The sequence below is a fragment of the Xiphophorus couchianus genome, chromosome 23 (genome assembly GCF_001444195.1).
Source record: "Xiphophorus couchianus chromosome 23, X_couchianus-1.0, whole genome shotgun sequence".
Classification (NCBI taxonomy): domain Eukaryota; kingdom Metazoa; phylum Chordata; class Actinopteri; order Cyprinodontiformes; family Poeciliidae; genus Xiphophorus; species Xiphophorus couchianus.
This window is the reverse complement of record NC_040250.1, coordinates 12,164,889-12,236,977: the sequence shown is the minus strand read 5'-3', so window position 1 is coordinate 12,236,977 and position 72,089 is coordinate 12,164,889. Positions and strand designations below refer to the sequence as shown.

At 38.2% G+C, this 72,089-nt stretch overlaps 1 long non-coding RNA gene across 1 annotated transcript; it reads right to left on the bottom strand.

Moving 5' to 3' along the window:
• Positions 1-31,873: 31,873 nt before the first annotated feature.
• Positions 31,874-52,966, bottom strand: LOC114138649 (uncharacterized). Its single transcript, XR_003594264.1, has 2 exons — positions 52,936-52,966; positions 31,874-32,062 (listed from the first exon to the last, which is right to left on the bottom strand). It is a non-coding gene; the product is annotated as an uncharacterized LOC114138649 (long non-coding RNA).
• Positions 52,967-72,089: the final 19,123 nt, after the last annotated feature.

Sequence of the window (72,089 nt, the reverse complement as noted above, 5' to 3'; positions counted from 1 at the left end):
TTCTATAGATTTGCTTTTTTGGCACAAAGTGCTGTGTCTTTCCATGTTATACATGTTTTTTTTCTCAGTTAAGCTGTCCAATTGGTGCTGTGGTATTATTCTATGGCAATTTGTAGAGTTCCAATTCACTGGGAATCAGAATCAGAGCCTGGACAACAGATTTTTTGGTGAGCTTTTCCACCATCTGCCTCGTCTGACGAAGCATCCAAACTTGGGAACATATTAGATGCTTCAGCTGACATTTTTCACAGTGAAAAGTAAATTAATTTAACATTTTCATATATTAAACTTTTGCTACATTGCACAGATCTTGTCTGTGCAATGTAGCAAAAGGTTACATTAAACCTTTTGCTACGTTACGTAGCGAACGGTTTACGTTAAAAAAGTAGAATTTCTTTGTGGAACTGCTGTGTTGAATTGTTTTAGACTTAGTTTTGTTCAAAAACTAAACTAAAATCATGCAAACTGGATGACTGGTCTGTTTCCTCTCCCCTCACTGCAAAATGATGAAATTTGTTTTGTCTGTCTGTCTTTAGGTGATCAAGAGAAAGGAATTGTAAACAACCATCCTGAACGAACAGAACAATATGTATTACCATTTCATGGGCATGAAAAAATTATATTTTTTCTAGGAGTATGTAATATTTTGGCTAAAATATATTTTCTTAATCTTGTATCCAGAGCTATGTTAACATGGTTTTAAGATTCAGGCCATTCAACTCCATTAGAACAAGCCTTTTGACAACACATTAAATAGTTGTGTTAGTTTATTTGTTGTAAATAGACCCTAAAATAAGTACTGTCAGCAACTTTTAAAGGTAAAATGAATACTGCAGCAATGATACCTTTCTTTTGACTTTTGAGAGTGACAATTGATATTCATGAGCAGTAAAACATGTCTGGGGTTTAGATAATCAGATGTATGGCTGAGTGAATATTAATACTTTCAATTCGGGGGAAACTAAATAAACCAACTTTGGCCATATTCACTGATCACATTTTACCTCCAACAAGACAAAGATGAGTTGGATCAGCTCACTTGTCTCATCAAACAGCCAATATCACACAGCCTTGAGGTAATATGGCACATCAGTGATGGTGCACATCAAGAGAAACCACTCTCTGCCTTTTAATTGGCTCCAGCAGGTCATCTCCACTCAGCTACCGTGTGCCTGGGATAATATGTGAAACCCATTTGGATTTAATTCCCCCACCCTTTTTTTGATTTTATGCCGAGCCAGGAGAAGAAGGGGAGGGGGAGAAGGTCTAATGGAGAAGGAGAGCTAGTTGAAAAAAGCCAATGAATGACTGGAGGTGACACACGGAGAACAAGAGTGTGGATTTAAAACATGAAAGGGGGGAAGAGGAGGAAAAGGCGGGGGCGGGGGAGGACATGGGCCGACCCTTTGGATTGAAACACCCAGAGATAGAGGGTGACTCATCTGAGATAAAAGGGGGAAGTGGAAGCTGCTGCTGTGACAACTAATGAAGAGCTCCTCCAGCCTCTCTCAACATCCAGCCCTTATTGTTTATTGATGCCTTGATCAGAGTTCTAGACCAGAGCACACCATCGCTCAAACCCATCACACCATTTAGGGGCTTTCAGCTTTAAAGCAATGATTTCTTAAGGCTTTTTGTCTACTGCACTTCAAAATTTTAAATCAGTGACATTGTTGTTTGGGAAATCAATTCCTTCCATGTTGTTGGATAATCTGAGTTGCCAATACAGGCTTGTTTTTTGAGAATGAAGACTTTGATATCAGGCAGAGCAGTGAAGAACATGTTTGTCAAACTTGAATAAACATTCCCTTTAGTCCTTGCAACAACAAAAAAAGCAGATTAGGTCTCTTTTAAAGAGAGTGGTGCATCACACGACAGAAGAGGTTATGAATGTTTTTACTGATAAGCAAATACAGGACATTTACAGGACTTGCTTAAGTCAAACACTAAGAACATGAGCACTGTGGAGATGCTGTGGCTATGTAGGAAGAGTTGCGTCATGGCAAAGAAAAACAGCTCAACAGGACTGCTAATTGAAAACAAATTACATATAGAATTCATCTTTGTTTCAATTTATTAAAAGCAATAAACTTTCCTCACACAAAGCATTTCATAACGAGCACAATGAGTCAGCCTGGGGATCTTTAAGATGAGTTTAAAACGCTCTCTTCTACTGTAAGTTTTAGTTTCGTGCCAATTGACCTGTATATCATGTTTTGTTAGCTGCTGGTGTGTCATAATACTGTTCAAAATTGTTCAATATGTCTGAGAGACGCTATGGTGTTGATATTATCAGCTCCCAGAATTCTCACATGATCAGAGTGTTTAAGAAAATGCAAAGCAGCAAACTATTATGTCTATATCAGCTTATTTCTTTTCATAATGGCATCAGGGTGACAGAGAGCAGATGCGAGTCTCCAGCACAGGGAGTGGGTCAATGATCCATCTCGAGGCAAACTAAACATCCAACACGCCCAAGTCATGTGATCATTTTAACATTTATGCCATTTTATTTCTAATCGGAAAACAAGATTTACTGGCACAACCAGCTATTTGATACATCATTGTCTGTGGATTAATAAAAGCCATTAACCATAAATCGTAATGTTTTGTTACTTGTTCAATTCAAAAAGATAATTTATTTCTATCCATGACTGTCTATTTTACTGACATTTGATTTCAATTCCTTTGGAACCGTAATTTACTTCTTTATTCATAGTTATGCTCTATCTATGTGAGGTAATGTTGAATCGAGGATGTTTCAGTACATACAGGGCTTTTTATATTATACTGGCTGCACCACCCACTCACACGATGAAGCAAAAAAATAAAACAAATACATAAAATATATATATACATATATATATATATATATACATATATATATATATATATATATATATATATATATATATGCCTTAATCATGGAAAATGCACCCTTTGGAATAAGTAAAAACTTAAAAAAAACCTCAGCCTTTTGTTTGATTATATGAGAAATTCTGTTATTATACAGTTATTTGGAAATTATCTAAAAAGTTAATTTTGTTTTAGTTCTATTATGTATTTTTTTTTTATTTATCCCCCTATTATTTTTTAACTAACTGCATAATTAGTGAACAATATCATGATAATTTACTGTACACCAACTAGTTGTTATGGGATGAATAAGTCAGTACCACAATGTCAAATTTACACAAACATAATCAGCATTTCTCCCCTCTGAGGAACAGTGTTGGGAAGTTTAACCACATTTTTCTGCTAATAATTCCGATTCCATGACTTTAACTGTGGAAGTTTTTGGTGCTGCTTAGAGAAATAGCGACTCTGGCAAATCTCTCTCAGTTGTTTGTTTTTCCTACAGTCTTTAAATACATCATAAATATTTGATTACAGGGAAAAAATAAACTAGCTTAGTATGCTTACAAACCCTAAGGGAATGTTTGAATAAACATACTGTGTTTGCATACAAATGCCCAACGCACATATATATATATATATATATATATATATATATATATATATATATATATATATAAGATGTTTATATGAATCTACGTGTAAATAAGTCTTTAATGTGCAGGCCACAATATGGACCCATGCATTGTTTTCATACTATAAGAGTAAAATATTATTTTCAGATTGTTAGAAAGGAAACAACAAAACAAACATCAACAGCAACCAACCTATGCTCAGTTCTACACAAGTTGGACAGTAAGAATTGTGTTTGCACTTTTTTGTAATACAAAATCTGAAAGTGCTTCATGTTAAAACAGCTTTTCATTTACTGAGAACAAATAGTAATTATTTTCCTCTTTGAACAAACTGTTTGTTTAAAAGTTCTGAGTCCTGTCTAATGCTCTTTTCTTCTCTGTCCACTCCACATATTCTATTGGATTTAGGTCTAGAGAATTAGTTATTTATTGAGGAAGATAGATTTAGTGTCTGGGGTACTTTCCATCCATCCATCCTTTGCCTATGTTAATTTGGCCTAATGTTTTAAAGCATATCTTGCTGAAAGACCAATTGACAAACTACTGTATCTTTAGTTTTCTGCCAGACTCTTCCAGATGTTTATTTGAAATATCCTGATATTTCATGTTCCTGTATCACTTTGGTGAGTTTCCAGGGCCTTTGGAAGACCAATAGACCCACAATATCACAGATGTACTGTTATACATAACAGTGGGCATGAGGTGTCTTTTTCACAATTGTTTTACATCATCATACAACAGTATGATGGTGTAAGCAAAGCTAATCTCATCAGATCATCAAAATCTTATGGAGTTGAGCAAACTTTGTGTTTTATGTTAAAAGTTTTCGAAAGACGTGGGGCCGGAGTGCCACATTTTATTTTACCCAGGGGGAAACAGAAAGTCATGGAGAATAAAATCAAAAGTTTCCAAACAGTTCAGATTGTTTAAAAAGTAAGTAATATTTACTGCTGCAATAAAAACATTAATTTTAGCTTACCTTTAACATACTTCAAGCTTAGACCATTACATACTTTTACCAGGGCCGCCATTAAGTGTGGATAGTGATTCAAGTCATCAAGTAATACAATTCCAACTGATAAATTCATACTTATCTTGAAAATATTTGAAATTTGATGTATTTTTGCATTGTTGATGAGTATGAAACAGCCTGTGATGTTCCAGGCCTCAGTCAGCCTAAACAATGTTTTGTCACTTGTTCTGAAAAAGGTGACGACTGTTAATAAATCTCTATCTATGATTTGTTACATTGAAGGAAAGGATGGAAAATTCATGCACATAGATTTAATAAATTGAGAGAACTGATACATAATGCAGTGTTCCCAGGACACACTGTATGCTGTTGATTAAGTGAAAATGTAATCATCCCAAATGGAACTAATATAAAGAATGAAGAGCTTCAGAGGACATCTGCAAGGAGAAAATGTAAAAAAAAAATATTCCTCATCAATTTATTTTTATCTCTAAGGACATGTGGAAAATGCTTAAATCTAGTTAAATCTGGGACAACATTGGTCAGTAAATGTTTCTTTGCTGTCAATTGAGTCATATTGTTAAGATCTTTGAAAACGCAGAAGCATGCCTCTAAAAGAAGACCATCTCTTTTTTCAAACAATTTTAAATAACCTTCACTATGTAACATTTCATAAGACACAGAACCCAACTTAACCCAAAAAATATAGATTTTAGGTCTGGACACCTTTTTTTATATATACTTTTTTTAAAATCAATTTAGTGTCCCACAATTAGGAGGGAAATAAAATAACAGGATATATGCTTCCCAACAGAGATAAAGACAGTAAGTCCAAGACTGCCTTTAGGTTTTCAGGTCCTCCTTGCTTACTAAATGCATAATTGGATGCAGGTCCATAAAGTCTTTATTTGCACTTTTATCAAACATTAAGTTAGTTGTGATAATACAACATATGCATTTACAAATTACCTTGTGTAAATAGGTATTTTACAAATCATAACAAAACATAATGCACTATTATTGCAAGATCAGAGAACAATGCAATCCACTCAAGTTGTGCAGATCTATATAAAAAAATTACATTTTTAGAAAAGCTAAAATATTACAAGTGGACAAAAGAGCTTTGGATTGCATGTGATAGACCAACACACACTAGCACATGTCTGAAAAATTAATATAATACATGTGTTTAGCTATGAAGAAAAACTTTAAATGTATAGAGGGCCTGAATTATAAGCTGAAACTGTTAAGTAAAATGTGTTGGAGCTAAGTGGCCTCATAGCTCACCTAATTAGTAAAGATTACTGACACTAATGCATACTCCTGTACAGCATTAGTGTCAAAAATACAGCAGTTGGTTTAGATTGATGATAAATGATATGTTGGGCTCCCTTAGTCATAGTTCAACACTAAATCTGATAGAAGAGTTGTGGCAAAGCTTGAAAACTGATGTTCTTAGGCACTGTCGATCAAATCTGACTCAATATGAAATATTTTAGAGACGAAGCTTTGTACAGCGTCTATTTGTGCAAAGCTGGTACAGACATACACCTAAAGATATGCAGCTGTAATTGTGGCAGACGTTGGCTCATAAAAGTATTGACTCAAGAGGGTTGAATGCAAATGTACTCCACTCTTTCGCTAAAATAATTTTCCTTTCACTTTCAAATCATGCACTGCTTTGTGTTGTCTAAGTGCATTAGATAAACTGCCAATAAAATATCATGATTGTAGTGTGACACACAAAATGTAACATCATAACCTTATAAGAATTTAAATTAATATTAATGCTTTTACAAAGCACTGTAAACATCTGGCATCTTGCCCTCTTTATAATACACATGCTTCTACAACAAAAAAAAAAAAAAAAGTACAAGTCTGTCTACTGCTGTCTAACACAAAGAGCCATCTAGAGTTGATGTGTTACAACAGACTGTTAAACTAGGCTTTTTAGGGTTTTTTTAACGCAGTGTTTTCAAAAGACAAACTCACCCTGACTTCCTCTTGTGTCACCTTAGCAGTTTTTCCAAGGTGGTGAAGCGGAGGTTAGGAAGTTAAAAGAAGCCCAACAAACATTGCTACTGCAGCTAATTAGCAGGTTCCCCTTAAAAAGGCTGATGGTGAACGAGACGAATGGTTGCCTGCGGGCCCGCCGTCAAGGGTGATGGATGGATGACACAGTCTCCCTGCGGCAATGACAGGCGCAGCGAGCAGAGGGGGTGGCTGGTGTTGTCCCGGGGACAGTGGGATGGTAAACAGGTCTGTAGGACAGTGATGGCCTCTGGATCTGCTACTGGAACTCACAGCTGAGTCAGAGAAATGGAGCACAGAACATCACCTCTGTTAAACATGAAACAGAAAAGGATTATGTGTGTTTTAAAATTTTAACAATATCTAGAAGTAAAGCTTTTTATTGTATTTTTTTTTTTTTTACATTTAAAGACACTGTTTTTTTATCCTGCTCCAGCAATTGAATAAGACAGTTTTTTTTAACAATTGAGTCAAGGAGAAGTTTTTGTGAAGTCAGAAATGGCAATTTGTTAAATTATTTTTGTCTGTTCAATAATGTTGGAGCTTATTATCACTCATTCAGAGCTATCCGACTAACTGGGTAACTGACTGGAGTCAGAAGTGAAGATTTTGTTTCACTCGTGACACTCGATTTTCAATCAAGACATTAACGCTTATTTGGCAGGTTGGAGTCTGTGATATCCCCCTGAAAAACATCAAAGAGTTAGCTTCCATTTTCACCTATCACACTGTAATTTGCACTTCGCACAAGAACAAATTAGTATGATGAGAAAAGGGAATATTCCAGATTTGAGCAATTATTGCCTAATTTCAGGTCCTGCTAAAAGGAGACTACAAAAGATAAAATCTTTAATAAGACTGATAACCTCTCACATCTGAAAGGATGATTTTGTGCAGAAAAATATTAATTTATTCCTGTTTTGTTGGCTTTTTACTTTAGATGAATCAAATTTATTTCTGAACTTCGTGTCTACAAGAGAAGTTTTACTAGTAACAGGGAAAAAAACAAACAAATCATGTAATTTTTAAATGGATATGTTAGATAAATCTATGCAGTAGGGAGTTTCCTGCTTTCATCGACACACACTCTTGCACACCACACACACACGTCAATCTCAGAGGTCGTTCCCCAGCAACCTCTCGCTCTAAAGCTGTTGTCATGGTGGTGAAGTTGAGAGCAGCAGGGTGGAAGTTTGGTTCATCCTCCCGTGGAATTGGATTATTTCTGGATGAGGAGAACCTCTCCATCCCCTTGCCTCCTCCCCCATCAATCCACCACCCACTGTATTTCTCACCACTTTCCCTTAAGAGACAGATACAAGCAGTTCATCAAGTAATAACATCCCTATTTTGGTGGGCTGGATAGAAAATGTACAGGGTGCACCAATCTCTGATGCTGGACTGTTTTTAAAGCCTCAGATAGAAAAAAAATAAATGTTCCCTCATTGTTCTAGAAGAGCTCAGGACAATGTAAAGTGACAGTCTTCACATCATATGAAGTGCTTTTCTTAATCTGGAAACAAATCTCATCTTTGTTGTTTTACTTTTTTTTGTTTGCTGTGTCTGCATATGTAAAAATACAAGACTGTTTTCTGCTTTCTTTCAACAATGAGTTTCTTCCTTCCCCTGTTTCATAAGTCAGATTTGCAAAATATAGATGTCCTGACAACAGATTCTCCCACCCAAGCTATGGATCTCTGTAGTTACTGTCAGGATCTGTGTTTTTCTGTGTTTATTTAGAGTTTCCTGTGTCCTTGAGTCTCTTCGTTGTCCTGTCCTCCCCTTGATTGTTCCCAGGTGTGTCTCGTTTCTGTGATTACCCGCCCATGTATTTAACTCCACCTGTGTTCCTTGTTCCTCGTCGGGTCCTTGTCGTTGTCAATGTCTAGTCGTCGTGTCCATCTGCCTGCTGCTCGTTGTTTGGACTGTGTTCCCGTCATTAAACTCATCATTTTCATTTCTACCTGGGTCTCAAGCGTCTGCCTCACCTCAACACCGCACCGTTTCATGACAGAAGGACCCGACCAGACCGAACGGTGAGGCACGCTATTTTTACTTTTCATCATGGACCCAGAGGAGTTAAAGGAGCTGACGGAAACGATCAGCGAGTATGAGGAGGCTATGGCCAAGCCGTACGCTGCCGGCCGACGCCTCGGTTTCGCCATCCGCTTGGGACTGTTGCTGGACTACTGGGTTCCTCGTTTTCCGCACCCGGGGTTGGTGGAGTTGCAGAGGGAGGCAGAGTGGGAGCGTAAGGCGGCCCTAGCCGTCATGGCTGGCGAACCTCTGCCTCCCAAGCCGCACAGTTTCTCCGCCAGCCCAGATCCCGCTCCAGTTCCGGGACCAGCAACTCCAGCCAGCGTTCCAGCCGGCGCACCCGAGGCCGTTTCAGCCGGCGCACTCCAGGCCGAATCAGCCGGCGTTCCGGTCGGCGCACCCCCGGCCAAGTCAGCCGGCGTTCCAGCCGGCGCACCCGAGGCCGAATCAGCCGGCGTTCCAGCCGGCACACCCGAGGCCGTTCCAGCCGGCGTTCCTGCCGGCGCACCGGAGGCCGTTCCAGCCGGCGTTCCTGCCGGCGCACCGGAGGCCGTTCCAGCCGGCGTTCCTGCCGGCGCACCCGAGGCCGAATCAGCCGGCGTTCCAGCCGGCGCACCCGAGGCCGAATCAGCCGGCGTTTCAGCCGGCGCACCCGAGGCCGTTCCAGCCGGCGTTCCTGCCGGCGCACCCGAGGCCGTTCCAGCCGGCGTTCCTGCCGGCGCACCCGAGACCCAGACCCCCTGCGTTCCTCCCGAGACCCAGACCCCCTGCGTTCCTCCCGAGACCCAGACCCCCTGCGTTCCTCCCGAGACCCAGACCCCCTGCGTTCCTCCCGAGACCCAGACCCCCTGCGTTCCTCCCGAGACCCAGACCCCCTGCGTTCCTCCCGAGACCGAGACCCCCTGCGTTCCTCCCGAGACCGAGACCCCCTGCGTTCCTCCCGAGACCGAGACCCCCTGCGTTCCACCCGAGACCGAGACCCCCTGCGTTCCACCCGAGACCGAGACCCCCTGCGTTCCGACCGAGACTCAGTCCCCGTCCGTTCCACCCGAGACTCAGACCCCCAGTGTTCCACCCGAGACTCAGACCCCCAGTGTTCCACCCGAGACCCCGACTCTCTGTGCTTCACCAGAGACCCTGCCTCGGGGGGCTCGTCGTCGCCGTCTGTGGGCGGCTCCCGGGACTCATCATGGCCACCTCCAGCGCCGCGGACGGCCGCCGGACCGCCTCCGTGGTTCCCGCCTCCAGCGCCGCGGACGGCCGCCGGACCGCCTCCGTGGTTCCCGCCTCCAGCGCCGCGGACGGCCGCCGGACCGCCTCCGTGGTTCCCGCCTCCAGCGCCGCGGACGGCCGCCGGACCGCCTCTGTGGTTCCCGCCTCCTTTGCCTCCGCCCACCCTGTGGGTAGTTTTTTGTTTGTTTATGGACTCTTGGCCCTTCTTGTGTTTCCGCCCACGATGGTGGGTTGTTTTTTGTTTTTCTGGACTCTGGCCCCCCGTCCAGCGCCCCTCCGCCCACCCTTGTTGTGTTTTTTTTTTTGTGGGCGTCTGGTAGCCGCCCTTGAGGGGGGGGGTACTGTCAGGATCTGTGTTTTTCTGTGTTTATTTAGAGTTTTCTGTGTCCTTGAGTCTCTTCGTTGTCCTGTCCTCCCCTTGATTGTTCCCAGGTGTGTCTCGTTTCTGTGATTACCCGCCCATGCATTTAACTCCACCTGTGTTCCTTGTTCCTCGTCGGGTCCTTGTCGTTGTCAATGTCTAGTCGTCGTGTCCATCTGCCTGCTGCTCGTTGTTTGGACTGTGTTCCCGTCATTAAACTCATCATTTTCATTTCTACCTGGGTCTCAAGCGTCTGCCTCACCTCAACACCGCACCGTTTCATGACAGTTACCATGTGGCCGTTAGCTGCTGCTTTGATTAATGCTCCTGTTGCCTTGAGGACAGGGGTCTCCTCAACATCCGATGTCCTGCAAATTTTACGTGTCCCTGATCCAACACCAGAAAAAAAGGTTGATTTGACTTTTCCAGATGCACTGTGTACTATCAATGACCAAATTATATGATTTGGTTGTTTTAAAGCAGACACTTGGATATGTTTTTTTCACAACCACACTCCTGGGAAGGATCAGAGTGTAAGACCAGTGGGTTAGGTAGCAGTCATGTGCTGGCAGGTTTGCTTTGGTGTCTTACTCTTCTCTTATTTACTTTACCACCAGTCCATGAAATGTTTAAAGTGTGGCATATTGTTTTACAATCTAACCTTGCTTTAAACATCTCCATAATTTAGCAATGGTGTACCTGGTGGGATTTTTATTTTTCATGTTTGTGTTTATTGAATAATGTTCTCTAACAAACCTTTGATGCCCTTCACAGAGCAGCTACATTTATATTGAGAATAAATTATTCATTACATAACTTTTTGAAGTTAGCGTATTGTACTGGATTTGATTCAGCAGTACCATAGCACAGGAGGCTGTAAAGCCACAACTCCTTTTTAGATTTGAATTTCAAAAAAAAGAAAAAAAAAAAAGAACTCCACAGGATGTGACGAATTATAAAAAGTTCTATTAATATGCATATGTTAGCATACTCAATTAACCTATCATCCCTGTCAGTACTAAAGATTGCTTGACTGGTCACAGCCCTGAAATCCCAAACTAATATTTGCCTCTTACTTTCAATAGAAACATTTTTATTTAGACTTCAGTTTTACAGAAAAAGCAGTTCTTGCAAGTTTTCATGTTGGTTACTGTTGTGAAAATATCCGGGTCAAAAGCAAGTTACACCTTCGATATCTAACACAATGTTTAAAAGAATTGTGACAAAAGCCCAAGCAAACATACATCCTGTTATTTTTTTCAGACCATGTTGGAGAGGAATAAGTCAGACAACTGTAAAATGTCACTCTACAACTTTAATCCAGGGCTGAAAATGATCCTAACAAATGTCAGCATCAGCTAACCTTCACGTTGAGTTGAAACTCCCATCTGATCAATTACATCCCCTGGCCTGCTGACCTTTTCATGATTTGTTTAAAGGAGAATGCCATTCGATTAGCCCTAATTGCTACGCTTTGGCTGGCTGTGGCTACATTGGTGTTGTGAACATGTACATCCTTCAGAATGTTTGTGGTGCAACTTAAACCAACAAGTGTAGTTTAGATCCAAGGAAGCCATCTATTATCCTGCAAAATTATTTGTTTAGGTTGGCAAGCTTACCATTAAGGCTTGGGAAATATACTACATGGTAAGCATTATGCAAATATGTGTATTGTAGTTATTAACACGGGGAAGAACTAAAGTTTAGAAATGAGATGTATTGTTCAGAAACTTTATACTTTTTAAAAATAAACTGTCTTAAAGGTCATGATTTTAAATAGTGTACCGTTTTTCAAAAACCTCCAGTTTGTTTTTTCTGTTATGATTTTTCAGGCCAAAAGCATCCCATAGCATTTTTGTGCCCTATTCTACCAGTAAATAGACTCTCTGAAATACAAAGGCAAACCTCTGTTGGTTTCCAGTGCCATGATGAAATTGGTTGAAAGAAAACAAATTTAAGCTCCTTTGTCCATCTTCATGCATTTCTTTTCTAACGTTGATTGGATTAAGATTTTCATTTTCTCTGTTCTTGTGCGGCGATGTTATTCATGTTTTCTCAACAGGGCTACAACAAGTTGTTGTGAAACAGGTTGAAATATTTTCACTCCAGGATCAGGCTTTAAGTAGTTCCAGAAAATAAGTTTGTTAAAGTGCCTGTGGAGAAAATGATAGTTTTAGATGAAGAAATGTTATTTGACGAGATATGCATTTTCCCACATTGTTGTCAGGTCATCACGACAGATTTAGCAGGAAAACGCCCCTGTTTTTAGCTGAATTGCAGCATCAAAAATTACTGCGATTTGATCTCCATGTGTGAAAACTACAATGTTACTGATTCAAATGTAATCCTAGATCTTCTCTGTGAAACAGTAAAGTACTGGTAAAAGATGTGCCAATTTAAAGGAGCAGTAGGTGACGATTACTAACATCTAGTGTTCAAATTGGGGATAGCAAAAGAAACAGACAAAATAAACCCTTCTTAAATATTATTTTACTTTAAGATTCTAAATGCCCAAAACTTTCTTTTCCGCTTCATGTTTTTGTTTCTTTAAAAAAAAGTTCAATTCATGCACCGTTGCCTGTTCTTGCATCACATGTTATGAAGGATCCTTCTTTTTTAGAATATCTCCCCTAAAACATCCCCCTCAATCAATATATCCACACCAAAAAATTCTTCTTTTTTGTCACCATCTTAACAGTTCACTACTTTGTGCTTTCCAGGGTACAATAATTTAAAGAAACTGCTTCACAAAACAAAACCAAGCAGACAAATCTTATTTAGCAAGTTCTATTTCTTTCTGTGCATTTGTTAAGTACATCATCCATCTGTCCATCCTTTATTAGCAACCAAGACATTCCTCTCAACATTGTATCTCCCTATTATTGTTGAGGATCCAAAGATATTCCCACACTAAACAAAATAAATAAATCCACACTTTATCCAGTTGTACAGGATGCAACACTCAAGACAATTCCACCTTGACTTACACAGTAAAATTCAAAATGTGTGGACTTGGTGACATCACCCCCCTATCATGTAGTAAACCTCAAGTTTAGTGTGTAAGAGGTCAGATGTACAAGTTAACCCCAAACCTTTACTACCGCCCCTGCACTGAAGTTGGCTGAACAAGTCTTCATAGTAGTAGAAGTAGAAGAGGTATATCCAAACACGGGCGATATTACCACTTTGCCTTGATTTACCAATGAAAATATAGATTTGAATTCAGATTTTATCCTTGCCTCTAAACATTGTTTGTCTTCATCATAAGATTTTATTTTAATTGTGTGGTTCGGGATATGCCGAAACTTGTCAACCTAAAATATGAAAAATCATTTCTTCAGATAAAATCAACAAATTAGAATCTGCTCCTGAATAAAGAGGGTTGCATGTTAAGTATGGACTTTTCTAGGCATTTGAACTGCTTTGGTGAGTGCAGCTTTTAAGCTGAAACAACACTTGGGACTTGACTGCTGACATTTTGCGAGAACAAAGGGACGCATGATATGGCATATGGAGAGAGGCCTTAAGAGACATAATCGCATAACGTAATGTGAATGGGGGAAGGGAAGAAGACTGAAGCAAGGGGAAAAAATGGGAAAAAAAATACCAGGAATCAAAACCAAGGAATAATAGGTTGAAAGGGAGAAAAAAAAAATGGAGAAACACATTGAAACGAAAAAGAGGAGCAAAACAAACAAGTTTAGAAAGTGAGATGGAGTTGTGCATGGCATACACGCAGAACTCAAACACGACATGATAAATCACCCATGATTCAATGGGACGTCAACAATCTGTCCCAGAACCTCAGTACTACAGCCGGTGCATTAACAGGAGATGGATGGAGATGTGCAGAGTTCTGGTGTACACTGGCTCATGCCCTATGCTCTTCACCCTGTCATCCATCATGATTCCAAACTCATATGCTGCTGCACACATGTACACACATCCATCAGAGACGCCCTCAGCGCAAACCCAAACCAGGAAACCACAAATCAAACAGCTCTGAGCTGAATCTTCAAAGAAGAGATGTGAATATGTAAAGAAGTGTTAAAAATTATTCTTGGAGCAGATCTACTTGTGATCATCACTTCCACAAAAGTGTACAATGTTTATTTAATTTAATAGATATCTTTATAAAGATGTTTTATTTTATTTTTTCCAGCTTTCACTTGTCAACCACACTTTCATCTTGTTAAAACAGAAGGCATTTCCAGCTTGGCTTGACCATAATTACAATTAAACTCCTATTAGTTTGGTAGTACTGATGTTAGTTATTGACTTGCTGCCTCTATATTTTAATGTTGTTTGTTGTTAGGTGGATCTTGACAAAAAGTAATATAACATGTTTTATGGTTCATCAGATAATTCTGTTATGTACTTTCAAAACCTAATGAATTTTTTATAAGCTAATACATACAACTTGAGTTCTTCTTTACCAAGAGTGCATGCTTATCTCCATAAAAGTAGCATTTAATTGACCTTTTCTATTGACCTATTGAAAAATTCAGAATATTTTTCTATAGGCACTCTGGACTTAAGTCAATAACACTGTCATTACTGGCATTTCTTTTGGTCTCAGACTTCTAACTTGCTACCCATGTGTTTTTAATTAATTAGGAAACAGTTAGGTGTTGCTCAAACAATTGATGGATTTTTGCCCTCAGGTTAAAAAAAATGTATTAAAGGTTTGAAATCAGAGCAGAACTGTATTTAAATATTTTCTGGGTAACGATACACTTAGCAGACTCTGATACACTTTGGTCTGTTGATTTACAAAGTTTGGTTGCATTGTTGTTCAGGTTAAATAAAACTGTATAGAGAACAATGAACTGTAAAACTGTAAATGAGATAATGGAGAGCCATGTTATTCTGTAACAATCATTTCTGATTTGTGCATAAATTTACAAACTAGATTGTATGATTTCTTTTTAAATTGTTCAGGAAAACATAAATTAGGCCTGGATTAAGCACCATTACGATACATTACCACCATCTGTTTTCTTTCATATCAGAATGGTCAAAAGTTCTACATACTGTATCTTAAGACAATTCAGCTCCAGATTGTTTTAGTAGTCCAAAGTCAAGTTTTCTACTCCGGAGTTTTATCACAACCTCTCTGATTACATTAATGAGTAAAATAAGAGTTGTTCTTCTGCTGAGGCCTTGAAATGCTCTATTTGTCCATCATAACTTGTCAGATGTTGATCTGTTATTGATGGACACTCGGACCTTCAATGACCACTTCAGTACTGCAAATTCTTTAAAGTTATACGTCTCTAGTCTAAAGAATTGTAATCAAATCAGCCAGAATGAACGAGACCTGGCAGACTATGAGTGTGTATGTGTGTGTGTGTTTAAGAAGTCATGCTGTGAGCTTCGAAATGTCAGGGCTCGATTGATTTCTTTCCCCTCTGATTAATTCATCTTGCACTCTAATGCTCTGCATAGAAAATTGTTGAATGGCATTCAGCAAGATTAAAACCACAAACAGTGCTTTTCATAATTTGACAGGTGATTGGCGGGAGGTAGGCTCCTGGTTGATTGCATCATTAGGGGATTTTTCTTTTTCCCCATAGGGGAATTAAGCACACCACCATCTTTTTTTTTTTATACATTCGTGTGGTCTGACTCAGAAACTGCTGCCTCTGCCTGTCACTTCACTTAATAACTCTCTCAAATACTATTTCAGTACAAGAATGAGACTTTAAATACAGTCTGTCTCTTTCACTATTTTACTCTACCATCATTAAAACACCTCATCATTTTACAATTTGTCATTTTCAAAATGGGGCCTTAAGCTCTTAGACAAATTGCAGTATCACTGAAACTAGATTCAGAGTTCATAGGAAGAGTGTTGCTCTATTGCATGTGTTGCAGTATAATCTGAAGCTAAGAATATAAAAAGAATTGCCCAATAAATTGTAACTGTATCAATGCAATTTACACAATATGTCTAAGCTCCTTTTAACGGTGTCTATCAACAAAATCTGGCCTCAAGCATCTTGGTGTCTTGTTCACAAGTAAAGGTAGGATGGAGTAATATATGGATAGACAGCTTGGTGCCTTATCAGCATTCAATTATTTAGTTTGATGCTGTTCTCTGTTGCGGTGAAGAAAGAACAGAGCTACAAATGAACACTTGTGATATATTGGCCAATCCATGTTCTGACCCACTTAGTCACAAGATAAGGATCATGACCAAAAAAGCAAGATTCCAGATATGAGTTGCGAAAAGGAGTTTTGTTCTCTACAGTATGGTAGCTGGATTCAACTTTAAGGAGCTCCGTCATCAGAGAGCCACTGCTCTTCCAGATAAATTGGAGTCTACAAGGATGAGTTGCTCATCTGATCAGAATGTCTCATGGATGGTTTCCTTTGCAGATTTTCCAGATATGCTTTACGGCGACAAGACCCAGGTGCAGACAAAACAACCTGCCTCTATCAGGCTCAGATTTGATGCACTATCTGCATGCATATTCTATATGTGATTTTCTTAAGCCCTATTGTTCTTATTTACATTCTGGAGTCATGTCTTTCCAAAAAAGAACTATTAACAAAATCTACAGGACTCATTAAAGTTGACAAACCTGCAGCCAGACAGGAGAAGAAAATCCATCCATCATTATCTTAACTGCTTCCACAGAAATTCAAAACCAAAGGACAAATATGCTAATATGTGATCTTTAAAATGAAAGAAGACATCAGCATGTTTTGGTGTTTGTATGCTATAATTTAAGATAGAAATCTGTAGTAAATTGTTTGCCATACAAACCTCCAGATAGAAGTAATCACTTTACAAATACACTCCCCTCTTATTCCCAGCATCCTTTGCAGAAACATGAAATATTCAGAGTCAACCTATGATAGGAAATGTGATATGACGATAAGGATAACCGGTAGTTTGTAAACATCCACTCAGGTGCAGATCTGCATTCAATTCCAAACAGCAGCTTGTATAATTCCTTATTCATCTGTTTGAATGAGAGCGCAGTAATAAGGCCAGAATGCAGCCGTCTTTGGGAGGTTTAATCATTCATGGTGGAGAAAATTGTACCTTATGTGCAATAAATATTGATTTAAACCTCATGCATATCTGGATGTGCACCAAGCTCCTCATTGTCCACATTCCACAGCATTGTTAGCCGCTCCATGTCTTTTTTTCCTCTTGTGGTTAACTTCTCACGAGTTATAGATCTACTCTCCCACAATGCTTCATTTCATTTTAAGATGATGAGGTTCCCAACAGACTGGGAAGCTGGTAATCCTGCCTCTGCAAGTTTAAATAAAATCTCAGGTGAACACTGTCTGTAAAAGATTACAAAACTAAAGCAAATGTACAACATAGATGTTCCAACACAGGATTTTTACACCATCAAAAGGCTTTTATTTCAGCTTTGATATTTTACACTTTACCTTTCAAAAATATGTTTAACTTTTTCCACATTTTGTCTTACTACAGCCACAAACACTTACAGTATGTCTTTTGAAAAATAGGAAGGGAAATAGCGATTTTAGAGGTTAATATAAACCTGGCTAAAAAGTATTGATTAGTAAAACTGGCAAGTAAAACTGCTATAATTTATAATTTTAAACCCACATTTCAATGCTGAGTACAGTATTGTTCTATTAATTTGTGTAAGCACTCTGATGGATTGGTAACGTTCACTGACGGTGTCCTACAGCTCAGCCATTGAACACTAGACTTGGACACAAGTCCCCTCGCTGCAGCCTAGTGTAAAGTATCAAGTTAGCACAGGAATATGGTAATCCTTGCATGGGGGCTGCTGCCTGTCTCCAGTGGTGAAGAGACGGGGACACCCTGGACAGGTCAACACAGAGACAGACAGGACTAACAACTATGCACACACACACTCCTAAGAAGTATTTAGAGAGACCAGTTATCCTAACAGTCTTGTTTTTGAACTGAGGGAAAAAGCCAGAGTACCCATGGATGCACAGGGAGAACATGCAAACTCCATGCTGAAAGAACCCAGGCAGGGACTTAAACCCGGCTGCAAAGCAACAGTGCTACGTGCCACTGTGGAGCCCCAATTATTTAATTAGTTTTGTACTGATTAATCTAAATTTAAGTTCTGGGTTTGCTTAGTTGAAGTTTTTTGATATGAAATTTGGTGAAAATCTATAGCACTAAATTAATTAATTATTTTAACAATGTAAGTTTGACTAAAGAAAGAAAATAGTTCACTCTACTGATGAGCCACAGATGAAGGTTTTGCTTTGTGTGTTTCATTACACCTGTCAATCTTTTGTGGTCTAAGTTTAAGTGATTTTTGTCCTCTTAACGTGTGATGCAGAGAAAAGAAGAGATACACATGCTGAGACTGCAGTAGCATTTCAACATGGTTCATTCTCCGTCTCTGTGCCAATTAGCTCCTCTATGCCGCCAATGTGGCAGACACCAAAATTCCTGAAATAACACTGCAGAAGTTACCAAAAAAAGAAGGTAAGGACAGAAACAAAAAATAATGTCTTAGGGTTCCTGTTTCCTCTCATTGTTCTAGCTTAGTGCTTTCATTTAGCTGTGTATGATTTGTTTATCACCCTTCTACATTTCACATGAATCTTTATAGGTAATGGGAAGCAGAATAGCAGATTCTTCTCCACAATAATAAGCACAGGACTTTTAAAACAAATAAATGGCTGAAATGCTAATTATGTCATCATAGCATATATTTTTAATTTATACACATATTTTTAAAATCATCTCTCAAAAAACTTTGAACAGAACTGGGTAAATTCTGGTTCCTGAGCAGGTTAGAGCCATGCATCTCTTCCATCGTTATTATAGTAGGATGTAACTACTAGTACGTAAGCAAATATGTCAAAAATGTCTGTGTAGAAATGTTCCTTTAATGACATGCATGGCCAAACACAAGACATTTTAATCATGAATTATGAATGTTTTGAGAGTCTTTGAACTTAGAGACATACTGCTGCCTGTTAATGTGTTTTATACATGTGTCTGTGTGATAGTGTGGACATTAGGTGAACCACACATTACATGAGTAATTGCTGTGAAATCTTGCATGTGACTGGCAGCAACAAATCCCTAATCCCTTCCAGTGCACTCATACACATGTTTTTTTTTTTTTACAGCTAGAGACTTTTCTGTTTTTTAAACTATTTCTTTCTGCAAGTCTTTGCAGTTAAAATGTGAACATCTATAATGAAAAGCAAAAGTCGCATCCCAGGACACCAATCAGTCACCCTAACCCATAACAGCTTTGTAGACTGGACTAGAATTGTATTTAACACATTCAAGTATACTTTGCAGGATCAAAGTGCACAATTTGAGTCTCAAAGAAAAGTGTTTTATGAACACACACTTTGAGACTTCACTTTAGTGCAGCCAGAATTATGTTTAATTAAGCTGAAAATTAAGTACATATATATATATATATATATATAGATAGATAGATAGATAGATAGATAGATAGATAGATAGATAGATAGATAGATAGATAGATAGATATATATAGATATATATCTATAAATATAGATATATATCTAGATATATATCTATAGATATATATCTATAAATATAGATATATATCTATATAGATATATCTATATATATATATATACACTCTTAGGTTTTAACTGTGGGTAGAAAGTCCGTCAAATCTCTACTACTTTATTGTTGGGAGCTGACTGGGACATCAAACAATCACTTTAGCTCTCCTTTGTGTGTTGTAAGGAGACAAACTGCTCCTGAAGCTTCACGTTGTCCATAACCGTCAGCTCTCCTCCCAGGTGACCCGGCCTTTCGTAAACCTGCTGTCACGTTTATTTGCTGCTTTCAGCGACAGTGCTGGTGGCGGGGGAGTTGTCCTGGGCAGAGGCAGCGAGCCAATGATCCACAAAGAGGAGAGTGATGAATTTGGGCCCTTGGCTCAAACGGGGTGCCACTGTCACGGGGCTCGCGTGGTCATTAGAGCGAGCTCCAAATACCGGCAGCCGGTTGACAAATCACAACAAACTCCCAGCACACCACAGCCATCTCTCACTCTCTCCTCCTCTGAATCGACCACTGAACCAATGCATGTCGGAGAGCTTCTGCTGAAATATGATTAAGCTGTCACCATCAGGGAGGCCAGTTTGTCAGCAGTTGGGGTCTCTGCTCCTAGTTCTTTAGACAGGTCTAGCTTAATTGAGTATTCAGTCTCAGAGTGCTCTTGGTTGGTTTCACCCAGGCCTGTTCCCTGGAGGCCAAACAAACTGCAACGTTAGCCAAGCGACCCTTTCCACAGCAACAAATCCCGGCCCCCAACCAAAGCAGCAGCTGAAGTAGCAGAAGCAAGACAGAAGCAACACTTTCGGTCTTACAGAAAAAAAAAGAAAAAAACATCTGTATGACTTTCTTGCTTCGAGTCATTGTGGTACTGCAAAACAAGAGCACTTAGCTTCAAAAAAGCTGTAAACATTCCTGGTTTAGACACCTTTTTTTATTCACAGAAGTTCAGCATCAGTGCTTTCAAAAACTTTCCTGCAGCATTCCCGCATACTTTTTGGTCCCTCGAGGCTCCTTCCCACCCGCTGTTCACTTGGCTAAAGCAAAGGCACCAGCTGATTGGCCAACCAGAACACCCAGACAAGCCAGCGTTCACCTGCACTCCACTCTTGCTGCCCAATTACCCACAAGTCTGTGGGGTCCTTCATTACCCAAAGGCTCAAGGGCTTCTTGTGTGCCAAAGTCCTAATGAGCGAGCAGAAAGACGTGTTCCTGCACTAGCACAGCGCTGATACTTAATCCAAGCAGCTAGGAACTTTACTGAACACAGAAACTAGAACACGCCAGCTGCCTGCAAAATCACTTAAACTATAGAAGAATATAAAGTATACTACAGATATTGTAATTTCCTCATCGGTGCTGCTAATGCTGCAGGCCAAAACAGCCCTAATGTGTCGATTTCTCCTGAGACAAAACCTGTTTTTATTGTTTGACAGTTTGAACTCAACTTTTTCACAGTAATTGCCAAGTTTGTGGGGTTATCCTTGTTTTCTGTTTCAAATAAAGTTGTATTAACCTCTGATATCAGTTTAACTTAGTGCAGGTTTTGCTTGTGTGCTTCATTTTGCACTCTTAGTATATACAGTTTGCACACAAGAGACAGGAAGTGCTGACCTCATAGTCTGTCCCTCATGTCAGAAGTTCCTGTTGGTTCTGCACTGCAGAAACACAACTTGGACATTAAACAGCTGTTTTGATTTATGTGTTCTGAGAAATAGTCCTTTTTTTATTTTATCTTAACTTCATATAATGAAATGTGATATGTATATGTAGTTTGACATATCAAGTGAAGCAAATGGATGCCTTCCATATCTGATTCTTGATCACGAATTGCAAAGTTTATCTAGCAACAAAATGAGAAAGAGTAAAGAAAGTAATCTTTTAGAACTTTTCTTTGGGATGACATGTTGAAAATATAATTTCTGGAATACATCAGAGATGCATCCTGACTAGATGCCTGATCACCTCAGATGATGAATCAAGTTTAGAGAGGCAGTGACTTAACTCTCAGCTCACTGTTAAGTGCAAGTGTTTCCTTCTTTCATCTGTCATCTTATGCTTTTCGGAGATCAAGTCATATATTTTTTCAAAGACTTCTTTCCACTATCTCCTTTTTAGACATAATAGAAATGAGTTTGGCTTCATTTTGACCATGACTGCAATGGCTAGAGAAATGTTGGATCTAAGACTCAAGTTTTGATGAAACAGATGAAAATGTTTGGTTCTGCACAGGTTTACACTTCCTGGAAACACACTGGCATTCTATCTTACTATGTGGAGGTGAAATCATTCACTGTCCTCTTCCTCTTTGCTGTAATTTCAGTGTAAGTAAATACAGGAATGATGTTAAATAAGGTGTTTTGCCAAAGAGAGAGTTGTCAGAACGTGACTTTTCTCCAGCTTCATCAAACTCCTGAAATGAAAATGTAGCTACAACAGTAGAGTAAATAGATAAATGGGAGGAAGGAGCTGAGGGGGGAAAGCAAGGATGATGTGCTTCTGCGCTTCTCTCACATTATCACCGCAGTACAAAAGGCCAAATATATTCACTGGCTTTTCTGTGGCACAAAGCTGATTAACGGAAGGTAGCCCCCATTGTGAGGAAAATCACTTCCACGGCTGTAAAGCAAGTGATTTCATATCCCCTTTTTATTTAAGATTACACAGCAAGTGCCTAATCAGCTGATCCTTAATCATCAGCATTGTACTTCTCCATGTTTCCTGTAACCTCCTGCCTTCTCCCGCTGACTGCCTGCCTGCCCCGCTCTGCTGGTTGAAGAACCAGGTTACAAGAACGTGCTCAAAGCTGGAGGAGGAGGAGAGATAGAGAGAGAGGAGACAGGGAGAAATAGGGAATCACTCCCAAGATAATCGCCTTAAACAGCCTGACTCTGGGTCCATCTACAGCAGCAGCAGCGTTGGTTGCTTCATCTATGCTCATATCATATTAGAAGTCGTAAGGCCTGCAGGAGGAGAGAGGATGAAGGAGGGGTGATGGTGTCAGACTGGGGAGGGAGGAGGTAAAAGAGGTAATGAATCAATTATCAGCTTCTGGAAAAGGAAAGAGACAAAACCTCCCTGCAGAGCCGTTAAGCGTTGACAACGAATACTTCTTGCTACCTGCTGTGTCAGCAGACCTGGAGCCTCAAGAGCATCACCTTGTTTAGATTTGTTTAATTATTTTTTTTACAGATTAGCAGAGAAGAACAGAATACATGCACATGTTGTAGTATATGTTCTTAATGTAACAGACCTGTTCATACTAAAGCTAATATGAGCACCACAGTTTGGTAAAATGAGATGACAGTTTGTAAGACAGTTTTCTGAGAGAACTGCAAATGTAATTTGCTGTACCAAAACGGATGTCACTTCCAGATTGTAGAAGTCCTTCGTATTCTGGTAAAGGTGGCTTTATAGAATAATATCTGTCTGAAGAATGTGGTGGTATGCAACTGTTGTATTTTGTTGTTGTTTAAGTTCTCTTAAATTCCTGCAGGATTTAAGAGAATTGGGTGAAATATAGCATATGTCTTTTACTATAGCTGTAAACAAACAAATATCTCTGAAGTAGACTGTTTATTTAAAATGACAGACATCAACCAGATGTATTTTTTATAAGTACAACCTTCTTATATTAGATGGAAATATTAAATATTTTTTCTTCCAGCACCTGAACATGCAACTCATTTTCTGGGGTTTCTTTGCTATGAGTCCAAGTCAGAAGGACATTTACTCTTTTCATTCTTTTTTTTTTTGCAAGCTATATTATTATTGCAACATTAACCATTATTGCATATTGCTTGTTTTCCTAATATCATGCAGCACTAACATTACATATATTGGCTTTGACTGATTTTAGAGAGGAATAGGGAAAGTAGTTTTTAGCACCATATTCAATGTGACCTTTTTTGACTTGAATAGTGACTTTAAAATGTTTGGAAAACATGTTGCTTTAAAAAAATAAAAATAAAATTGTCTTTATTTAGCTGCTTTGTATCTTGCAGATTGCGGACTCCACTTTAAACCATGGGGTCCAAGTGATGTGATTCATCACAAATCAATGGTTTTGATGAAAAATCTTTAACATGTTTTAACTCATAAATGTACAGACAGTTTGGTGGAACTGCAGTTTTTCCTTTCAGCTAAAATTTACCACAAAACTTTTCCATATTTACTTTAACTCAATAATATACATATGTTGGTCATGGGTGACTTTAGTGGGCGAAGAGTGCAATGTAAAAATGTGTTGAGGACATGTCTCTCTGGAAGCTAAGCTTTTAAAAATATATATATATGTTTAGCATGGAAAAATGAAATGGAAAAATAGGACTAATGGTTTACTTATGCTCCTTGACCTTTTTAAAGAAAAATGCACATGGAGACCAGAAAAAGACATCACACACCCACAATGCACCAAATATATGCTGTAGATCTTAATAATGCATACAGAGCGTCTTATTATAGCAGTCAAATGTCAGTTTGATTATTGTAATGCTTGAAAGGGTCAAGTGCTACAGCAGCTCTTCATTACTTCATCCATTTCTTATGACTTGCCACAAGGTATATTAGGAACTGGACAAGGTGGTGAGTAATCGTAAAGTGGAAGCTGAACTTTTATGCCATGTTGTAGAAGACACTTAAAAAGAATCACAAACAGTGGATTAATAGAGTGTCCTACTTTGCTGTTTTTTATGAATGATGACATTTAAAACTGTATAATTGCTTGTATGAAATGGTCGATAATGGCGAGAGACAAGAGTCTTTGTTTAAACCGGAAAACTCTTTGAGTCGGCACTGAAATTGGCAGATTATTATTAACAGACTTAGACTGACCAAATGTTCCCAGCAGTAGATTTCAAGTTGGATTTTGTGCACAAATGATGGCAGCGTGGAACGGTACGTGGATTGAAGCATCATGTCTTTAGCCTCAGTTGTTTCTTCTTGCAGTTTCTTCCAGTAGAACTTCTCAGGTGATCCTAAATGGTGGCATGGTTTTATTTGTGTCTTTTGTTTTCTGAGTTGGTAATGCTTGATGCATCTCCATCTCTTTGTTCTGAAGTGGGATAGGCACAAGCATCCTGCTGCCCTCTAGACCCTAATGCAGTTGCAGCCTTTGGAGGGATGTCTGGGTGAACAGATGTGATGAATTAATGATGATGAAAGTCCAATAAAAAGCTATTATCTCACCTATGTATAGCAGTCAGTTAAATGACTTGGTTGATAAAGATCTTATCATAGAGCAGACAAAGACAGATGAAATAAGTGGATTACATTAATCATAAATGTTTCATATGTTTCAATATTTTATGTGTTTAAGTGTTATTGCCAATAATGTTACTTGCTTTAAGCCTAGATAAAGGGTTTCAAATAATTGAAGGCGTTTTTTCCATGTGTAGTAGACTTAAAAATAAATTAGACTAACCCCTTTTACTGTTGTTGCCCTGGTCAGGCTGCCTTAGTGAGGGTGAACAGGGTACTTATAGTTCAAAGTGACAAGATTTAAAAATTCCTTGAGTAATTTTATTAAATTTCACTGTGTGCTAATTTCATAACCAGAAAAGACACTTTATTTATAAATTACATTTTACAATAACATTTTAACAGTTGTGAAAATTAAGATATATCATCCAAATGTTTAGATAAATCAGGAAGAAGCCAACATGTTTTCATAGAATCGTCTATGTTTACATGACTAGTGCAAAATGCCCCACTTAATTACTGACATGCTTTATGATGAGAGAATGTTATCTGTGGCCTGAATGGACATCAGTGCAACAGTCACGTTTAAGATTTTACAGGGAAAAAGCAGCTCAACAGTTTTTTTTTCTTTTAGAAAGAAAATAAAATGGCTATAATCCATCAGTGTCTTTCTTCCTGCAGATCTCGCAACATCGAACTCTGCAACAAAATTCCCACCTAAAGGCTTTTTTACATTGTGTGTCACAAACAAAACATTAAAGGAGGAAATGAAGAAAAGAGGCTGAAGCACTCACTCAACACATCTTATTGTTATCCGATGGGGTTTTAAGAGTCTCCAGCAGACAAGTTCGGAGGCGAAATGAGAGTGTGGCAGTAAAAATCAGCTTGTGCCGCTGCTGGAGAAGAGGGATGGAGGGGGCCACCAAGAAGGGGAGATAATGGAGAATTTATGTTCTCCCTGAAAAGCCCTCTTAGCCCGATTTAATTCTCTTAATAGTGGCAAGATCTCAGTCAGTAACAGTCGGGTACTAACCTGCTCTGCAGTTTGAAAGCCGGACGTGTGGTGGGTAGGCGGGGAGCAACAGATGCATAATGAATGAACAAAGCCCTCTGGCTATAGAGACATGATTGCTCTCAGCATTGTTAATGTTTCATGATTTTAATAGCTGCGTTCCAATGGTTTCACAGAGATATTTGGCAAATGTGCTGATGTCACCATGATGATGATGGGGTGAAGAGGTGAGAAGCAAAGCATTTCCTCTGAGATGTCTTATAAAATATTGCACAAAGATGAATGTAAAGCAGATCGAATTGGGATATTTAGAGCTGACACAACACATGTCCGTTTAGTTGAAAGTCCACATTTGCAGGCAGATCTTTTGGTTGAATTCTGGAGAACTCTAGCAGAACGTGCAATAAAGTGATTCCCAAAAATGCCACACTTTCTGTCATGATCTGTGTTTTTCTGTGTATCTATTTCGAGTTTCTGTGTCCTTGAGTCTCTTCGTTGTCCTGTCTCCCCTCGGTTACTCCCAGGTGTTTCTCATTCCCTGATTACCTCCTGTGTATTTAGTGTCACCTGTGTGTCTGTGTCTTTGTCGGGTCCTCGTCTCATTTGGCTTGTTCGTATGTGTCGTCTCCGTCAGCTGTCCATTGGTTTCCTCCAGTTGCTACCGGCGTTGAGCCCTGGATTCTGCTCAGCCGTGCCGCCTGGTTGTTGGACTATTGTTGGACTTGTTTCTTCATTAAAGCTTCATTTCATGTGTCTGGGTCTACCGCGTCTGCCTCACCACCTACACCGCACCAATTCATGACACTTTCACATTTAGTGAAGTGTGAAAGTTAGTTTAACATACTTACTATTTAGTGTTCATGTGAATCCAAACACTCATTAAAAAAGATTAGGTGAAATACTGTTTTTAGTTTTTGTCAGTGGAATAGTTGCATGAAAACTTCCTTTAACTTCTGAGTATATACGATTCCTAGTTGTTTCTCAGTTCCACTTGGAAATCCCATCAGGTTGTGACGTCTTCACACAAATTCAGTAATAATCTAATGGAAAAGCAGAAGCTTGTTTCCAATGTTTCTTTGAAAAAAACAACTTGATGTACTGTTGACCTGACAATCTTTTGTAAATATCAGGATTTTACAGACTTTCTTACATTATTCCCGGCCTTTCCTAAAATCCTCTTTCCACTTTTCTGCCTCATGTAGTGGACCATGAAGAAGGCTTTTTCCAATTTCTCAATTTTTTTCCTTTTCATTGCTAGCTCACCTTTTTATTTAGCTTGTCATGACATTTTTAAAAGTGTCTGTCCACTCATCTAAAGCCCTGATTAACACTGAAAACCCTACAACGGATGCCAGTTAACACAACAAGTTTAAAAATAATCTCCACCATGTTGAGGAGTTGATTTATTGAACAGATTTCCATCTGCAATCATTTAGAGGAGGCCAATATGTTTGGGAAGCTCAATTTTGGTAATCTTACTTTTACACCCATGCAATCACCATCAGTGTGCACTGGAGCAGTTCACAATCACCTGTGAATCAAAGGGGATGAAAATCAATGTGAGAGCATTGTTCCGAACTACAAATAGGGGGATATTCCTAAAAATGAATTGACCGTTTCAACTTGAAGTTGAGTTTTCTACGCAAGGGAATGAGTTCAGGTTTATCAATGACTTGTTTATCCCTTGTGCGATCTTAACATTCTGTTTACTCCCCTTGTCCTACGGGTCAAAAATGACCCATCCTAACAAAAGCCCCAAAATAAAGCAAATTAATTGAATTTTAAATCCACAATCTATTTTGCATGATTAAACTATCTGATATTAATCAATTTGACTCAATTTAATCATTTTCTTTATCATGTATTTTTGTTACACAATACAAAAAGACAATCAACAGGCAGGTCCTTATCTTAAAACGCTAAATTAAATGCACAGTCCTCACTGTGAAACACGTGGTTTTACTGAGTAAAATATTTTGTGATTGAGCTTTGAGCCATTATAAACATAAATTAGAATTCAAAGTGTGACAATACATGAAGCCAGGGAGACCTGGAATAGCAACAGGAACAATTGCGCTCACCGACATGAACATGAGTTGTTGTTTTTTTTTTAAGTTATTTTCCCTGAAATTTTGTTTTTTTCTTTTACCAGTGCATGTGGTTATGAGGGAAATGTTTTGATCTCCAGTACGTTTCTGAGAACTGCTCATTGTTATTTATTTATTTTTGGCCAAAATAAAATGCCATCTCCTTTGAACATAATAATTTAGCTCGCAGTCTTCCTGTGTAATGTTTTTATTCAACTAAAGGTTTTCTTTCAGATGTGTTCTATATGCTAATTATTTACACAGTCTTCTCCATTGGCAGGAATTAGTATTCTATTCTAAGTTTCAGATTGGCTCACTAAATACTACCGCTTTTAGAGCTGATTTTGATTACAGATAGGTAGATAGTTAATCAGTTCTCGGAGATAAATACTTTTTAGCACCATAAAGTCAGCAATGGAACCAATATAACTAAAAGAGACATCCGTAAAGTTTTATGTATTTTGAAAAAATTAAAGATGGCAATACTACCCAGTAGAATAAAAATAGTAAATATTGAACACAGTCTGTGGTAGCAAACTAGATAGCAATTTTGCACACACACGCACACCCCCACACAAAAAAGCAAAAAATAAATAAAAAATCTTCACTTGGACTTCACCAAGACTTTCCTTTGTCACCAATTTTGTTCCTTAGTTGTATGGACAGAATTTGTATGGACAGGTCTTGATCTAGAACTTTTACTGGAGCAGTAAAATACCCACAAGAAGTCTGGAGGACCTGGAGAAATCTACAGTTCAGGAGTCAGGGTCTGTTTGCAGAAAACTGATTTAATTGTGTTCTGCACAAATCAGTAATCTACTGGAAAAGATTTTGTAGACACTTTAGTTTGTCTGTTTTATAAGAAGAGGAGTTAGGAAGCCTGAATATCTTTGGCTATTAAATGGCCTCCCATGGCCACCAAAATTAAATAATTAAATTAATAATTTTTGTTGAGTTGAGTTTGCTTCACTTTGAAACTTGTTCAGACAGCTAAACTCTCTGAATGGCATTGTTTATTCTTTAAATAGAAGGTTTTCTTTCTTTTGACAGATACACAAACAACACTTGAACAAAAGCACCACAGCTATGAAATAATAAAAAAAAAACTATATTCAAAATTCACAGCATGTTTTATGAGTCTTCAGCTTTTTCTTTCTTCCCTTCTGCCCTCTTGGCTCTCAGCTCATCGGCTTCATGCCCCACTTGACTCTGATGATAAGATCTCGGTCCCCATGGCAACTGGTGGGATTCGAAGCTATCTTCTTTTCCCTGTTTCTAATTCCTGCCCATTCATTTGCATAGAAATAACATTTTGGGATGAATGAGTGGTCCCCTCTAGGCCCAACCTGTGTCTGTCTGAGCAGTCAGAGCATTTTATTTGTGTTCTTGCCTGCCAGTATGACAATGAACATTCACCTCGTGATGTGAATGATGAAGCCGACAGTGAAGATGAGCCTGATCAGGTCTCTCTGAGCTTTGGGCCTCATTTTAATATTGCCTTTGGTCATGTAGTTTTATTACAATCATATTTCATCAAACAACCTCACTAACAAGTTGGTAATGACATAATTAACCTACAGGGGGCAGGACGACGGGTATAATTGGGGAGGCTTCAAAGCAAGGCTGGCCAGTTGGAAAGGTTGGAGAGAAACGGTATGGCGAGGGTGAGTGGCTGCCATGAACCGAACACAGACAACATCAGGCAGCATGGAGCTAATGAGGTTTTAATGACAGTAACTCTCAGGTCCTGGTAATGCTGAGCTTTGTGTTTTACATCTAGGTCACATTAAGCCTACTAAAAGACTCGATTCACCTCTCAACATAAAACTTTTTTGCCTTTATGTTCAGATGTATTTTTTTTTCCTCAAGGAGGATCATTAGTCTTCAGAAGAAGAAGAAAGTAAATTATGATGAATTTCAGTCCATTGGGGGTTGTCGTCCTGCCTCTCTAGTAAAATCTTAGTATTCAAATCCACACAAGTGACTGCTTTCAGGACATTTTGCCATGTACACAGTTAGTGGCCATAATTATTTCCCTTTTCCTTTCGATGTGGTGCTAATGCACAACCTAACGAGCTTTAGCACAAGTTTCCATTTGAAACGAGATTACTTACACCAGTGGTAAATAATCATCTAAATGGTTTTATTTGCTGTTAGAGGACAGCACTAAGAAGGATGTCTTTTATATTTATTTAACAAAGTGAACCAAAGGTGATTATTAGGTCATCCGAGCTTCTTCAATAACTTTGTGTCAGAGTGTCCAAGCTTATTGTGTATGTACTCAGTGCCGAGAGAAGGCTTAATGGACTTGATGATTCCCCAGTTCTCTTTAGCAGGACCATTAGATATGATATTTCTTCTGAGATGCTGAGTTTAGAAACCTTTTTAGGCTAGAAAAGAACATAATATTTCTTTGTTTGTTATTTGTTGTTTAAAATATTTGTATCAAATGCATTGTCCAGTCAGTACCATCCAAAACTGCAGAATCTACATTAAATTCTGTTCTCAAAGAACTTGTGCTTTTTATTTCTTTGAGGAGTGAACTTCAGTGAACTAAATCATCTTTTTCTGCTTTTCACACCAAGGTGAGCTATTTGTCAAAACTCTGCCACCTTCACTACATCCATGGAGTTTCTTTGTGGTTATCATCTTTTCCACTTCCCTTCCAGACATATAAACATTTTTTCTACAATCTGTCTTATTTCCAATCCTTTGAACAGGCTTTGAAAAGACCTTTGAGTGGAAGTAAAAATAATCATGCATGCACCTTACCAAAGATTCAGTGACCCTCGAATCCCAAGATGGCGAAGTCAAATACATTGCAATGGTACAGTTGTTATCCTCCTCCCTGTATGGTTAGATGGTTCTAGATTTAAAAATTGAAGAATGGTCTACGGAGGACTCTAGATCCAAAATTTTTTTGGCTCCCAACCCTTCCCACCTCCCCCCAAAAACGTGGGTTATTGTGTGGATCAGTTAAGCATGTTGCCATCATGCTTTTTGCTAATTTGCTTATCAACATACAGAAAACAGATTGAAAGGTGAAAAGGTTTAGTCAAAACACGGAAACAAATGTGCACAGCAAAGAAAGGTTTCATCTCCAGGTTTCAGGCAGCATGGTTCAAAAGAAACAGACTTCTTTTTTTTAAGTTGCAGGACACCAGCCCTCCAGGACTGGAGCTGAATATCCCAGTACTAGATGTATAAATTTGATTATAAAATATTGTGAATACCATACAGCAGTGGTCCCCAACTGACCGGTCAGCCCTTCGCAATTTTGCTGCGGACCGGGCGGGGGGAGGGGGTAGGTGGAGGGGGGTGCGCGCCGTAAGTATCGAGTTAGGCCTAACCCCCTCGTTTTTTGCGGGGGTTAAGTTCCAAAAAGAACCCGCGATAAGCCGCGAAGTAGGAACCTTTATTTTTTTACAATTATTATACAATAAAATACTCCATAATACATTGAAACCAAAGAACAAAACCTTTTTACAGGCCCAAACATTTGTTTAACAAATAAAAAGTACTGTATAAACATTTTTTATTTTTTTTTACAAATAACTACTGTACTGTAAAATAATAATTTTAAAATGAACTGAAGGCGGATTCCCGCGCCCGAATTGCGGAGATCAGCGCCGCCCCACCGCGCCCTGAGTCATTGGATTAGAAAGGGGGAAAATAAAAAATGATTATGAAAAAAAACAAAACAAGGTAGAGTAGGACAAATAGTGACTCACGTGTATTTCACTGCTCTTCTGACTGAGCCGCTGCATCCTGACTTCGCTCTGTAGCGGTTTTTGTTTTTCTTCTAAAGCCCGCGGTGCAGGTGTGTTTTTTCGAGAGAAGAACATAGTTATCAGTAGTTGTTGTCGCTCTTTTTTCTTCTGGGCAAAAAGATTCTTATAAACCGACATGCCACCATCGATTATGTTAAATTTGGCAAGCTGTTTTACATAGTGTACATTTTAAACCGCAACGCTGTTGACACACAGGTAGAGAAGAAGCGGAGAGACTGTTTAGCCAATCAGAATGCAGAACACAATGCACGATGCAAATCCGCGAAGCAGCGAGACCATGAAAGGTGAACCAAGATATAGCGAGGGTTCACTGTACTCCGATGTTGTTTTTTTACCCATTCTGCCGCATGTTGGCTCAATTTTGACGCGCACGACGTAACCGGTAAAATCCGGTTTAGGATTTTCAAAATAAAAGATCCGGAAGTAGTTCATTATTTCTTGCGCGGTCCGGTACCAATTGGTCCGGTCCGTGGCCCGGTGGTTGGGGACCACTGCCGTATAGGATAGATGGCCGAACGTGTAAGTGTATATGGGTTGCTGTGTGTTGATTTCCATCTGGTTTTCCTCACCCATTGTCTAATGAATGATTGTGAACTTAACTTTTTACACTCAGTTATGTGATTCATTGTTCCTCTGAATATTATTATTGTTGCTTCCATGTTGCTCAGGTCTGAAACTTTGGAAACCCTATCAGTAGAATCACCTTTAGGAAATGTTGAAATTGCTGATGTTGCTCCTGACCCTCTTCTTCAGCTACCTCTCTGTTGAGACCACGCTGGCTAGGCTTCAGAAGGAACCGGTGCTCTGAAACCCTGCAGGGTCACAGCAGCTGAACCCATCCCCAGTGGAGACAGCGAGAGACAGAGGGGGGGTGCGAGTCGACTGACTTGCTGCCTAAAAACGTCTAATCTTATAAGAAGGCTGCTGCCTGCTGACTGGGAAGCTCTGGGACGCCAAATACAACTTTAAAAGCTTTTCTTTTGCACTCCACATCCCTTTATCACAGTCAGGCCATGTGCTGCAAGCTGAAAGGGGGACGCAGCAGAAGACTGCCTAGAAGGGGAACCTGGTGGAATCTCGAGACAGAAAAAAATAAAAAAGCCTTAGTGTGCATTTATGCAGCATGTTTCTTTTCTTTCAGTGTTTTTGTCAAATAAAACAACACTAAATATTTAATGTTATGTATTTCCTCTGGTATAATGCAACTTTTGTTTTTACATGCTTTCCCTCCACCGTCGTTAATATTAAAGGCTGCTGCGGCAGAAATAACTAAATTGATGCATTGTGTGGGCTGGTCTGCGGTGGAGCGGGTGAAATAACTCTCAGAGAGGGCCATGCAGACACATAAAAACATTTGCAGTGTACACAGCAAACACTCTGAAGAAATGACACGGACCTGTTTAAGTGAAGCATGCATCTGCTGGTGGGGGTAGACAGCTCCAGAATCTGTCTTGCGTACATTAGTAAATATTCATGAACTGAATTTACATATATTCACAGAAACAAGCTGAACTAACAATGAACCACATAAACAAGTCTAGCTGTTAGTCTGCTGGATCCTTCATTGCTTTTTCCTGACTGTAATATATAATTTGTAGTAAGAAAGGAAAAAAAAAAATGGGTGTGTGCATTTGCAGGTGGAGTCACTTTCTGTAAACTTACCTCAGGATTGTCATCTCAACAGGAATAGATAAGTATAAAGAAATTTAGATATTTGAAAATTTACTCTACAAATGTTTGATGCCAAAACTTTTTTCTTTGAACCCTAAATGACTGTCTGACGAGGGGTTGTTTGTGTGGTTTGAGGCTCTTCACCTCCCCAGAATAAAGGGAACCATCGTCAGGGTCTCGTTGTGTGTTGCTCCTCTGAGGAGACGTTACCTGGACCTGTGAGTATCAAGTGCGTATGAAGACTGCAAGTGGATAAACTTTCTGTGTTTTATGTTGAGTAAATTGACTTGAATGCCTGTGTCTGCATGAGGATGGAACATGTGTTTGTCTCTATGTGCGCTTGTCTGTCTGTCAGGTTGGATTTTGCGCTGCCCATCTTGGACTCCCTACCAAATGTGGGGCCTACTTTCCATCACACTTCCTTCTGGTGATTGATGCTTCTGTCTGGTGTTACATTGGTAGCTCTCAGTATCTGAGACTGGGTGCTTCGGCGTGACATATCGTCTGTGTTTTTTGATATTCACTTAGTGTGTTGACTGATTGCCAGATGCTCTGGTACCTCTCTGTAACACCATCCCTGTGTTTGTATTGCTGCTATGTATGCTCTCTGGGACCACTTCTAGATCTACCACCTGCTTGCAGATTCAATCATTTACCAACCCCATCACTGGTCTGCATGTGGACCAAATTTAATCAAATTCTAACTATTCCAGAATGTTGCTTATTTGGTGCATGACTGGTTTTGACAGCAAGTATAGTTCAGCTGTAATGAATCGACTTGGCAGTCTAGAGGGTTTTTTTTAAAAGCACATCAAAATTTAAAAGTGCAAACCTGTAGTTGGTTTTATTGTTTCAAAAGACTGGGCTGTGAGGTGACCATAGCTACTATTGATGAACTAATTGGGAAGGTTTTGATTTCAGATGAGTTTTTTTTAATTTTTTGGTTATATGCTGTCATGTTTTTGACAGCATATAACCACATGCTTTTAAATTTTAGACATGATATTACGTTCATTATACACACGGATAAACAATGAAATAAAACAAATAGACAGTGTTACTGTTGGATTTGCCAAGTGAAAACTGGATTCAAAATATAATCTCTGCAGTACAAGTGGAAATGTACACATTGTTAGATATATCGCCTTGTCTAATCCACATACCCATAGAGAGGTTTTCTTGAGATTGATTCTGTTAGAATATTTAACTTCCAGCTGTGTGTGTGAGGATCTTTGTTAGCACAGCTGCTACAGAAAGGATGGCAGAACAATAAATCAAACTGTCTCTCCTGGAGCTTTTTATTCACCGCTGAATAATCTGAAGTTTTAACATAACACAGTCATGTTCAGAGGAGACTCTTCAGCAGACTGACGGAAGGTGATAGAGGTTGTGGTTGTGAATCCTCCTGAACATATCCTGTATCGGTTAGCTGTCAATCATAGGAAAATCAAGCCTTAATGAATAACTTTTCAGTGTCCTACCATCACACGGTGCTAAGGTCAGGGTTAAATTTGAATCACAATGGTTTTCTGGAGCACCACTTTTTATATAAGAAGCTCAAATTCTGTTTCCCAAGCATATACAATATAGGAAACCATGTAGGTTGCTGGTAAATTTCCTTTGGAAGAACATATTACACTTATTCCCCACAGACATCAACCCAAAAACAGCAATGCAGCCTTTTTGTCATGGCTGTTGTTATCAAAGGAGTGTTTTTTTTTTGGTTTGTTTTTGTTTTACAATGTAGCTACAGAACGCTTGCTTACAGCCGCTTTATTCTTCTGCTCCATTATATGCCCGAGCATCAAACTTTAAAACTTTTCAAAACCCAGAACAGTGCCACAGTTCATAAAGGTTCAGTTACATCACTTGAAACATTGTCTCTAGATGAAAATAACACACTAGCTGAGTTTGTTCTAGTCAAAATCTATTTGGTTTGACAACAAAACAGAAAGCATGGTTGTATATAGAGCAACTTCAACAGGGGTTAAACGGACTCTAAAATTAAATTACTTTGTTTATCCTCTCAGAGCGAAAACCCATCATTAATAACTACTGAAAAATTTTTAAACCCAAGATAAAAGAAAAATGGAACATACGTGGAATGAAAAGGGCAATGATTACTATTGTAACTAGTTACTACAACCTTTGTTTTTGTTGATTTCTTTTGTTTTACTACCCAAGATTGTTTTTCATTCAATTGTTGAACTTGTAGTTTCACCAGAAGTGTTGTATTTCCCGCAATACTTTTCAAATGAGTCCCAGCACAAATACATATTTGTGTCATTTGCAGACATGTATTTGTAACTGGAATTAAAATAAAAATTAAAAAGTGTAGGTCCCAAAACTGAACCTTGAAGGACTCCAACTGTCCAAATTGCTTTTTTGTTTTTTTTTGTCAAATACATGCTCAGGCACTGATGACTGTCAGACACTTTGGTAGATATACAGTACAGACCAAAAGTTTGGACACAACTGTGTGTCCAAACTTTTGGTCTGTACTGTATGTTGAAATATTCCTAGTCTGCACATGCACCAACGAACTGTATGTGTGAGTTGGGCCATGTCGTCTCAAAATTTCACAAGATGTTGAACTTTTATTGTCAGTGAGTGTAATTTAAGGCTCATCATCTCTCTTCTATACTTGTGAACTTGTCCTGCTCCTTGAAATTTGGAGCCCTGTTTAAAGAGAATAGCAAACATTTTCTTCTTGGCACAAAGTTTAACTTTTTTGGGGGATTGACAAGTTACACCCCTAGTTTGGGAAAGTTGTATTTTCTGTGGGAATGAAAATAATATAAATACCTTCAAAGCTGGAAAGAAAGTTTTGTTTCTAAGAATTTCAGGACTTATGTCAAGAGCTTAACTGCAGAGTCTTGGAGAGAAATTCTCCCACTTTACCAACTTTTTGACTTCCACATCAGCTCATATGCCAAGATTCAGATTCAAACTACAATGTTCAAGGCAGGTTCTGGGTCTGGGAGCCACTTTTCATGTGGTTAATGTGACAGATATGTTCAAGAACTCTTGATGGAAGACAGTTCATTAAGTCAACCCTTTTCTGACTACTGCAGAAAAACGTCCTCCATACAATTGTGTTTTTTTTTATGTCAGCATCAAAGATTTTTGTTTTTTTCTTTCAGTGAAATTTACTCAACACTCTTCTTTTCCATCCCATTGGGTCAATGAGCTTTGAAGCTGGTGCAATGAAGGACCGCATTCCCATCAGGGTCACCTTGCAGACATGAAAATGACTCTGATGTTCTTTTTCCACCAGCCCCTCGCCATCTTTCTTGTTGTTTTCCTCCAAAGGATCTTGAGAGAAGGCTGATGAGAATAATCTACATGCCAGAGACAGAATGCGAAGGAAAAGACGGCGCGGCAAAAAACTTTGAGATGGGGGGTGATGATGCAAGTCAGAGGCAAGACGCCTGATACCCCAAGCAAATGATCCAGCAACTGGAATGCAAACCCTTTGCAAGTTCAGGTAGGGAGGTTCACTTGGCGGGAGGGTTCCTGGGGGGATGTCAGTGTGTCACAGTGCTTCGAGGCCTTTAGCGCTGTTGTCACATTCTTTAACTGGAGAAATATTTCAGAGGTTTAAAGCAATGATCAAGGAAAAAGATTTATGATGCCGACTGGCACGTTTTCTCAAGAAAAAAAACAAAGTGTTACTCTGAAGGTCCTGGAAATGGTTGTCTATTTTTTCTATATAAAATTTTATAAAAAATAAAATAAAATACAGTAAAAGAAAGCATACACCTTGAATTCCTATCAGATCAAATGACAACAGCAATGTAATTAGTTTCATTCTGTATTTTTTAAAGATAAGATACAGTTCATCTTTAGTTTGTCAAATTTAATTTCTAATTGTGTATAGATGCAGTCTGCTCTGTTGATATCTTATTCAGTACTTTTCTTCAACTTCAAAGGAATGAGCTGGATTTTTATGAAAAATTATAAACCAAGAATTCATACATTTATTACAATAAACTGAAACATGCATTTGTATGTCATTGCATAACTTAGAGTCTTGGAAGATTTTCTAACATTGGTTTTTAGTTTTGGAGATTCTGCACACTCCACAGATTATCTGCAGTACTGAGATCTATTACCTTCCTTAGTCCCTCGTTTGTTGCTTTGTTGTGTTTGGTGTCATTGACATGGAAGAAACCGATCATAACCCATCCACACCATCTTGAGTGTTTTGGCCAAGGATTAAAGTAAACTGAGGATTTTGTGGTTTATGGCCCAGTTAATTGGCTTCTTGATCAGGTGCAGTTAAACTGTAACCTGAGCAGAATGACAGCCTGAAACATAATGTTTTCAGTTTTGTTTTAGATTGCAAATGTTGACTTCCTCAGGTCACACTCTATAATTTCTCCTCCTCCTCACATAGAAGGTTGAAGTGATGGATGTTGGTCTCATCTTGCTATTGTTTTGATCTTGGCCGTGATGATTGGAAGGCAGGAAATTATTCTATGTACTGGTGTGCTTTATACACATAAATACTTAAGTTTAGTAATATCTGTAATTGGTTGATTTATGTCTTTGATTGACATAAAATTAGATTAAATACAATTGTCTTTTGTTGTAAATTAGGTGATTATTATTCAGGTGCTTAATCTCAAAATGCAACATCTAAAACAATAAAGGTAGCTAACTGCCACTTTAAAAATGTCAAAATAAAGGATTTCCTGTCAAAAAAACGACAAAGGAAAAATTGTGCAGACTTTTATTTTTAGTAGGTTTGGTTACTGTATAGGTATTCTTACAAAATCATTAAGGAAGCTGCTGGTCATCAAAAATGCTACTACCACAGTGATGACCAAAACCAAGGAAACTGGTCATTTAACACCAGTTATTATATCACTCCAATTACTCCTTGTTTGTAAGAGGATATTCTATGTCTTATCTGTAAGACATTGAATAGTCTTCAGTCTAAATATATTTCAGAGTTGTTTGTCAGGTATGAACCATGGAGATCCCTCAGGTAATCAGAGAGCTGTTCACTCTGTGTTTCAGGACCGGAACTAAACAGGCAGATGTAGCATGTGCTCTCTTCATTCTGGAACCGAGTCTCTGAAAACCTCATATGCCTTGCCTTTAACGGAATGAAAAAGTCATTCAGTAAATACTTGCTTTCGCTTTGATGCTAGACATATTTCCCTGTAGATCAAAGTTCGAAAGAGTCTAATTTCAGCTGAAAACCTTATCTCATATCTGACGCTCTCTGCAGTGACCAAGTTCATTTTCCAACTGTCTACGCTCCCGTCGTGTAACTCGGATTGGTGCTCACAAGTCAACTCAGCAGCACTTCCACCAGTGAAAGCGCCGCAACTTTGCTTAACTCTTCCTATGACGAAAAATATTGAAAGAGATGGAAGTTCTCATACCAAAACAGCTTTGCTGTTACGAATGTGCTTTTGTTTAACTTTTAATTCACATTGTAAAATGCCTTAAAAACTTTCCTGGATTACCGCAGAATAAATTCCTTTTACAATTACAACTTAGATATGATGGCTTATATAGGCTGAAAGACCACAAAGTGTTCTCAATTTGCATTTGCAGTCATTCATTCCCCAACAGGTCAAAAGTGCAATGTTACAACAGCTTTGCAAATATATCGAAAACGTCACTTTGACAGCAATCTTGTACTTGCAAGAATGAATATTTTATTCCAGGAAAAAACACAAATAAAGAAATGTACATGAGTTAAAAGTATACCACATAAAATTGCAACAAATCAGTTTGGTACAAGTCTGAATGTAAATTGTGCAGAATACTTCATAATGTCTTTACTGTCTAGTGATCAGAATGCTGATTTTTAAGTAATCACAAATTAAGCTTGTTTGTAAAAAATTTTTGCATTTTGACCGTTACAGTTGTCATCATTTTGAGTAAAACTGCTTCTTTTTCTGTGTTTCAGTGCTTTTTTTCATCAAAGCTCTCTATAATCAAAGAAAATGTTGCTGTGCAGTAAAGTCTCAACATAGCACTGGATCATATATTACTGAGGCTTGAGAAGACATGAACAAACAGACAATCCTGTTCTGGTGGCTCTGGTAAAGATATAGTTATTTTTTTACTTTTTATTTATGGGTTATAGAAATATTCTTATTTGAAATTGCCTGAACATTTCAAAGTCTTTTAGAAAAAGGAAAAAGAAAAATCCAGCCCAGTAATTTTTAAAAGTACATATTTATCTGTTGTGAGGGATGAAGAAAATGACCTGCTGGTCTTCTGTTCATTTCTGCCTTTGAAATCAGTTTTTTTATTTTATTTTCTTTAGCTAACTACACGTCATTGAGACAAACAGAATCACATTATTGTCAGACTCTCTCTTGAGCTGCATTATAAGAAGGAGCAAGAAGGAAAAAGCAAAAAAAAAAAAAAAAGTGTCTGCCAACTTGGAAGCAAACTTTCCAACATCTGAAGGAGTTTTATTCAGTGTACAGCTCAATTTTCTTCACATTCATGTTAAATTACAGCCTAGGTACCTAACCTCCTCCTCTTTTTACTCTTGTCACACAATGAACACTAAAAACACAGTGAGCTTCCATTTTTATCTCCTGACACTTCAAAGAGAATTCATGCAAAATCTAACAGTCCAATTTTACCACCAGAACAGCTCATAGAGTCCTCGTCTTCATCAGAGCGAAGGTGTGTCAGAGCACTGAGGTGGGCGGTAAGTGTGGGTGACACTGGGGGCTGGAACTGTGCAGTAATGGAGTCATTTATCAAGTTATTAGTGGATGGAAATAAACGTATATGACAGAATCTGTCTGAGTTTAAACATCAACAAAAGAAGTAACGATTGATTCATTCTGTCAGAAAGACATTCTGTTCATTTAAAGCTTACTTAAAATGAAGCAAAATGAGAATGCTGAAAACAGTATTCCATTATTTGAAAAGCATCTCCAAAGCAAGGACATTTCTTTCTCTGTGCGAGATTCTGCCAATAGACACAAAGAAATAAAGTCAATAGAAAACATCAACCGAGCAACATCAGACCTATTTTAAAGTCTTAACAGGTATTTTGGAATGTATGACTCTTTCACAGCTTCATAAGGCAGGTGGCTTCTGACCTGAGAACCTGTCAGAAACGCTCTGTATTCATAAGTGTGGGAGGACTTCCGATCCTATGCTCTTTATAAAACTGTTTTATGGAACATAACAAAAACATGATGAATCTCCTTAAGTGATTATCTTAAAAAACAAAACCGTAAAAGCGAAACTTGAAAGGAGTAGAAAATTGTTTCATTTGTCTGATCAAATACATACCATCACCTTAACTGCAAAAAAAGTTTTTCTTATGATTTAGTGTATTTGTGGTTTGGTGATAGAAATTTTACAGAAGTGATAAAAATATATATAAAAAATACAAAGGGAGAGGTCAGTTTCTTCTCTTCTGTGCTTTTTATTTTTCTCACAGGCAGGGAGGTAACGTAAAGTTAAATTAAATGATGGGATGTTTTTGTTTTGTTTGTTTTTTTCATGTTAACTGTTAACAATAATAATCTAAATCGCTTCAAATTCCATTTAATTTTTCATTCATATAGCGCAAATTAACAACAAATATAGCTATGCACAGTATAATATATGCCTGATATATTTTAGAAATATAAAATCAAATCAGTCTGAAGCATTTCAATAATAGAGATATTCAACTTTCAAAGACATAGTTCCATTTGAATTGCAGCTGTAATAAAATGCAATAGTAATTAGTTTGTATTCGTGTTGAACAAACGTGGTGACAGTGGAAAGGAAGAACCAGACTATGAACTGCTGCTCTGAATGACAAGCGCCTTTATTAAATACCCACTTATCTGCAACAAACATTTCTAAATTAAGGTGAGGGCATCAACTGAAAACAGTTGTTTATCTTTAGTTTTTGTTATTATTTTTTTATCAAGTACATGGGATTATTATTTTTTATTTTATATGCAATTATCACAGGCACACAAACGTAACGGTTCCGTATGCACTCTGATGTTGAGGTCAGAGCAAGTTCAGAACCAGTCCAAAAAGAAATACCTAATTCTATTATTTTGTTTTGTTTTTCCTCCTATTTCTTCTTTTAACAGAGAGCAACCTTCACAAGAACAAAGATAGAAAAATTATTCCAACCTTGTTAGTGAAAACATTTCGAGGAAGAAGTCTGTGTACAACAAAATAAAATTTTAAACTGGGAAGTTCAATTTATCCATCCATCCATTTTCTTACTCCTTTTTTCCCTAGTGGGGTCAGGAGGGGTGCTGGTGCCGGTCCGCAACAAGACATTTTGGGTGAGAGGCGGGGTCAGCCTGGACAGGTCGCCAGTCCATCGTTGGACAACACAAACAACCATGCACACACACATTCACACATAAAGAGAATCCCACAATTTTCCTGACAGTCATGTTTTTGGACTGTGGGAGGGAGCCGGAGTACCCGGAGAGAACCCACACATTCACAGGAAGAAAATGCAAACTCCATGCAGAAAGACGCTGGGCCGGTTATTTAAATGTAACTTCATGTCTACAAAAACAGGTCTGAAGGTTTTCTTCTGATTTTTTTGGCTTCAACCAGGTTCATAACAACAGTTAAAGACATCTTTGACATATTTAGTTAAATCTAATGAAAATATTTACAAATAATTTGCTTTAAATAAAACAGTAGATTATTTTTTAATGTTGATCGTTATATTTATAAACTGATGTGTCGGATCACGGAAAGTCCTTTTTCTTAAGATGAAGCTTTATTTATATAAGGCTTATCTGATACCAATTTAAAGTTCAAACCTTGGGAACAAAAACTTTATAAAAAGAAATCAGAAAACTCTTTACAAAACTTCAGTGTTGGTGAATCTTTCAGTTGCACATGAAGTTATAAAACAGTTTAATAAACATTCAGCTTAACTGCTTAGTTTGCCTTCACACAAATCTGAAAAATGATTTCAGATTTTTTCTGCCACTTTATATAATCACATGTACCACCTTAAAATCACATACTGACAGGAACAACAAGCGAATGTCCTCTTGCGTTTGTTACCATGGAAACGAGAAAAGTAATGACGAAATAACGGATGTATGGGTTGAGAGACTGCCAGAAAGAGTGACATGAACAGCATTGCTTCTTCTTCATGTTTTTATTACAGTTTAGTAATGCAAATAGAGAGAGTTTTCATATTTTAGATTTTTACAGTTACAACCAATGTCGTCATCTGCGAGTTCTGTGGTTACAAGAACTAAGCAGAGCCACAGCCTATTTGCTCCAAATATACTGACCCGGTACTGCAGTCCCGTCTCTGGGTAGAACGGTCTGTTCAGAAGACAGACGATTACAATCTGAAGTCCTTTTGTTGGAGCAGCCTCTCTCTCAGCAGCAGCAGATCAGTAGGCGCCGTTCAGAGACGGGAAAAGAGTTTAATCTCACATCACATCCCAAAGAAGGACAGCAGACGTAATGGAGTTTCAGTGAAGCTGTGAAAGAGTGCAAGAAGAATAGGAGAATACCTCTAATGAACACCAACACCACTAGTATTAAAGATCCAATTCAGGGAGCCTGTGATGAATGATCTAGTTAAACAAATGCTCATTGGTATTCTGAAATAAACACGGCAAGAAAAACTTTTACCCACTTCTTTGTTACAATCCTTGATATATATTCAGCTGAACCCAAAAAAGGCTTGTTGACTCATAAAGTCCTGTTGGTATTTCAAAAAAAATAAATACATGTTGTGCTTCTGTATGAAAGCTGGTATGTTCCTGTGCTTGCAAGGTTTCATTAGACTATAAAGAATATCTTGGCAAACTCACAATCAGCTGATCTGCTGAAGGGCACATTGCATTTAAAATAAACAGCCAGAAATGTCTGTTTAAAATCTGCCAATCAAAATCCCACCCAATGGACATGTTTAGTAAACTCTGCAAAATGTTAGCAAAGTGAGACATTTCACAATTTTGTTTACTGAAACTATGAGAAAAAAGTTTTATTAATGGACTGTTTTATGTACAAAAATAAATATATTTAGAGTAACAACTATGGGGAAAATGATTGGCACAAACTGAAACGAGGCTGTTAGAAGGCTATGAAATGCAATCAAATCTTACTGTACACACACTTTAGAAAAATTGCCAATGAAAATTAGGCAGCAAAAAGCAAAGGTCAGACGTCCCCAACACAGTTTCTCCCCACAGTTCATCCAAAGATGCTTTCAGAACAACAAACAATGTTGACAGCAGCAAGAAAAGAGCGGACAAAGAGAACATTTTGCACCGCATGTGGGGAACCAATAACTGACAGAAACACAAGAACTCTGAAAAGGCTTAAGAAAGCAAGCTGTCTTTATGTCATTCCCAGACATCAGAATGCAGGGAAAGCGACAGCTTCTCAACAGACTATTTCAACATCTCTTCTAAATGCTGCAAAGTAAAAAGAAATAAAATCATTCGAAAGAGGTAGGTTTTATCTACCGTTAACAGTCAACTAACCAAACTGCTGGGGTGTTTTACAACTAACTGAAATACTGTTTTTTTGTTGTTGTTGTGTTATTGTGATTAGAGCAGTAGATGATAGATACCAGATATTCTCTATGTTGAGCTACATGAAGCTTATTCCCAAACTAGATTAAAACTTATTTACTACATCAACTTGAAAGATATATTTTGTGTACAGTGTTGATCAAAGTTAACACTGACGTTAGTACTGAAGTGGGTGTTACAAGGAAGTGGACAAGGAAGGTGCAATTTAATCATACATGGGAGAAGTTATAAGATTCAGTGGTTGTAATGACTATGTAACAATGCTTGGACCTTTTATTCTCCGTTTTTTGTATGTGTGTAAGGTAAAACCAGCTTTATGTGTGTGAGTGTCGGTGTTTTGTTCGAATGCTGAAATGGTCTGACACAGAGAATACCCCCACACACGGTGATTGGACAGCTGTGTGGAAACGAGCTGATTGGGTTTGACTTTTCATTTTTGATCCTTCTTATGTGAACACTTGAATGAAACCTCATTCCCCACGAGACAAGTCTGAAAGGGTTTTCAAACAACATCACTATTCAATGACAACCGGCTCTTCGCTCCCACTCCTATTGTGGCAATTTGGAGAAGATCGAAACACTTTTGATTTTACAATGGATTTCTAAACAACGCATAAAGTCATAAACTAGCCCTGACAGATTATTACCTCGTCCCTGTTGAGAGAATTCATTCACCTTGACCATATATATTTAAAACCTTGAGTTTTCTGGGTTTTTACCAAAACATGACATGAAGCCTCTGCAGCCTTAAGAAAACTCTTAATCCTATTCACAAATATATGAATAGGGATAATCAAGAAATTTGGCATAAAAATGATATAAGCAAGATTACCAATAGTTAAACAGGAGGTAGAAAAATTCGTTAAAATATAAGTAAAAAGGAGTATAAATTTAGCTAATTTATAATCTCCTATTTTGTTAAGCAAAAGCTGAATGGACAAGCAAGACTATTGTAATTAATTAATCGTAACTAAACACATTTCAATTGAAAAGATGAACAATATTCTCAATTCAAAACCCCTTTCTGCTGTCAAATTATTGGGTAACTAAACATGTGAGGTCAACAACAAATATATTCGTTGTTGTTATTTACCTATAAGATTTGTGCAAGGTGCTATTACACCCATTCAGTTTTCAAGTGTTTCATGAAACTCTGTTTATTCATGTAGCTTCTTTGAAATAATACTTTTTTTTTTTTTTTTTTAGAAATGTGGACTGTCTTTGCTTGATCCATCATGATTGTAATTTATCCTCAAAATGTTTGTGGGTGAGTCTTTGCTTCATGTAATGTTTTGGTCCACTGTTCACACGTAATGGCAGTGTGGGGTAATCTTTATAGCTCAGCAAAGCAGCGTCTGTGCAGTGCCGAGTTTAAAAAAAACAGAAAGCAATCCGATATGCTGGTCCATACAGGTCCCAGCATTCAAATCAATTATTTCAGGGATACAGTTGGTTAAGATGTATGTTCTCCAGCAAAATTAAAGTGGTTAGGCGCAATACTTTGTCAGTAATGGGTGGATTTTAGAGTAGAGACAGTATTACTCTACCTACCGCACCAGGAGTCAACTTAGACTAGAATGCAATATGGATTCCAGGAAGCATTGTTGGAATCATATCTTTTGACATCTGAAATATTTTTTTTTAGTTTGCTGCTGCATAGTTGTCATTATATTTCTCTTTACAAAACACAAATGTATCTGCATTTGAAGTAGCCTCACAATAAAATGTGTGCAACAGGTACAAAAGTGAACACTTGAAAATGTACAAAAATAAAACCCTTCAAAGTTGTACAAAAACGTATTTTTCAGAAACCCATTTTCCTTTTGAATCACGGCTTTTATGCAGAAGCTCCACAATTTAAAAGCAGGAAAGACAGAAAGAATGAAATTGCATTGCAAACTTGTTGGGAGATAGTAGTGAAAACGCTACAAAGAACCAAACAGAAAAATAACTTGACACATAAAATGTTACTTTAAAGTTAAAAAAAAAGTAATATAACAATAACTGCTGATATTTGGAAGCTCGCAGTTCAACAAAAAACTAAATGCAGTCTTCAACTCCTGAATGTGGTGTTCTCATTGTGTAACTGTTTATTTTCATGCTTAGACGGTAATTCTTCTTGGCGAAAAAAAAAAAAATTTAAAACCTCAATTGTGTGAAACTTCCAAACAAGAGCTTTTAAACAGGTAAATCTACCCATGCAGCTTTTCATATTCACAATACAGACAAGCTTCTACAGAAATGAAAAGTAGCAAAGATAATAAATGGGATGCAAGTGTAAAGCTGCTCTGTACATCACTTTGTTTTGTAGAGAAAATGTCCTCTCTGTGCCTGTTTGTTTTGTTGCTATATTTGCAACTTTTTGAACAGGATTCCAAGTGCTTGGGTGTCATTTATCCATACTGCATATTAATACTTAATTTTTATTTGATTCACCCTTCCTTTGCTGTTAAGCCATCCATAAACAACCACATATCCTTCAGTGCGGAAGAAGAGCTCCGGTTCCAGCATCTGTAGAAAACTGAAATCGCCTCAGAACCTCCTAATCTGAGTAATTAACTCCTTCCTTCACGGTTGGCGGAGGAGAGTTTTCATTCTAATGATTTGATTCACTGATCCTTTAAATTTAGCCCCACAGGAAGAGATGCAAATAAAGCTCTTTTCATTTATTGTCTTTTTGCCATTTATTGCTGAATATTGAATTGTGTAATAAAAGCCTCATTGAGTTCATGGAACATGAAAGCAAACAAACCTTTGGGCACACTCAGACAGCTTCCTGTCACCTCAAGCAAGTTCATGCCAGAGTTTGATTAGCCTGAGACCAAGTTCCGCTTTTTTTTTAAAGCTAATTAGTCAGAAATAAGACAACAAGTTAAAAACAAATATATTTGGTTGGTTTAGCAAAGGTGGATAACACCTGAAACAGAGTCACTGATAAGACTGATCAATTTCTACTGATAGCATGTTGCCAAAAGCCACATATAACCCATCAAAGGTGGTGGTTCCTGTCTCCACCTTGCCTTGGTACTGATGGCTGTTATCTATCAGGCTAAGTATGAATATGAGTGTTCTGTTGTATTAATACACAGAAGCCAACTTCGCTTGTCAGCGTGGAATGAGAGGGTGGAGACAGATCTCATGGTTCTGAGGGATGAAACCGAAGCACGGAATCAGCAACGGCAAATTAAAAATTGTTGTTAGAGAAAGGTGTTTTTATTTCTTTTTAAGAATGTGAATATGAGCTCTGCACTGCAGTCCTCTCTGTAGTGACTCTGAATGGTGGCGTTCAGCTCATTTGTATCTATCTGACACATGGAGTTTGCAGTTCTTCTTGTGGATGAATGTGCCGCCGCTCGTGTCAGAATCTTATCAAACCAAAGTAAACTCTCGTAGAAGTTTGAAAATCGACCATTTTTAATAGCTGCAAGACTTAGTCTTGGTTACAACAAAAAGGGAAAATAAAAAAATGACCAAACTTAAATGATTGCTTTCTCTGGAAATAGTAAAAACTATATAAATAGACCTAAATTATTGAAAAAGATTCATTGCACCAAACCAAAAGAAATATTTAATTTATTTTAGTACCAGATCCACTTTTAATTCCTCCAAGTAACATACACTTTAAGGACATATTGAGTAAGTGTCTCTTCCTTAAACACCTTCACATGTGGACTCAGGAAATCAGAAACCAAACGATCAACCCATCTGTTAGCTGGGCTTGTCAAGATTTTTTTTCCAATAAGTTCATATGCTTTTTAAAATGTAATTTTTGGGGTAAACTTAGTCATTATTTTTCTTTCCACCAGTTCTCATATACTCAAAGTACTGTTTAATACTTCTTTATTTGTACACCTATCTTTATCTTTTAGGAATATATTTACCAAATCAATGTCAAAGGAAGAAAAATAGGTTATGCTCTCAATATTCAGTATCCAGTGCGTGCGGGCGTGTGTGTGTGTGTGTGTGTGCATAGTTATCCTACTTTACTTCCTAATTGCAATTACCAGCGTTGGCCTGGGCTATTATCATTTTGACAGTTTACAGAAGTTTCTTTATTAAAGATCTGAAAGCGTCTAAGTGGGTTAGGCGTCTTGAGCTTTTGCCTCTGCGCTCTTGACAGAAACCCCCCATTCTCCTCCTGTTCCTGCGTTTTTAATTGCTTGCACCTCGACAGGTCGGAGGCGAGGTGCCTGTGCCTTCTCCCGCCCCTAACATCGTCCCACCAAGGAATAACGCTTCAGCAGTTAATGAGGCTCGAAAAACAAATCCCATAAAAGATGATGTCCTGTCACAGGAGGAGGATGACGAGCTGTCAAAAGATTAAATTATATTCAAAGTTAAACAGAGTAGTAATAAAATTTATTCCGGTATATTAAAAATATTTATATACTGTACAGTTGCTTTATGTGGTCTTTTCAATTCATTTATTTATTTATTTAAAAATGTTGAACTATTATGAATATTGCTAGCCTAAAAATAAAATCTAAATACTAAATTTAAAATTTTAACAGAAAGTTGAAGGTCAAACTTTCCCAAAGAGCACATAAGTACATTTCAATCTGGAGAGACTCACACAGAGAAGAAAATAGCAGTTAAAAAGATTTAATGGTACAATTTCTTTGGCGCTCGGACCTGGCAGAAGACCGTGAGCCGAGGATCGCCGTGAGCAGGCGGTCTGCTCGGCGAGCTCGGGATAGTCTTCCCTCCCGGGACCGAAACTGGTGGTGGAGCGGAGCTTGGAGAGGAAGAGCACAAGGGATCCTGGAGGACGACCCTCATGGTGAAGGTGGAGATGGGGAGGAGGTGGGTCGAAGCACGGCTGACGAGCAGGAAGACCCCAGGGTAGCTTGGACGTTTGAAGGTGTCTTTGGACGACGATTGGCTGGAGCGGCGTGAAGCTCCGGTCCGGATTGGCTGCGGTCGGGCGTAGTGATTAGATGATGTGGTGAAGCTGGTCGAGTCTCCCAGTTTGAATTTTCACCAAGGCTCCATTTCAGAAAAAGATTCTTTGGACAGTAATTATTTGCTGGAGCAAAACCGGGTCAGCTCACCACCATGGAATCCATAATGAATTGTGCAATATATCAGGTTGTGCTAATGGAAAATGTGGAACAACTCTAAAGTTGCAGCAGACCTGCTTGTATATAACACTTTAGATGTTACGTAGTTTACAGTTATATTAAATTAAACTAAACTAATTTATATAGTTCTTAACAAACTATTTAATAGGATGTTTCAATTTACGTAGAAAACATTCACTAGCTGACTGTTTCCATCTAATTGTCACTCAAATTTGGAGTAAAGTTTTACAGTTTTATTGTTACAAAAAAAAGAAAAAAGAAATGCAAATTAGGCGTGTTTCAGTCAGCTGGTTAGGAGAAAATCAACCATGATCCACAAAGAGTAATTTCATCTGTTGTTGACATTATGTGTCGCTGTAATAAACAGGAAGTAGAACTAGCAAATTGCATGGACTACACAATGCAGAGAGATTTTCAGGAATCTGTTGCTATTGGGCAAGTTATAATTGATTTGTCATGTCAACTAATATTGGCAATGTTACATGCTGTCTGGAGACATAGAGAAAGAAATGCAATTCAAATGCACGAAAACAGTGGAAACAGCTGATCAGTCGTGGAGTGTTCACTATGTCAGAACTTATTGAGCAAATGTGTTTCCCTTTTACGCTCTAACTCTTTTTCAGAAAAGTCAAAAACTCACCTCAAGCAATCAAAAGAACCTTTAAGTAAAATTGCGGAAGTGATTTCAAAGTTTGCCATTTGCCATTCAAAATGGGCACAAAAAGGATTGATGGAAAAATGGTTGTTGGGAAGAAAGAAAGAAAGAAAAACACATCTAAAGCAAATGTTCAGGCCTTTCTCAACAGAATTTTAAAATTAATTTTGCCAATTTGTGCCAAAATGTTTTGATAAAGTTTTGTTTTGTTCTTGGTTCTTAAGAAGCACAACTTGTCTACAGCTGCCATTTCCTTCATGCCACTCGGAGGGGAAAGTCCTGTACTCGTTTCACTGTTTGTGCCTGAATGCACGCGCTTGAGGGTCAGTAGTGGCTTATGGAATAATCTGTAAGACATAAATTAATTGTCAGAGCTGTCAGCAGCTGGAGCATGCAGCCCTCAAAGAGTCAGCTCTGGAAAAGATTTGAAAGATGATTTGAATATTTCTCTCTGCTTTCCCCCGTGTCAGATTTGATTTGACAGACCTTAATAGCTGCAGACATCTGAAATTCACCAGAGCTGGAATTAATGCTAAAATGGAAATCTTCAATGCTTCTTTTTTTTCTTTCTAAGAAATAGGGATTAAGAACTTTTGTGCTGTCAATATTTAAACTTTTGGAATTTATTTAAGGCTCTAAAAATACAGTAAATCTTTACAAATAAACAATGAAGAACCCACCTTTGATACACATCTTTCCTGCCTGTGGAGACTGTAGTTTGATGCTGACCAACCCTGAACCAAATCGAGAAGCCTGGCTTGTTGGAATTATCACATTTTTTTGGTCTGTTGAATCAGGATCTGATTTGCGGTGCATCTTTCTGATCATTCATTTAGTCTGACTGCTTCAAATTGAAGGTCTTTTTAAGATACCTTTAGTATGGTGTACCCCAGGGTTCTGTCTTAGGGCCTGTGCCATTTCTGGTTTACATGGTTCTGCTTTAGAACATTTTGAGCACGTTTAAGATGTCTTTTATCACCTCTACACAAATGATATTTTGGTATGCATATCTTTTAACCCTCATGAGGTCTTTTTTCCAACTGTATTACATAAAACTTTAAATCTTTGTGCTCCAGAAAAGCATACAATAATTGAACTCTCTGTCCTTTAGCCTCTTATGTCAAGTCTCTAAATATGCATGTACTTATTAAAGTATTACAGTGTGCAGTTTAACTTTTCATAATTAACGCAAGTTTTAAATTTATATATTTGTTGTGAAAACCTATTTAATCAAACATTTTAAGACTTGCTGAAACCCTTTGAAAGGCTCTTAACTAAACATCAGTGTAATGAGCTGGGACCAGGCTGTCCAGAAGGTCAAAGGCAGAACTGCTACTACTTTCAAAAAGCAAAACAACTGGTACTATCCCATCAGTTCATGTCTGGACTCTCTGCAAACCAACAGATGCACCCAAACTCTGTTACATGTATATTACAGTCAGTTTGTGTAGTTTATGGCATGTCTGCAGGCTGATTGTAATGTTTAAAGACCCTGATAACAGAAGGGAAGTAGATGAGAATTTTTTGCTGCGGTCCAACCTGGAGGAGGTTGTAAATATGTAAATACTATAACGCTCTTTGCCTATCAAATTATTTACCGTCCTGAGAGATTTTATTATTTTCTTTCCCCTCCTCACGGAGGAAACAGCAGTTTTATTTTCTTTTGATGCCACATTCATTTACTAGTAATTGGTTTTTCTCGCTCAGTCTTTGAAAAAGTTGCAAAGCGTCAGTAAAGTGCCCCTTAATAAGCAAACGCCACAATCATCTAGTTGCAGGTGTTTATTTTAGACAAGGCGACACTTCATAACAATGCAAACCATTATTCTGTTCCATTCAAGGGAAACAGCGTAAACTCATCTCCTGATTCTCTTTGAAATAACTGAAGCTGTTTTTCAAACATTATTTCACCTTCAGTAGTTGGAGTGGTTTTCATTATTGGTTGTCCCTCTTCTTTTGGAAGAATTTACTTTCCCCGTGTGAAAAACAGAAAGAGGGAGGGATGAAGAGCTGGAGGGGTTTCAGAGCTGTAATCTGGTTTAGAAGTCATGCCTGGTCCATACACTCCAGTAAATTTCCTGTTGTAAATGGGGGCTAATGGGGGAAAGGTCTGTGTAATTCTCTCTCCATTAGCTGCTCCGCCTGGCCTAATTGCCCAGCCGAGCCTGAACAATTTTGTTAGACGTTGCCCGGGTAATTATGGCTGCTTTGGCTAAAAATACCAGCCGACTTGGATCCAGAGTCAGGCAGTGTTTTTTTTTTTTTTTTTCCGTTTCCTTTTGTCTTCACATTCAACCATCTCCCTCCTCCTCTTTCTCTTCCACCCACCAGCAGGCAGCTCCAAGCCGCTGGGACCTACTGGGCTGTAAGTAACGTGGATATGAAGGCCAAGCTGTGATGGAGGCGATCAAATGGGCTGAGGGAATCGAACCAGTTTGGCCCTCCAGACACGTTTCCACTGCTGGCGACAAGCTGAAGGACAATAGCGAGGGATGATGTTCAGAACGATAATCCTGCTATGGCTGCCACCAAGCGGCAGTTTTTCTTCTCCAAAGTCATGCAAATGGTTTCTGATTTATGGTTTCTTTTGAGAACCCAACTGTACAGACGAGTTGAAAAGGTTAAAATATTTTTCTAAGGAATAATTAGCTTTAAAAAGAGCAAATCTATCAACTCCATCAGAGACTGGATCTAAATCCAAGGGGCTGCATAATGCACAGATTTTCTTCAGTAGTGATGCTTGAGTAAAGGGTTTCAAGCTACATTCAAGCCATTGACCTTTATTCAAACAATATATCAATTACAGCCTCATCTCAATAAATTAGACAAGTTTTTCAAAAATATTTCAGTAATTCAATTCAGAAATTAAATCTGACATACTTGTAGATTCATTCCACTGTGTCATGTATTTCAAGTATTCATTTTGGTTCATTTTAGTACCTGTGGCCTAAAGCAAGTGAAAAACTTCCGACCTCTGCGCAAGTTCTTGAACTCTTTAGCGCAGTAAGATGCTTCTGACTGGGTCTCTGGAACAGTTGCAGCCCATATTGGAAATGTTTTTATCTACTCAGATTTCCATTAAAATGCCTGAATATTGGCTTCCCATAATAAGTCAGTTTCTTTTGTAATGACCTTTTGATTTCTACCCTTGTTGTGATAGTTGCTGCCTTCTTGGCGTCTATCCAGTTAGCAACCGTCCTCATGATTGCCATAACATATTAACACATTTCCATATTATTTTCCTTATTTCTCCACTATATATATATATATATATATATATATATATATATATATATATATATATATATATATAGTATCCAAATTTTTTGAGAAATAATATTCTGTTTTTTACCTGTAAGCCACAATCATCAAAATGGACAGAAATAAATGCTCAAAATATATTGCCCTGTCTAATGAATCTATCAAATTGATATATAATTTGATGAATAGAATTATCAAAAAAAGATACATTTTTATTTTCAGGGCTTTTTTTCCTTTTACACTGCGTTCCTTTAAGATGGAAATGGCACAGAAATATTTCACAAACCTAAAAAACAAATCTGGTTACATCATCAAGCAAGAATAATGGGCAAATGATAAAGACTTCTGACTCGCCCATGCTTTATTTTACTTATTTTGTTTCATTTTCGTTCATGCATGAATTGTTTGTTTTGTGCAGGAGTCAAATTTAATGTTCCCCATTATTTTCTTTCTTTGAAAGCCTGTCTGATCCCAGACAAATATAAATTTCCCATATTTCTTCTTTCCTACCTAAAGCATCACATTGTCACATAAATTACCAGCTGACATAACGTATACTCTTTTGATCAACTAAAGGAAGAAGGTCAGAGATGTAAAACGTCCATTTCAGTGTAAGAAGAGGAGGATAACAGTGTGCAATCGATGCAACACCTTATTTTCCAAACCACTTGTCTTGACAGTCTGAGGGTGTTCCCTGTCGAGTATAATCTCCTCTTGCTTGCTAAATGGTGTGAACACTACTGTTATTTTTCTTTTCTTTTTCTACAGCTTGTTGGATGATCTTATTACAACACTTAAACTCACACAGAAAGAAAAATAAAAACTTAATCCAAGAGAGGGCTAATGGAAAAGATTAGACTTTTCAGTTTTCAAAATATTTTTTTTAATAACCTCAAGGTTTTACAATACTGGTTAAAATGATGATGGCTGCCATTTTCCAGACATAGGAGAACATCTAAAAGGGAAAATCCACAATCTTCAATCTTTTTTTTTTTCTTTTCCCTAAGACAATTCAGATTTCACACCTGGCTTCTCTCTGTGTTGATTAGTGTATCTGATAGCACAGCAACTAAATTCAAACACATCCAAAGCATGGCCTGAGGACAGAGGAGCAGTGCAATCTTAGGCCTTCAGGAGGGATAGTCAAACAGCCAATTTGGCTCATTTGGTGTTTCAATGGTGTAACAGCAGCAGGTTGAATTTAATACCCTTTAGGAAAGCGCGAACCTCATATTGTGATGGAAAGAAAGTGTCTCATCTCTCACTTCACACTGTTTTTTGTTTTGAAAGGTGTGTGAACGTCTGGCCAAATTGTGAACAAAAAATACACTTTATGGCTAACAAGCCATAAAGTGTATTTTAATGGCTTTAATTTAAATAAAAATTTAAATTTTTATTTAAATTTTTTAAATAAAGGTAGTGAACAGATTGAGAAAAAAAAAACAAAAAAAAAAACTTAAAAAGTCAAAGTTGGTGTTTAACTTGAGTGCCAAAACAGCAGATTAACATTAGCTGGAGCGTCTGAAATTCCTGGCATCATCTGAAAAAAGCTTTCAGTTTGAACCTGCTCTGTGTTTGCGTTATTTTCAGTCAATGTGGAGTGTTTGTATTTTAAACTCTACACAGCTCCTCCTCCTCTGCTGCTGACGGAGCTGTTTAAAAAAAGTTGTGACAGGAAACGTTGCCTTTGTAGCGTAGCATTTCTTTTAAATGAAGACTCGTGTTCTAATCTTCCACCCATCGTGTCTCCCCCTTCTTGCTCCTTTTGGACAGATTTACCTATGGCTCCATCAGCCCTGGCCCCACATATTTATCCCTCCAGTTCTTTTTGCTGGTCTGGCACTTGTGTTTATGTTGTGCTGTGATTGTTGATTTATATTTTGACAGCATGCATCTGCGTATTTTGCTGATGTGTGGTTTTTTATGTGTGTGTGTGTTGGTGTGTGACGGCATGTGCGTTTCTCGACCCGCCTGTGTAAGTTGCAAACAGAAGCTATTGACTTGTAGTAAAGCTGCGGTCCTTGAGAGTATTTATGAGCAGGGAAGCAGAGCAGTTCGGTGGCATTTTCCTGTCGCTGGAGCAGAACGACTCTCTCAACTCTCCCTCTCTGCTCTGACAGCTTCTGCTGAGCAAAGAGACACTTTTCCCAGAGTTCACAATATTTCTTCCTGTCTTTCGCCTTCAACAGCAATCTGACAAATGCAAATGGAAACGTACTGTTCAATTTGCCAATAAGAGGGATTTTCATGGTTGTGAAAGAAAGAAAGTGAAGAAATTCTAATATTTTCCAGGGATTGTTCTATGTTAAAATCTACCAATAAATTATGGAATCATCCAGAAAAAAGTGCTTTCTCAAGAATAACATGATTGCACTAAGTGAGAAAAGTACATGTAAAACCAAACAGAACAACTCTTCACATTTGTTTTGATCATTTTTGTTAGAGTTCATTGATTTAAAAGTTCGCCACAAGTCGTGTAGGGAAGAGAACAAATGATACAAAAGGTGATCCGGTCAGATGAAACTTAATTACATTTTTTCAACCTCTTGTTGATGAAGATAAAAACTGCCCATGATATTGGACAGACCACCAGAAAGTGACACAAGGTGGTGACAATATAGTATTGTTCACCAAGGAGAAGGAAGCTGATGAGAATCAATACAGAGCAATGCTGGAAGAAAACCTACTGAAAGCTATAAAAGACTTGAAACTGAGATAGAGATACATCTTCCAGCAGGATACTAATCCTAAATAAATAGCTAGAGCCAAAATAGAATTGATAAATTCAAATAGGGAATACATTCTCATATTTTTTAAAATTTAAAATTTAGATTTAGATCAACATGTGGTCAAAGTGTCATAAATTTGACCTGCCAGATAAACTAAAGACCATTGTATGATTTAATGCCCATCCCTCTGTCTTGCGGTCTTGATGATGCTGAACCTCCACGCTTCTTGCTGTGCTGAGATGAGCCGAGATGCTGCGTGCCAACAATAGATTCAGACATGACCTGCAACAGATGCACAGCTAAATTCCCTGTGCACACTCTAATGGAGACAAATGGACAAGTCGCAAAGCAACAGAAGGTGTCGCACATTTATATTCATCTAAATTTCTCAAATGTATGTCTTTATAGTGTTTGTGTTTTCACGTTGAACAGTGGAAGAAACCCATTGCTTCTTCCTCAGAAGGTCTGCATTGATGGTGTTTCGGCATGTTTCAAAAGCAAACTTCTTTTCATTTCAGTTTTATTTATGTCATTTAATCATGTGGCTTCCTTATTTATTTGACAAATTACACTAATCTGCCGTTCTGAATGCTATTTGATTCAGCCTTAGGCTAAAAGCATGAAGATAGTTTAAAAATATTTACAAATATAATCCCAAAATAATAATAATTAATGTCTTGTTGTAACGGTGTTCTGTTTATTGTCTAATTTCTGCTCCAGTTTCCAATGGGTCAATGAGCTGTTAACCATTCAAAAGTGCATTTTGCTTCCTAAGCTGCTTACTTAGGAAACAAGTGGCAGAAGACAACCTATTTAAATCATATTGGAGTATTTTTATTCAATGAAACCAGCAAAACTAGATTACATTTATACATTGGTTTCATTCTTTGCGGACGCTCTCTTCTTGTAAAAAGTGTGTATAGATGTTAATGAATGCAGCTTAAATTTCCCATTTGTGGGGTTAATACAAAATCATCTCATCTTTAAACTCAACTACTACGTCCAAATCCAGGGACTGCATCATTTGAAAGAGACATTTTAGGACTTCCATATGAGGTCCAAGAATGAAGCTTTCTTGTTCCCCACTAAATAAAGCTGTATCTGGTGGATGTAATAAGTGTGTATAAATTCAGGGGCTGCATCCTTTGAATGGGACAATTACGTCACAGCAATATGCCAAAGATTGTCCAAGTTAAAAAAAATTTTCAAATGAAGTTCACAAATATGTCTCGTCTTTTTTCTCTGATTTGAAGAACAGGTCTGTTGTATCCTTCACAGGCCACTGTATCCCAAGGTTCAATTTTAAGGAAGAAATGATCTTTCTGCATAATTCTGTTTGCAGACATTATGCTTGATCTGGGCACATTTCAAGTAAGGTTGGATTTAAGATAAAAATGGAAAAACTGAACAGCTATATATTGATTGCTTAAACGTTCAAACTGCTAAATACCAAACTGACACTAAAGCCAGGGTACAAACTGTGAGGCTGGATTTGGTCAGAGGTCAACGCTTTCGCCCAAATGTGACATGAACATTCCTACATTTGTCTTCACACTACATCAACTCTAAGCAATTTCAATGTAATAAGAAAACAAAGTTAGACTAATGTTCATAGACTATCCTGATTAGAACACATTAAGTTCCTGACATCTTAAATTGAAAATACTTACCTCATTAACACGTAAAGTTTTTCAGGAAATACACTAGAATGTGATTTAAGTACAAGACTCTATGAATTCATTTCCATGTATGCTGCAGCCTATATCCAGTCCTTATTCCATCTGTTTACCAAGATGGCGGCGCGTGTAGACGCTGCGGCTCGGAGCTCCCGTGTTTTCGTTTTTTTTAGCTTGTTTTTATTGATGTCTTCGCTCAACACACTACTGGAAGCCGTTACAACTTACAGCAGATTAGAACTGTGGGACATAGGAACACAGTTTGGACTTCACACACCCACCAAGCTGGACTTTATTCCTCCAGAGCTGCTACGAACACCTGGGACTATGATCATTCCCCCCCTGCTGCCAAGGCGACGGAGGAGGCAGCGCAAACAAAAGAGGGGTAAGAGAGCCGGCGTGCGGGCTAGGCTACAAGCTAGCCCTCATAAACCGGCCCTCCCCAGCCTCTTCCTCGCCAATGCCAGGTCCCTCGTCAACAAAATCGACCAGATGCGACTCCGGATTACTTCTCGCCGGATGGACAGCTGTGTGACTATTGTCACAGAGACCTGGCTGGAGGATAACATCCCGGACGCAGCGGTGGAGATAACGGGGCGCGCTCTGTTCCGGGCGGATCGGACTGCAGCTTCGGGTAAGGGCAGAGGCGGAGGTTTGGCATTGTATGTACACAATGCCTGGTGTACAGCCACACACTCTGTCGGAACATTCTGCTCTCCTGACTTGGAATATCTGGCGGTGAAATGCAGACCCTTCAAGTTGGTGAGAGAACTCTCGTCCATTGTGATCGTGGCCGTCTACATACCACCGAGGGCTAATGCTAAGCTAGCATTAGAGGAGCTGTACTGCCTGATCAGCGTGCAGATGAACTCCAACCCGGAGGCGGCCGTGATTGTGGCGGGGGACTTCAATCACGTGGAACTGAAGGCTGTGTTTCCCAAATTCCACAAATCCATAAACTTTCCCACCAGAGACAATAACATTTTGGACCAGGTCTACTGCAATATCCCCGGAGCCTACAAGGCTGTAGCAGCTCCACATCTGGGCATGTCTGACCACATCTCAGTGGAGCTGATTCCTGTCTACAAGCCTCTGGCCTGCAGAACTAAGCCGACCACCAGAATAGTTCAGGTCTGGACTGAGGAGGCCTCCTCTGCACTTCAGGACTGCTTTGAGCATACAGACTGGAGTGTGTTCAGGGACGGCGCAGACTTGGAGGAATACTCATCGTCCGTTCTGTCCTATGTTCAGTTCTGCACCGACGCTGTCCTCCCTGTTAAGACCATAAAAGTGTTTCCAAACCAGAAACGTCATCCCAGACAAGCTGGTGCTGAAGCTGCACAGCACTGGAGAGGAAACAACTGACACGGGTGGTGAGAACAGCACAAGGCATTGTGGGATGCCCCCTCCCAGATCTGGACTCCATTTACACAGACCGGGTCAAGAAGAGAGCTGGATCCATAGCGATGGATTCCAGCCACCCGGGCCACAGACTGTTTGTGCCGCTGCCATTAGGCAAGCGGTACAGGAATATACGGACTACAACAAATAGACTGAGAAACAGTTTCTTCCCCACAGCCGTCAGAGCCATTACTCCCTGCCGCCCCCCCCCTCCCACACATATCATAACCTCGCCGGCCCACATACATATCCCCCACCCCCACACAGCCATATTGTTCTGCACTTTGCACTGTCACATCATCTGTACTTTGCCATAATTGGACCTGCTGCTACTTCTTTGGTGTGGTTGAGTGCCTTTAGTTAATTTAGTTGTATATATTGTTATTATTATTATTGTGTGTTTGCTTATTTATACTGTATATATTTGACCTTTTGCACGGGAGCTGCAATGGAAATTTCGTTGAATTCTGTTCAATGACAATAAATGCTATCTATCTATCTATCTATCTATTCAGAATAAAGTGATTTACATGTTAATAAATCAGACCATTTATTAGGACACATTTAACCTTGAACCCGTGTCTTCCATACTATCAGTGAGTTGATTGCTGATTACCGCAGCCCTTCGTTTTTGATATCGTCAGCTCACTCTGAATGTGATGAGGTTCCAACACACACAAACAAGACTAAGAGGTATTTAAAAGTAATTATCTGGCTATAACAAAGGAGACTGGCATTTCAAAGAGTGCTGTCTGTGCTGACTGAGATTCACCTAACCTGAAGATTTATGGAGAAGCTGAGTGGTGAGTCCTCCTGGCTGCTGCCACAACAGGATGAAATGAGTGTTTGAGTGACTGATTTCAATTATGTTGATTTTATTTGGTGCTAATTTTACAAGAAACACTGTTTCAAGAAATGAGACTGGAATATTCAATACAGTAAAAACAAACTGCTAGCAAAATAAAAGTTGAGTCTTTTTATGCATTTTAGCATAAACTAAATCTTTAAGAAGCAGCCAGAATCCCAAAGTGACCTATGATGATGAATGCTACTCAACCAAAGCAACTCTCAATTAATGTCTTCCAGTTTGAAGGTGCAGTTGTAGCTGAATGAAACTCGCAGAGAAAGCTTTTTGAGATACTGAAGGTGAAATCCATCTGGAGTTCGTAGTTCCATCCGACTTTCTCCCTCAGCGTCTGTTCAACAGATGGGTCACATCAAGAGTCATTTAAACAATGTTTATTGAGTCTATTGACTAAGCTTACAGCAAACATTTGCAATGTCTCTGCATCCTTTCAGGAGTTTAGCGACAGATGCAACAAAGAGCAGCTAACAGCTTCAGTTCATAAAGACAGCTGGCGCCACGTCGTTTCTTTAGCCTGCCGAAGACAGTTGAGGGTTCTGGAATCCGGGACATATGTCCATGTCAGATATTAGATGCATGTTATGATGTCAGGAAGTAGCGATCCTATGTTTGTTGATATCTTTTTTAACACCGAAAAGTGATGGTGAGACTCCATCTTATTTTAAAATGTTTCTTTTCTTTTCCCCTCAGAAATTCATTCTCACAGATGTTTTCGTGTGTTTAAAAGTGGATTGTGAAGCTGATCTATAAGTTTTCTGACTCCTCCCACAATGTCTTTGTAAGATATGGACAAGAATACTTCTACATCTAAGACTTAGTATGAGCATTTCCTTTTTATGACAGTAAATCAAAAAGTAAAGACACCAAAATCTCCTTCAGCAGTTAAACAAAACTTCCCCGCATTCAGCTGGGAATAATAACATTCCTATCAATTACAGAAAAGTCCTTTCCAGGTTTTATAGTTTTCCTGCTTTATGACTGTGACTGCTGCGTCCCCACAGGAACTGTTTAAGGATATGAAGGTGTGCTGCCTTGCTGCACACCTTCAGAAAAAATAAAATATTTGTGCTCTGGAAATATGAAGCAATTCCTCTTATTGTCTACTGTGCTTGACCTGTTCCAGATAAACACACCAAAACTCTGCATCCAAAGACCGAGAAGCAAATTATTGAATTCCATACCGTAAAGTTACACTTTGTCTGAACTTGTGCAAATGTTGCTGCTTAGAAACAGCTCTTCCTTTCAAATTGTTTGTGAGTGTTTATGTCTTTTGTTGTGTGAAGCTACCGGAGCTCTTAAATCATAAGTAAGCACTTTTAAATGTGGGTTTTCTCCTGCTTCCATTAAAAAATTGGACTCTTAACTGAAGCAAATAAAATTGTCTTTAAAGTGCCAGCTAGAGTCAAATTGGTTTCCCCTCTTTATGAGGCAGCAGTTTGTGGTTAATATACGTTCCCGGTGTCTTAAGCTAAAACACAAAAAAGCAGAAGATAAATGACTCCAGTCAAAGTTATTTAGATATACTTACTCGTATGTTTGTTAATTTTTATTGGACCGATATTTTAGTTCAACAAATTGTTTTATGAAGCACATTATCAGTGTCATCAACCTCAAGAGAGTTTACATTAATCAGATCAGTAGCTGCGTAATTCTCAGTCAGTCAAAGTAAAAAGCCGGTTTGCTTTCATTATAGAGAGCATTGATTTTTAGGACAAAGACGGAGCTGTGATCTAACAGGTGATGACCAGCAGTCTGTTCCTCCGTATTCGATTTTTCCACCTTTACCATCATCTACTCCTCGTCCAGAGTTGCCTGACAAGATAAGAGCAAAGGTTCAAATTAGGTTAGTTTTATTTCCAAAAAAAGAAATTAAATGGTAAATGAAAAAAAAGGTTTTTGATTTGAAAACGAAAGAAAAACATGGATCAGCTGAAATATGAACAAGCTCCTTTCGAAAGGAAATGGGTCACAGGTGAGACAGACTAGACTTACAATGTGGAAAAAAAATACACAGAAAGTAATTATTTTGCATTATGTAAAATTCAAAACAACCATAATCTACAGGCTATGTTTAGGTGAAATATTTCTGAAATACAAAAGGGCATAATATGACATTGCTAAGCTTTATTTATATGCACATGAAAACAAAAGGTTTTAAAAACCTTTAAGAAATTATAAACTTATATTTGCTGTCTTATCAAAATCAGATAAATTATTCCGATATCTATCACAGGTATGTTTTGAAATCTCCTTGTTTATATATTTATATGGAACAAAAAAAAATCATCTATAAATCAAATAGTTAGGGCCCAGCCATGGCTGTGCAACTTTGAAAACGTATTGGAGAATAAAAGGAAATCTCACTTTCTTTTGCCGTGGTTTCATGCAATACAACCATCTGTTATGAACAAGGAAATTAATTTGTTACATTTAATAAATGTAACAAATCATACCTGAAGTTACCCAGACGGGTTGATATTGTCTCTTTCTGACTGATTTTGTTCAGATCACCTTACAGAGATCTGGCTAACATCGCCACTGCTGCACCTCAAACTGGATTACTGCTTCCTGTTACCTGCTCCTGCTCCTCCTGCTGCTGTTGATGTGAAAATCAAAGTCAATCGATAAAGCAGCTGTGTGATTTAGAGCTGTCTGCATTCATGTTGTAGGGATCTTTTTCCTCATTTTATAATTTTCTGGGATTTGGGCCCAAGTCACCCACATTTCATTCACATGTTTTATCTGTTTTGCCTATCTTTTTTCCCATTTACATCTGTTACCTTTTCCTGTGTAGTTATTTCTATATTTTACCTTTGGTCTCTGTTATTTTGTTTCTGTGCTCATTCTGAAAGCCTCTCAGATCCTTATTTGGACCTTGCCTTTTTTTTTTTTTGTCACTTCCCTCCAGCATCACCTCCTACATTCTCCTGTCTCCCCTTCCTCACCTCCCAACACTGACTGATGGCTGTCTTCTTTCTTCACACCCTTCATCTTCACCTCTCCCTCCTCATTCTTTAATGCCTCTGTTGAAACCGCAGAGACCAACCGGGTCCCACTCAGAAGCTTTGAACAAATGTATTAAAGTTGGGTCGTGGCGGGTCGCAAAGGGAACTTTGGGTTTGTGTGTGGTTGTTAGAAAAAGAAGGATAGAATGATAGAAAAATGAAAATGACAGCTGGAAATGTACAAAAATAGAATCAGAAGATAAAAATAGAATCACTGTCATTTGTGAAGAAATCTGCAATGTGTTGTTTGTAAGGAAAAACTGCCAAAAGGCATAGCCTTTTTTAAGAGGCTATATACTGTATATATATATATATATATATAAGGTCATCGCTTTTGAAAGATGACCTTGACTAGTGGTTGTCCCAGTTGTGCGTATTGTTCAGGTTCTTCTTCTGGCTTTCAATATTGTTGCTTTGTTAATGTGTTTGAGTTTGGTCCAGGTGAATTGGAGGTTTTTGCTGTGCTCTTTGTGTCTCTCCTGTTTGATATCTTGTCCTGCTATCTGCTCCCAGAGAGTCTGCTGCTTTCTCTTACACCTCACTCACCTACGTCCATTTTACCTGACCAGCTCTCAGGAAATCACCTGTTGTTTTCCCTGCTTCTTGCTATTCTGTTCCTCGCCATGTTATTATTATGTTATTTTCCATGAGGAAGATTTCATGCCTTACAAAACAAATAATATTAAAATAATTAACCTATATCCTTTCTTTTTTATGTAGGTCCATCAAAGAAATAAAAATATCTGGATTTCTAATTTCTGAGCAAATTTACAAAGATGTATAACATTGACTTTTTTATTCTCAGCCACCCAGCTGCTGTCTTTAGCCAGTATTTAGTTTTTGTATTTTTTTTTTCATCAGGGTTTTATTTTAAATATAATTTGTGTTATTTAAAGCTTAAATGATCTAAACTTTGAGTCTTTTCAAAAGCGTTTCAATACAACTTTAATGAAGTGGACAAAACTGAAGGGCAAATAGACCTTCAAGGTTCAAGGACAGAAACAAGGAAACCAGAGAGAGACAGAAAGAAAGCAGAGTAATTAGAAAGTTATCAGTTAGCGGTCCAAACAGAAACAAATCTCATCTGATTCCTGGGATTCTGTGAGCTGAATATGGGGACAAATTGTCACCCTCTTCGCTTTTGGAGATTCACCAAACAAAAATCCAATTCTGCAGATAGCGTGAGTCTATTGAAATGTGCTGATTTGATGTTCTTCAGTCACTCGGACTAATAAGGAGACATTTGTGCTGTGAATAGAATTCCAAACTGAACAAAAAATGTGACTCTTCTTGTTGAAGTCACTCCCATCTGTGCCATAACAAAGCCCCGCAGGAGTAGAGGAAGATAACATTGAAGTCACCAAAGATTAGAGGAGGCCTCTGACAGTGAAAAGCACTAATAATCCTTTGCAGAAATTGCCAAAAACAGAACAGAAATGTACGTGGTTAGTTTTGTTTTTCTATGCCAATTGTCAATTTCAAGGTTTATAGTAAATGTGCTCCAGGTTTTCTTATAGAGTTCTGATTCTGCCAGTTTCCCAGTGATATTCATCTCTAACCAACACACAGGTTTAACCACCAGAAGAATTAGTGGTTGATTAAACACTGCCTTCTTAATACAATAAAATTGTACAAAAGCAATGCAACACATTTAAATCTTTACTTAGCAGTTTAGATGTCCATCAGATCTTAAAATTGAGATCAAGTAACTTCAGTAAAGAAAAACATTAACCCAGATCCTTGAATCCTTTCTAACACAGCTGTTCAGTTACTGATTAGTGAATGAAAGACTAGAAATAGCTTCTTTTAGTTAAAAACGACAAAAACAGTAACTTAACAGACAGACAGACTTGCTAATTGTGGCCAGTCTAAAAGAATGCACAAACACTGTGGACAAACTATCGCACTGCATATGCTTTACTCCCAATAAACCAGCTTAAAGCTCAACATATATGCTCTGGGTGATGAACATTGACTTATTAAACAATAAACTGAATACATTAATGTGACCCCTTTCTGCTGCTACTGTGTCCGCTTGAAATAAACATGAAATAAACAGAAACCTTATTTTAAGGAAAAAGTGTTCAATTATGTTAACAGTGATGATGTTTTAACCAATCCTTTTTACAGCCTGGAGAAATTGTCACAAGGCAGCATTTCAAGTTTGAAATGCTTCAAATTTGACATTTGTTGATGTCTAATTGGAAAAAGTGGCATCCAAATTTATAAGTTAATTCTTGAATGCATATAAACAGCTCTTGATGTTAAAGAAAGTTCCTTCTTGTATGTGATTGAAATTAATTCAGAATTCAGACTGATTCTAGATTGGGTTATTGCTTGTTTCTTTTTCTCTTTTTTCACGGTAAGCCAAGAAGCTTCCAGTGATCTGTACTACAACTAACAATGCAGGCAGACTCAGGAAGTGATTGAAGGATATACTGGGTAAAGAACAAAATAGGTAGCAGAAAACCTGGCAGACGTGAAGGGTGGTGAAATGGTTGACATATCGATAGTTCATCCACGGGAAAAATGATATCTTACCATCTCTGGCAGTCCTAGAAGATTGCTTTTTGGGAAGGATCACACAAGACCAGAAATTTGGTCCAGAGAACAAAAGTTGTTTTTTTTTATTTATATACATATATAAAATAATCTGTAGTTTTAGAGATGTCACAGTTTCTGTGGCATCTCTAGATGTTTCATACCAAGACATTCTTCAATGTAGCCTCAATGAACTTTAATATTTTGGACTTTAATATTTTGGAGGAGGAACAGAATTATTTCCTTAAATCTAAACATTGCACTCTAAAACTATACTTGTTTTATCCACATGGTGAAAACTTTACCCTTGAAGTTCTGTTTTTGTTGTTGTTGTTGTTTGTTTGTTTGTTTAATTGTTTTGTTTTGTTTTGTTTGACTTTGGTGTGTTGAAGCATATCTAAATGTTGCAGGATAGAGACCCTCAAGGACTGGAACCCAAATCCCTTGAATTATAAGACAATAGTAGCACAGAAGACAACAAGTTGGCATCAAATGTATCACAGTCCCAATAATTGTTGGGATAATTATTATAAGTTACGCAGTCTTTGCCTACTTTTTGCTAACAAAATAAATGACTCAATATATTACAATTAAACAATTCCTGCTTTTAACTTTAAACTTACCATTGCTTTTGTTTCTTCATAGTCAGCAGCAGATTGTTTCTTGAGTCCATTTCTTTTGCTAAAACCTCATCTTTCCCCACCTCTTTTGCTATTAATTCCTTAAATCTGTCCTTTTTCTCTGACATTTGCACAAATTGCAAATTGCGATGGCAGAAAGGCCCCGGCTGTTTGCCTTCCACCATGATGGAGCACGAGGTGTCTGGCTCGTGGCAGCCGCAGAGAACTCGTCATATGAATTCAGCCTCTTTTTCTTCCACATCTATGAGGCCCGGGGATGAAATCCATCTTTCTGTGATGAGACAATGATTTGCCGAGCTCCATTGTGGCAGCAGAGAGGCAGCAGAAGGGTGAATTTGCATGTAAATGCACGATGAAATGATCCTGCAGCAGCAGCGAGGCACTGCGGCCCTTCTTTACCTCCTGATGTGTTTGCTCTGCTGCCACACACACAACACTGAGTTACAACTCGCATCCTGCTCAGAATGAAATACATCTACATTTTAGATTCTAAGTCTATCTGAGTTGGAGCCATTGGCAGGACAAGTATTCAGTCAGCTTGAGACACAATTTTGTTTCTGTGATATGTAAAAATAACTTTGCTGCCTTCTAATGCATCTGTCAGGCTTTAAATTCTGCTTGAATAAAATACACTCAAACACCTTTAAAGAAAGAAATCCTGATTTTGGATCTGCACATAATGCCACAGATTCACTGTGGAGGTATTGCAGAGGAAATATATTATATTCAAACTTGAGTGAATGGTCCTTCTGAGAAAACTTTTATGCATGTAGTTACATTTTTTGTTCTTACCTCACATCATTGTGTAGGTTTCCTGCATTTTCTTGAGACTGATATTCACATTAGCTTGTGGTTTTGCCAGTTTCAGCATATTGAGAAATCTCAATGAAGCATTTTCTGCTGACTTTTTAATCATTTTTAAACTGGCCATGGTTAAAAATATACATTTGATACCAGAAATGTATATACACTGAATACTAAGACACATACACATCTTTTTCTCACTGTCTGAAATTAAATCAGACCAAACTTCTGTTGACCTAGGTCAAAATTACAGGAATTATCACATTTTTAAAAGATTTTTTGTAACTTTTGTCAAAGTTAGGAGTTTACATACATTTAGTCAGTATCAGGGATACTTGTCGTTCAAACTGGACGACTTGGGTCAAACCGTTTGAGTTTCCTTCAACAGACTACTGATAGTTTATTTGATGCATTTGTGTCAACTGGAGGCACACCTGTGGATATATTTTTGTGTCACGTCTGCAACATACTGCTTGCTACAGAAATGTCTTTTAGCTTCACACTGGCCCAAAATTCACAAAACTAAATAAGCCATCATCGTAATTGGTCCTGCCATCTTCTGTATAATGACAGTCATGGTTTTGATTTGAAGGAGGAAGCCAGAGTACCTGGGGAGAACACACATATGCACAAGGAGAATATGCAAACTCAATGCAGAAAGCCCTCAGGCTGGGATTCAAATGCAGGACCTTTTTGCTGAAAAGGAAGTGTTACTAAGTGCAGCACCACTGAATTAAAACAGGCTTGCAGCTATTGCTTGGTGTGGATGTTTTTATCACAGATCAGGAATAATATGTGCTGCAGCTGTAATTGATGGTGTGTTCCTCAGAGCTGTTGAAAAAGTCCAGGGGTTCTGCAGTACTGCAAAAGCCCATTGTCAATGTTTAATTTTAGTAAAATGACATGCGTCAATCTAAATGGTTCCTTTTATAACTGTTCCAGTAAAATCAGTGCATTCAGACTGTAAACGCAAGGACAAACTGTAAAGAAGTGGATAACTGAGGTGGAGAAGAAAAGGAAGACAGAAAGCGTAGAAAATCCATTGACATGTCCTTAAAATGTCTCAGAGCACGTCAGAGTTGATAATTAAGTCCATTTTCTATATTCACTTGTGTAATGATTCACATTACTGCCAAAATATTACATCCTAAATCTGGAGCAAATGCTTACCTGTCATGGCAGGCTTGTGTCTGATTAAGAAAAGGAGAGGAGATGATATGAGGTGGGAGCTGAGGGAGGAGAAGAGGCGGAAACCAAGCTGCCATGTTGATTACAGAAGCCGAGTCTGAGAGGAGACGGGAAGCTATGGTGATGCTCAGCACAGGAGGGAGCGTCCTGTGGAAGCTGTGAAACACCACAGCAATATTGTCTGGGATGATAGAAAGGAAGCAGGTTTCCCCCTTACCCAAAACTGACACCTTTAGAGCTGACTTATGTTTAAAAAGTTCAAAGTCATTCTATACTAGGGTCTAAATACTGCAAACACTGTACATCAATGAAATGTTTTGTTCCCACTTTTTAGTAAGATTTAAATTTCATGTAGTTTATACATGTCCTCTTGGAGTAAATGTATTTGTTGAGATGCTGACACAATGAACTCTTAGCTTTGAATTTGATAACATTGCTTAAATAGCAAGAACAAATGTTTTACAAACGTAGGCAGTTTGCAAAACAGAGCAACGCCTGTAACTGAACAGGCATGGCATGGTGCTGGTGGGTCGTTCTCTCCTATTCGGGACCTGGTTCAGCAGAACTGGGTCCAATTCTGTACCCAAGTCCTGTCCTCGAGAGTTAACATTCTGCAATTTTTAGATGTATGCCTGCTCCAATACATCTGAATCTAAGAGTTTTATTCCTTTAACAGAGGTCATTTAGTTCTTCCGGGACATTAAAATGAGCCATTTATTTGATTGGGTTCCTCTGCTTTAATGAGTCTAAGTGGGTATATTTGCTGGTAATCTTTCATGGACCAGGAAATCTTGGTGTTTCTGGAAATGTATTCCTTCCTGAATTTCCTATTTACAAGGTGTTCTGGCAGTGCCAATTCATCCATCACGTACCATTACACATTTTACCAGATTATTTAAATGTTTACAGCAATCAGTCACATTTTATGTTAATTTATGGCACACATCACCCCAGTGAACCAGGGAGAGGAATTTATGGTGAGAAAATTTTGTCCGGACTGATTTAAGATTTACGTTGGCCTATAGGTATTGTTTAAGTTGGAAGATTCTTATAGCTCACCACCAGAGGCATCAAAAGCACTGCTGTTGCTAAATGATAAAGTTGATCTATGATTAAAGTTTGATATGGAATTTAAATGTCAGAGGATTCCACATGCAGTGTGGCTTCAATTTCCCATCTCACCACCTGTGTCGCCAGTTTCCCCAATCTCCAAAACAAGCACATATATGTATAAAAGACACAGAAATGGGTTAAAGATTGCATTTGCAACTACACATACTCCCATCAAATTATTGTGACGTGACATTTTTGAACAATCTAGGTTTTCTGAGTTGATAAAGAGTTTCTGGGAAGAATAGGCTGAGATGTATTTCTTCTGTAGCAGCTGGGCGAAGCCACTGGGTGAAACTAAGGCAAGGGGCTCGCTCATTCTGGGAACACTGGGAGTTAGAGGAGCTTCCCCTTCATATTGATAGGAATCAGCTGATGTGGGTGGGCATCTGGTCAAAAGGCTTTCTGGTCAGATGGAATGACACACACAGAACTCCTTTGAAAGTTTTCTAGTCACATACCACCTAGAAAACTTTACCACTAGAGACAAAAGACACTGGGGCAAACCAAACATTAACTGCAGAGATTATGCAATACAATGTATTATTATATTCAATCTATTCTAGGAACATTCAGGCACCTCTAAAACGAACTAAAAATGATTGCGGATGAAATCGACATCAGGCATGTCAGAAAATGAAATTGTACAAATGGGTACAGTTACATTTCAGAACTTATAAAAAGTAGTGCCTGGGAAAAAAATATGCCAAAGTTTAGCTTGTTGGCCCCTAAAACAAATTAATGCTAAGCACATTTTAATGTGTCCTTTTTCCTTTGTCTAATGACAACTATAAAAGAGTGCAGATGTTGAGCAATTAAATTTTCTTTCAGAAGTGTGCCAAAGGGATAACTAGTGTTATAAAAAAAGCTTGACACAAAGAGCTCATAAGCAAGCCTTTAATATATGACAACTTCTTAATGAAAAAATAATTGGTGCATGAATTATTCTACTGGAATATCACAAATGGTACTGTTTAGAACACCTTTAAATAAGATTGTGTTTTTTTTTTTTTTTTAGTTATGCAAAGGTATTATTTGGCAAATTGCTGTTCATCTCTAATAAGACTTTAAATACTGCAGTTTTATGAAATGATGAAGTGTCTGAAACTTAAGGAAACAACATAATAAAACTTTAAAGAATTGAAGAATTTTAAAGAATATTCAGGTTTTCTAAGTTTTTCCACTGCTATATCAAGTATAGCATTAAGTTGCCACATTTGACCACACACAATCCTCTTGAAACCATTGACCTTTGTTGTTTTTTTCCAAAAGGTTTGAGTCTGATTAGTTGTGAGTCATAAAACTTCATGAGCACATCTCTGTTCAATCACAAGGCCAACACACAGACACACCGGACAAGTAGGCATGGCTTCCAACAGAGGATGCTGGACAACTCCACCCAGGTTGTCTTTTTGTGTTCTCTGGTTGCTTGGTGAGTGATACATTGATAACCTCAAATAATAATAATAAAAAAGTAGCATAAATCTGATATTAATCCTTTCTTCGTTCAACAAATCCAATGACCTCAATAAGTTATTAAATACTTAAATTAAGTTAAGATGTAACTGGAAAAGTTGCATCTTTCGTTATGCACACAATCCTATTGGATTGCAACAAATGTTTATGCACACAATCTTGTTGGAGAAAAATGTACAATCAAACAAATAAACTCACATTTATCTTAGTTTAAGTGAGAAAAACATAATCATAATTTAAGTGAGGCAAACATAAGCAGACACTGTCTGGCAGACAGGTAACCACACCCATGACTTCTGGCACTACACTGCCTCTTGTCAGCAAATAATCTAACTATCAAATAAAATCAAACAAAATAAATTATTTTGATTGCAATATAAAACACTCGGGAAAGGCAACAATGCACAACTTACACTCTCATCCCAATAGTCACTTAAGAAGACACCAAATCTTGGACAAACAAGAAATTGCAGTATTCAGAGAAAATGTCTGCATGTTCAGGAAGAATATGCAAACAGCCCAGAGAGAAGGACGGAGGCAAGACCAAAATATATACTAGACATATGGCCTACATATTAAGACTTTGGACCAGTCATTTGTTAGATTCCTTAACTGGTTTGGAGATTTTGTTTTCATATCATTTGTGTTTATGTGATGTCTCAGTTATTGTAGATGTCTATACTATTACTGGTATTATTCATTACTATTTGACTTGTAACACAGGCATATGCTAGTCACAATTGGCAATATGTGAACATGCAATTGCACATTAAATGCATGGATTATATTAGAAATTGAACTGTAGTCATTCTGGTAAAAAAAACCAAAAAAAAACGCTGCACTCAAATCTGTCTGTGTGCATTTGTTTTTAATGTCAAACTGATCTAGTAATTGTTTCTTACATGTTTTTGCTCCCACCATCTTGAGTTAGGATTAATCAATACTAAGATTCTGTTGATTAATCTAATTAATACAGGTTATGAATAAGTCTCTAATTGTATTGTTGTAACTTGTCCCAAACCATATCCTGAACAATGTAAAGCGCATCTGTTCTTTTCCAAAGAGACATGTTGTGGTAGCACTGTGATTACACTTCTTTTTGCAGCATTCTTTGTTGAGTTTAAATTTACACTTGTCACATCAGGAACAGAGCAGGTGAGGGAGTTCTGTGTGGGTTGTTTATGTCACACAGTGGAAATTGTTCATTTTGCTTGCTAATTGCATTTTATGAGTTGTAATTTGTTTTGCATAATTGGTCTTGCATGATTTGTGTAGTCATTTCTGAAGGAATTTCAGTCCACTGTGGACATGTTGCACTAACATGAATTTTAGTGTGAATTAAATGGGAGACAGGACAGATGACAACTGTGTTTAGTTACCCAGTCTTCAGGAAGTGGACCAACTTGCTGCCAAAATAGCAAGATCATTGATATGCTGAAGAAAAACATCTTCTTTGAGAAGAAAAATAGTAAGGGGTAGAAGAAGAGTGAAAAGTGAGGCCATGAACTGATCAGCTGGAGGTGTGAGAAGACAAAGATGTGGGCGAGCCTTACAGCAGTGGAGACATGGTCAAAAGAGAAGGACAAACCCTCTATGGATGAGAACGCAGACCCCAGCGATGGCTCACGAGGCCAGCGATCGGGACTGGGGTCTTTTACTGAACAGTAAAAAACACTGGACTGTCATGATTCATGTTCTGTCCTGTCCATGCT